General features: G+C 37.9%; 1 pseudogene; it reads right to left on the bottom strand.

Annotated features, from left to right (window-relative positions):
- Window positions 1–25,493: 25,493 nt before the first annotated feature.
- Window positions 25,494–56,862, bottom strand: LOC143683369 (farnesyl pyrophosphate synthase pseudogene; annotated as a pseudogene).
- Window positions 56,863–72,089: the final 15,227 nt, after the last annotated feature.

Here is a 72,089-nt window from a genome sequence, read left to right as displayed (position 1 = left end):
GAGGAGTTAAAGGCTTTCCTCAGTCTCTAAAAGGAACCCAGCATACGTCAGCATTCCAGTGGGAATGGAGAGACCTTCAACTCAGAGCTGGGAAAATAAACCCTGTTTCATGAAAAGGAATCATTCAGACATTATCATAGCACTCAGACTTGTTTTCAAGTAAACCTCTCAACTTTCGTGAAATGAAGACTGCACTAAATCAAACACAAGGAGCAGTATAAGCAACTAATAGAACAAGGGCATTTTGAGAGCTGATGTAATACTGGTAGAGAGAGGACCTCTGACTTCCCTACCAAAAGTGGGCAAATGGAGGACTTCTGATTTAAAATTGGCAACATGTAGATAGTGTCTCATCTCTTTTTCTCTTGGAAAGCACCCAAAAGCCAAAAGGGAGAATCAGAAATAAAAATGTAATATCTTATCTCCAATGAAACAAGAGATGCCTGAAACTTTGTACTCTAAAGTTGGGGGAAGGGTTGCTTGATATTAGAATGTCAAATGGGGTAGAAGGGAGACAAAGAAAGCAGAGAGCTGCCACAGCAGATTCCAAAGCACAATAATCCTTAAACAGCACAGAGAGAATTTAAAAACACCAGTCTTGTTTATAATAAAGACTAGACTGCTAGTAGCTCCCAACTATATAAACCTCCTGCAAAGACCTGAGCCAGGAAAAATTCATTGCTTTAAAATACGAGTAATAAATGAACAACAGCACCATATCTAAACTATGATAATAAAAACCAAAAGTATCAAAGGTATAGGAAAAACAAATAGCAAATAAAGCATCATCTTAGGAATGATACTGTAAAATACTTAGTGATAGTTGTGACCAATGTTGCTATGAAATTTAAAAAGTAATTAATGATACAATTGCAAAATAAAATAAGAATTTAAACTAAGATAGGAGCTCAGAGAAGATATGTGAAACTAGAGAAAATGGAATATGGAGCTCTCAGGGAAAACAGTAAAAGATAAAATAAACTATCAATTAAATGAAGTCAACATTAAAGTAGAATAAGGAAAAGTTAATAATGAAAACATATAGAAGGACATGGAAGATAGTACCGAAAATAGCAAGCACTAGAGAAAAAATTTTGGATGTGGAATTTAGGCAAAGGGAGCCAACATAAAATCAAAATTTAAAAAGTAGATTAACCTACAAATTAAAAGTTCCCAGGAAAAGTTGACACAGAACATCAATAAAGTATAAATAAAATATCTTTGTAAAGTTTTTGGATTTTAAATAATTTGGGGGACATCCAGGTAAAAAGAACAACATATCTGATGAGGGCAAAGTATCAGTCTGGGCTCAGACTTTACACTGCAGTGTTTCGTGTTTGACTATAATGTATCAGTGTCTAGGAGATGCTAAAATAAAAATGATGCATGTTCCAAGAATTTGAGCAAGTAATTCAAACAATTGAACAAGTAAATTCAAATATAAAGGTCATTGACCAACTTATAAACTGAAAGAAGTTGGAGAATATAGTTTCAACGAATCTCAAAATCTGGTTTCCTAAAAAGGAGTTTCCTATCTGCTATTTCAGTTACCCAGGCGCTCGGGATCTGACTCGGTCTCTTGAGTAAATCGTTTGCTCGGATCCTCCTCTAACACCGCTTCCAGCCCCTGAATCCTGTTATCTCCAAAGCTGGATCCTCAAATATCAGTTGGCAATTCTATCAAAAATCAACTCAGCATTTCTCTTTGCTTCTGTATTTTGCATTTCATTTCATTAATGACATGGGCAACCTGCCTACATCAGGGCCTTCCTCTAATCTGAGTGTTTCCATGACGACTGAATGCCATTAACTCGCAGTTAGCTTTTATACCTAACTGCAGATTCTAACCTTTACATAGCAATTCTTAGAATAAACACCCTTTAACCTTTTCCCAATTCTTTTCTTAACCTCAGCTATTATTTTCTGGCTTCCAAGGGCTAAGCTTTTGCAGTAGGGCCTGTGCCACATCCATTAATTGCCCTTGTCTGAAACTTGCTTCATTGGATCCCAACACAGTACCAGATGGCAGCATTATGAATGTGTCCGGATAGAACATGATGACGAGTACTGTGAAGCTTTATCTACAGCTCTACAAGTGTATCGTTTACATTGTTTTATAAGGACAAGAGTTATCGTTAGCATTATTATGGCCAGGTTAGCACCTAACTAATAGAGACCTTTTCCCTCAGATGAACGATGCAATTTTAAACCATTGCATACAGGGTCTTGGCATCTAAAGGAGAATTTATGTGAATTTGTGAATATACATTTTTCTTAATTTTTGAAGCTGGGTTTCAAAGGGCTTTGCATTTCAAAGGTTGTTGAATTCACAGATTTAGCTGTCAGGAAGGGGCCATTGCGCTTATACCATTGCTGTATTTCACAGGTGATTGGAATATGGTGATAATGTGACATAGGATATGAAGTTGACAATAAATGAAATAAGGTGGGGACATATCCTTAGGCAACAAGACAGATGTGGGTGAGGTAGCAATAAAATGAGAACATTTTTAGGACTGCAAGAAAAACACATGAATTAATGTAAATTAAAAAATAAACATATAAGACAAAGTTATGATTAAAGTAATTTTAAATGGATAAATAACCTTTACATACTGATGTTCAGGCAGGGTTCACAAAAAACTTTGGGTCTACTACAGAGAAATCAGAAGGTCAAAAAGCGTAATCATTGAGTAGACAGAAAATGTTTGTCTGATACATGAAAAAAGGCTAATATTGACCTTGATCAAAAAAAGGAAAGAGGGCATTTAGAAGGGAGTAAGTTATAAATACCATCATAAATGTCTGTTAAATACTTCCCCAAGAACTTGATAACTAACATTAAATAGAACGAAAAAAAAATAATTCCAGATAATGGGTCTGATTCACTAATCTAAAAATGAGAGAATGGGTGAAGGCATTTCTGAGGCTTAATTTATGGAAGAATTTTTAACTTATCTCTAAGTAGAGGGAAAAGCTTACAGGCTGGCTTCATTCTGATTTTTAAGTGGGGAGAAACTGCTAAGGCATGTCACAAAATAGTTCTGAAGTTGTGAAGTCAGTTCAAGTGCTGATAGGACCTTACAATGCCCATGTCCTCTGCCCTGTGGCCAATCATGGCCAGGCTCAACCACATTTCGGGATTTGGCATGCATGCTTCAGGGGTGACACACCCCAGGATTCAGCCTCGAAGTAACTTTATTTCAGATTTGATTTTTAAATTGAGACCCAATTCTAATAGCAGTGTTTCCATATTGTTCTGTAACCACATCTCCACCTAGTACTATTCTGATCATAAGAATCCTATAACATGCCTCTCTGCCTGAATGTTTAACTCTATAATCTGCCCCGTGCTTCATTCTGGCATGTGATCACAGATTTTTATCTTGCTTTTGCAGTAATTTGTTTTTAATGGCCGCTAGGTCATGTAGCTAAACTTCAGATGCTAGAAACAGTAACCTAGAATCAGGTGAAAGTTTTAGACTTTCCACAGTGATGGGCAGAGAAAGACTGTCCACAAGTGATACAAAAGCACTCTCTACATTGGACTTTGTTCTGACAACCTCCTTGTATTAGTCAGGGTTCTCTAGAGAAACAGAACAGGGGATAACTATATATATGAGATTTTATAAAGGTGTCTCATGCAACAGTGTGTATGCACAAGTCCAAATGCCATACGGAAGGCCGCGAGCTGACAGCTCGTATGAAGGTCTTCAGTGTATCCCCTAGGAGAGGCTGGCTGGCTTAGCTGAGAGATTCTCTCTTTTGATTTCTTCTTTAAAGCCTTTGACAGATTAGATTAAATGTCACTAATCGCAGGACAGACTCTCCTTGGCTGACTGCAGATGTAATCAGCCATGGATGCAATCAATGAGCTGATGATTTAATAAACCAGCCATCAGGTTTATTAACCAATCATAAAATGTCATTACAGCAATGGTTAGGCCAATGCTTGCTTGACCAGACAACTGGGCACTGTCACCTGGCCCAGTTGACACATGAACCCAACCATAACTTTAACTCCTTTTTATCCCACAGGTGAACGAAGGCTCCCTGACCTTAAATGGCATGAGATGGTCACACATACAGCACCGGCACTGGACAGATGAGATTGACAATGGTCTCCTAGTCACATATACTCACAACCTAGAGAAGGAGAACACGGCTGCCATGCAGGGCCGCAACACAAGGGTTGTGCTGAGAGCGTAGTGAACCAGTGGGACTGTGAGAAGCAGGCTTTGTAGTAAACAGAGTAATAAAGTGCCCCTTAGTTCCCACAGGAGGACGAGATTGGCTTATTTGAATAATTCCACAGGCTGACAAGGAGTGGAAGTCCATTAGGTTCTGGACCAGGAATGCAGCTGGTTTAGCTGTTAGAGGAACTAGCTGGGTGGGAAGACTTTCCCCTGGGGTGAGGGGCATATCTGGCAAAAGCAGGGGAACCCACAGTTAAGCCTTTGGGGACCTGTGAGGCTCAAAGAGGTTAAAGCAGCACTTGAAATTTTAGGTATTGTGGTACCGACCTGCCTTGACAGCATCCTATGTACTGTTGTAGGTGTGGCTGAGGACTCTGGAGTTGTCTGGTATATCTTAGGCACATTTCCCTTTGGTTCTGACCTTCTTCCCGCTGGTGTTATTAGGCCATGTAGGGTTTAACAATCCCAGAAGCTGCCAGAGCTGATTATTATCATTCAGTCTTAGTTTGGGTCCCAGAAAGCAAAGCAGAGCCTGCGACAAGTGCTTGGTTGTATTTAATTCCTTTGGGAGATGACTGCAGGTAGTAGGAGTGAGGGAGCTGGGAGAGCAGGACAGGGAAGACTGGAACATAATTGATGTCATTGCTGTAGGCGAGAGGGTTACTATACCAGAACCTCTAAAGCAAAGAGAATACTTTCCAGAAATGAGGCATAAAAAACAGAAGCCTAAGCATTTACCTTCTCCATTGCTGGAAGTTCCCCCCTCCCCAAGCTAACTCCTCCGCATTTCCAGACTGCCCCTGGCCATTTGGGAATGGCTTTGTTCTCCACCCATTATTTTGTTTGGTGTCTCCCTCCGGCTGCACTCTGAGTCTCAAGAGGGCTTTTTCATCAGCTCAGTGGGCATGTTTGAAGTGCCAGATGCTCTGATGATATATATTTACAAAAGATACCATATTCATTTTGACCCATCCCATTTTTACTTATTTATTTATCAGGACCCTAAAGGTGAATTGAATAGAGATGTAATGGGAACTGCCACCTTTGCATCCTTATTTGAGGATAGTGATAATCTTTCCAGTTCCGCCCAGGATGCAGTGTTACTTCTGATTAAGTCTTGGCAGGGTGGGGAAGTTTTTGTTTAAACATTGTTTATTATACAAAAAAGCAATACATTTTGAAGCACTTTGTAATAAGTAGTCATAGAACAGATTTCAGAGTTCGGTATGGGTTACCATTGAACAATTTTAGGTTTTTCCTTCTAGCTGCAGTAAGACATTGGAGACTAAAAGAAATATCAATATAATGAGGCAGCAGTCATACTCATTTGTTAAATCCTATCTTCTCTATTATAACTCCACCTTCTCCTTTGATCTTTTTCCCAATCTTTAGGGGTTTTTGTTTCATTCACAAGATCAAGGAACACACTAATTGGCTGCCCATCCATCTTGCTCTAGTAATTCAATCAGCAGGTCAAGGTATCCTCCACAGATCCCTCCACTGTACCTTATTGCTCTTAAAGATAATGACAATCCACCTTGACTCTGATGGTTAAATACTACCTCTGGCCTCTGGTTTTTGCTATGTCAGAACTTTGTCATCCCCATTGATATTAGGACCCAATTGCATGACTGCATCTCTGATTGACAATACTGGCCCACAGAGGGCAGCTGTCACTGAGCCTCTCAAAGACATAAGAGGGCCTCCCCAGTTTGTACCTTATTGACTTAATGTAGGGATTGTCCTCTGGGATCTCCTAGAGAGCACAGTCAAGTGGTGGGTTCTCTAATCCTATATGAAAAGATCCATTGTAGCATGTCTACCCCTGCAGACTCCTGATCCATTCTTCAATATTCTGCCAAAGCAGTTCTGACATTTTCATTGGGTCTAAGCCTCAAGGAGTTATTCAGCAACTTCGTGGAACCAGCTCCAGGTGTCCTTGCTGAGACAATAAATCCTGAGTCATGGGAGGGTTCTCCCAAGTCAAAAAATTCTTCCCTATATAGCTTTATATTCTGCTTCCTTCCCAGAATTAAGTCCTCAATATCCATTCCTTTGAATGTTCCCCCAGTTCCTCTGAATATATATTATTCAAGACCTACATTTCTCTTGGTGACTAAGTTATTTCCCCTCAGAGTAGGGAGTCTATTCCTCTACTAAGGCTATCTTGAAACCTGATGCCAGAGACAAGGGAAGGTGGTGCTTAAACTGGAGGAGGCAAAGCAACTCTTGCAAAAAGATATGCCTCAGGGAAGATACAAGTTTGTCCCCAGGAAAATGGACCCAATCTCAGCTAAGAAGGGGAAGGAGGAGATTCTTTCTGCCAGCTTTGAGAGTTTCATGAAAATTCAGGTTTCAAAGTTCTAACATACATACTCTCAGATGTCCTCAACTCAGGGCCTTAACTTTAACATAGCAGATCTCACGAGGCTCAGCATCCAATTTCTGCCTTATCTCTGACACCTTTACTATTAAATTCTGGGCCTTATTTTTAGCACTATCTGTCCTCTGGTTGCAGATGTAAGTCTTTATAAAAGTCACATGGAGACCTTTTGTCTTTCTCTGCTTAGCCTTGTAACTGGAACTTTGCTGACATCAGAGCAGAGCTCTGCTTCAGGTTTGGAGTCTCACCACAGGGAAGAATTCAAGGATAAGAACTCCAAGTAGCAGTAAGAAGAGTTTATTGAAAGTTTAGTACATGCTAGAAAAATTAGCACAGACATGCTCAAGGGTCGGCATGCCCTGAGTGGTGTGGATTTAGCTTACTTTACAGGGAGGTTTTGCTAACAGTGATTTTACATTCTGACCTTTGAACACCAGATGTCTTCTTTGTTTCATGAGGAGATAACTGTTGGTGCTTGTGACCTCCTGTCGCATACTAAAAGTTTGTTCTGGGCTCATAGTTTAACTATCTTTATGACCCTAGCCTTTCTATTGTTAACTAGCAGTCTGTTTCCGGCTCATGATTGTACAAGCCTTATGGCTTTGGGGGGAGGTTTAGGGGCTTTAGAGGAAATTCCTGTTCTAGGGAGTTTGCAGTTGTGGTTTAACTCCTTCAGAGCTGAATAGAAACCAGGGACTACAGCCTCCATGCCTTATTCCATCCTGCCACACCCTGAATCGACAGTTTGCTAATCTGGACTTCTGTTCTCTTTTCTCAAGACTTCCAAGGCAACGAAAGTCAGCCTACTCCATGGTTGTTAGGGTTATCATTGCCTGTAGCATGCAAGTGCCAGAGTTACTGCCCCATCTCATGGGTCTGCCACCACGGCGATCAGAGTCATAGTTACTATGATGTTACAACCCGACCACAATTATCATCACCAGCAGTGGGTCTTTGTTCCATTTGCCCAGTGAGTGACCCAGTGTCAGAACCTATCCCAAGGGTCTGCTCTTTCTGGAAACCCCATGAACCAATTGTCTTAGTTTGAGTTCTCTGGAAAATAGAACTCAGAACACGGATTTGCGTGCAGGTAGTTATTTGGGGGAGGAAATCCCAGGAAATAGAAGTGACCAAGGGGTGAAAATGATAAAGGGAAGAGAAGGTTAGCATAAGGCTGTGCTATTGAAGACCCAGCTATAGGAAACTAAAGCTTAATTTTGCTGGAACCTTGAGACCATACAGTGGTTACAAACCTATATTATTATTTTAGCACAAAGTCCTCTTCTGTTTCTCCTTGTGGAAAGTTGGAGCTTCATTTTCTATGTCTTTATTTGCTTTAAGTTTAACATTTTGACCACTTAATTCTGTCTTGGTGTCTTCTTTTTACTTAGACCAACACACAAAATGCATAAGAAAAGAGAGATAATTGAGAAGGATCAGAATCATAGTTTTTTTTTTTTTAAAAAAGCTATGTAAACTAACTCGTTTCACCCACTGTCCTCTAGTAGCCATCAAAAGGAGAAGAAAATTTAAGACAGATGGAAGAGTTGAAAGACAGCAATAAAAAACAACAGGGAGGAATTATAAAGAAACTGATTATGAACCAAAGTCAGAGAGTTATAAAAATGTTAAGCAGGTTAAAAGACACATCAGTGAAGAGAAATGGTTATGACAGTGAAAAAAAAATTTTAAGGATAAAGTAGGAGAAAAATTTAACAAAAGGTAATGATTCAGTAGAAGGAGTCAAAGGGCATGAAGATGACATGAACACGAGTGATTGGTTATTCTGCCATAGGAATAAATTATGTACACATATCAGCTTAGTTCTCTGTATGATTTCTCAATGCCATATTTGTTTATCTCAAACCTGCATGGATACAACAGCTCTAAATTCTATATGGTTATAAAACATCTGAAGCTGAGATTTAAAATTTGCATCAAAAGTGGCATACAAATTTTGTTATGATAAAATCTGATTGAATAATCAAGCAGTTTTATTTTTCTGGTAATGCGTCATCAAAAAGGTGAAAAGTTTCAAGCATCTATGGTAGAGATACATATTTATGTTGTATCTCGTTCATTAAATAAATTCACTTATATATTCCTAGAATTTATTCAAGGTAATAATAAAGCAATATAATTAATGTACTGATTGCATGCTAATAGTGGTAGGGATAGCTTAAATGTTATACATGTCCTAAACATATGATAGTTTTACTTATGGTCTTGTTTGCTTATTTAAGAAATTAACATTTATATAGTTACAATTGGAGATGAACATTAGAAGAGGTAATTCTTTAAGCCATGTGGCTAAAGTTTCTGAGGCTTTTGTATAGCTTTGAAAGGTTAAATATACGCTAATGATTTTGGTTTAGATGGCTTATTAGGCATTAACTAAAGAAACAAAGATTTAAAACATGTATGGCAGTAAGTAGCACCATATTTTTAATACTATTGTAAATTTTTTATAAGGATTAGAAAAATCCTCTTATGACATCGTAATCCCCATCGATAACACCAGCGAAGGCTATCACTTAATCCAGGTCCATTTTTTTTTTTTCTTAATTAAAAAAAAATCAACTAACACAACATTTAGAAATCATTCCATTCTACATATGCAATCAGTAATTCTTAATGTCATCACATAGATGTATGATCATCATTTCTTAGTACATTTGCATCGATTTAGAAAAAGAAATAGCAAGACAACAGAAAAAGAAATAAAATGATAATATAGAGAAAAAAATAAAAATAAAAAATAAAAAATATATATATAAAAAACAAACAAACAAACAAAAAAAACTATATCTCAGATGCAGCTTCATTCAGTGTTTTAACATAATTACATTACAATTAGGTAGCATTGTGCTGTCCATTTTTGAGTTTTTGTATCCAGTCCTGTTGCACACTCTGTATCCCTTCAGCTCCAATTACCCATTATCTTACCCTGTTTCCAACTCCTGCTGGTCTCTGTTACCAATGACATATTCCAAGTTTATTCTCTAATGTCGGTTCACATCAGTGGGACCATACAGTATTTGTCCTTTAGTTTTTGGCTAGTCTCACTCAGCATAATGTTCTCTAGGTCCATCCATGTTATTACATGCTTCATAAGTTTATTCTGTCTTAAAGCTGCATAATATTCCATTGTATGTATATACCACAGTTTGTTTAGCCACTCGTCTGTTGATGGGCATTTTGGCTGTTTCCATCTCCTTGCAATTGTAAATAATGCTGCTATAAACATTGGTGTGCAAATGTCCGTTTGTGTCTTTGCCCTTAAGTCCTTTGAGTAGATATCTAGCAATGGTATTGCTGGGTCGTATGGCAATTCTATATTCAGTTTTTTTGTTTTTTTTTATTAATTAAAAAAAAATTAACTAACAACATTTAGAAATCATTCCATTCTACATATGCAATCAGTAATTCTTAATATCATCACATAGATGTATGATCATCATTTCTTAGTACATATGCATCGATTTAGAAAAAGAAATAGCAAGACAACAGGAAAAGAAATAAAATGATAATATAGAGAAAAAATAAAAATAAAAAATACAAAAATATATAAGAAAAAAAAACTATAGCTCAGATGCAGCTTCATTCAGTGTTTTAACATAATTACATTACAATTAGGTAGTATTGTGCTGTCCATTTTTTTTTTTTTTTTTTTTTTTAGAAATCATACCATTCTACATATGCAATCAGTAATTCTTAACATCATCACATAGATGCATGATCATCGTTTCTTAGTACATTTGCATCGGTTTAGAAGAACTAGCAATATAACCAAAAAAGATATAGAATGTTAATATAGAGAAAAAAAATAAAAGTAATAATAGTAAGAACAAAACAAAACAAAACAAAACAAAAACCTATAGCTCGGATGCAGCTTCATTCAGTGTTTTAACATGATTACTTTACAATTAGGTATTATTGTGCTGTCCATTTTTGAGTTTTTGTATCTAGTCCTATTGCACAGTCTGTATCCCATCAGCTCCAATTACCCATTATCTTACCCTGTTTCTAACTCCTGCTGAACTCTGTTACCAGTGACATATTCCAAGTTTATTCTCGAGTGTCGATTCACATCATTGGGACCATACAGCATTTTAGTTTTTGGCTAGACTCACTCAGCATAATGTTCTCTGGGTCCATCCATGTTATTACATGCTTCATAAGTTTATCCTGCCTTAAAGCTGCATAATATTCCATCGTATGTATATACCACAGTTTGTTTAGCCACTCGTCTGTTGATGGACATTTTGCCTGTTTCCATCTCTTTGCAATTGTAAATAACGCTGCTATAAACATTGGTGTGCAAATGTCCGTTTGTGTCTTTGCCCTTAAGTCCTTTGAGTAGATTCCCAGCAATGGTATTGCTGGGTCATATGGCAATTCTATATTCAGCTTTTTGAGGAACCGCCAAACTGCCTTCCACAGTGGTTGCACCATTTGACATTCCCACCAACAGTGGATAAGTGTGCCTCTTTCTCCGCATCCTCTCCAGCACTTGTCATTTTCTGTTTTGTTGATAATGGCCATTCTGGTGGGTGTGAGATGATATCTCATTGTGGTTTTGATTTGCATTTCTGTAATGGCCAGGGACATTGAGCATCTCTTCATGTGCCTTTTGGCCATTTGTATTTCCTCTTCTGAGAGGTGTCTGTTCAAGTCTTTTGCCCATTCTGTAATTGGATTGGCTGTCTTTTTGTTGTTGAGTTGAACAATCTCTTTATAAATTCTGGACACTAGACCTTTACCTGATATGTCGTTTCCAAATATTGTCTCCCATTGTGTATGCTGTCTTTCTACTTTCTTGACGAAGTTCTTTGATGCACAAAGGTGTTTAATTTTGAGGAGCTCCCATTTATTTATTTCTTTCTTCAGTGCTCTTGCTTTAGGTTTAAGGTCCATAAAACCACCTCCAATTGTAAGATTCATAAGATATCTCCCTACATTTTCCTCTAACTGTTTTATGGTCTTAGACCTAATGTTTAGATCTTTGATCCATTTTGAGTTAACTTTTGTATAGGGTGTGAGATACGGGTCCTCTTTCATTCTTTTGCATATGGATATCCAGTTCTCTAGGCACCATTTATTGAAGAGACTGTTCTGTCCCAGGTGAGTTGGCTTGACTGCCTTATCAAAGATCAAATGTCCATAGATGAGAGGGTCTATATCTGAGCACTCTATTCGATTCCATTGGTCGATATATCTATCTTTATGCCAATACCATGCTGTTTTGACCACTGTGGCTTCATAATATGTCTTAAAGTCCGGCAGCGTGAGACCTCCAGCTTTGTTTTTTTTCCTCAAGATACTTTTAGCAATTCGGGGCACCCTGCCCTTCCAGATAAATTTGCATATTGGTTTTTCTATTTCTGAAAAATAAGTTCTTGGGATTTTGATTGGTATTGCATTGAATCTGTAAATCAATTTAGGTAGGATTGACATCTTAACTATATTTAGTGTTCCAATCCATGAACACGGTATGCCCTTCCATCTATTTAGGTCTTCTGTGATTTCTTTTAACAGTTTTTTGTAGTTTTCTTTGCATAGGTCTTTTGTCTCTTTAGTTAAACTTATTCCTAAGTATTTTATTCTTTTAGTTGAAATTATAAATGGAATTTGTTTCTTGATTTCCCCCTCAGCTTGTTCATTGCTAGTGTATAGAAACACTATAGATTTTTGAATGTTGATCTTGTAACCTGCTACTTTGCTGTACTCATTTATTAGCTCTAGTAGTTTTGTTGTGGATTTTTCTGGGTTTTTGACGTATAGTATCATATCATCTGCAAACAGTGATAGTTTTACTTCTTCCTTTCCAATTTTGATGCCTTGTATTTCTTTTTCTTGTCTAATTGCTCTGGCTAGAACCTCCAACATGATGTTGAGTAATAGTGGTGATAATGGACATCCTTGTCTTGTTCCTGATCTTAGGGGGAACGTTTCCAATTTTTCCCCACTGAGGATGATATTAGCTATGGGTTTTTCATATATTCCCTCTATCATTTTAAGGAAGTTCCCTTGTATTCCTATCCTTTGAAGTGTTTTCAACAGGAAAGGATGTTGAATCTTGTCAAATGCCTTCTCTGCATCAATTGAGATGATCATGTGATTTTTCTGCTTTGATTTGTTGATATGGTGTATTACATTAATTGATTTTCTTCTGTTGAACCATCCTTGCATACCTGGGATGAATCCTACTTGGTCATGATGTATAATTCTTTTAATGTGTTGCTAGATTCGATTTGCTAGAATTTGTTGAGGATTTTTGCATCTATATTCATTAGAGATATTGGTCTGTAGTTTTCTTTTTTTGTAATATCTTTGCCTGGTTTTGGTATGAGGGTGATGTTGGCTTCATAGAATGAATTAGGTAGCTTTCCCTCCACTTTGATTTTTTTGAAGAGTTTGAGCAGAGTTGGTACTAATTCTTTCTGGAATGTTTGGTAGAATTCACATGTGAAGCTGTCTGGTCCTGGACTTTTCTTTTTAGGAAGCTTTTGAATGACTGATTCAATTTCTTTACTTGTGATTGGTTTGTTGAGGTCATCTATTTCTTCTTGAGTCAGAGTTGGTTGTTCATGCCTTTCTAGGAACTTGTCCATTTCATCTACATTGTTGTATTTATTAGCGTAAAGTTGTTCATAGTATCCTGTTATTACCTCCTTTATTTCTGTGAGGTCAGTGGTTATGTCTCCTCTTCCATTTCTGATCTTCTTTATTTGCGTCCTCTCTCTTCTTCTTTTTGTCAATCTTGCTAAGGGCCCATCAATCTTGTTGATTTTCTCATAGAACCAACTTCTGGTCTTATTGATTTTCTCTATTGTTTTCATGTTTTCAATTTCATTTATTTCTGCTCTAATCTTTGTTATTTCTTTCCTTTTGCTTGCTTTAGGGTTAATTTGCTGTTATTTCTCCAGTTCTTCCAAGTGGACAGTTAATTCCCGAATTTTTGCCAGGTCCATTTTTAAAATAAAATTATGCCTAATCTTGATTTTTAAGATTAGGATTTTAAATTTGGATTTGTGAAAATGGAATGATAAAAGGTTTTACCAATCAACTTGATCTGCTTGAACTCCTCCTTTTCTCAGGAAACTATAGCGAAGAAGCAGAAAAATAAAAATAACTGAGGCAGGCTGACATACCAACAATCATTTGCAGTGCTAATTAATACCCCTACCTCCATGAGAAGGGAGGAACTATAATAAACAATGCCAGCAAGTCTGCTTATCTTCACCAGAGAAGCCCTCTACTACAAACACTTGAAAAACAGTCCTTGCAAATTTATGCCCCATGATCCAAGGACATCTGGCCCCAGACAACTCACATAGCTCACATCCTCCTTGCCTCCCCCTTCCCATCCCTCCATAGTCTTTCTTCGTTCTAAGTAGTTATATAAACTGGTTCCCTGCCACTTTTTTTTAGTTCTGCTCCTATGCATGTCACTTAGCTCAATAAACTTATTCTGCACCTTGGTTTTCAGAGTCTGTTTTTGACTTAGCAGTCTGGTGTCAGAAGTGGGGTTCAAAGGTGAAAGCCAGGGTGATGCCCGATGGCAGCTAGAGGAACAGCTCAGTTACTACCAGGAATCCTTTGTGCTCCATCTTCTGTGGTTTCATTGTTTCATCCCTCTCAGATCTTTGAACTCCTGCTGTGTGGTGGTGAAGGTCAAATCCACTTGTTGAACTGAAGTCTGGGCAGGTCCTCTGCTATGGTCTCTGACTATCAGGTAAGATAATTCTCTACTGTTTCTCTATTGTTGTTTAGCTGTTCTTATGGGAAACAGTCAGTTAGTTGACTCTAAGGGAGCCCCTCCATGATGGGCATCTGTTCATTTTATGTTCTCTAATTTTGACCTAATTCTTGTTCTTTTCTAAAAAAGTGGACAAAGTTAACCAAGCTTACTTGGCCTCAGTAGGGATATTTTGAATGTTCCAAGTTAAATTATCTTAGGGAAGACTTAAGCTCTTCCAAAATTTCCACCATACTCTCTGAATGGAATGCTTATAATAAGTGGCTTTTAGAAATTAGCAAATATGAGCATAAGGCCCAGTTGGAATCCATCAAAGAAAATATGTAAAACCTTAAAACAGAGACTCGCAATCTCATGAAAAACTTTAAAGCAGACTTATGATCTACCAAAGACTTCCAAAACAGAGTTCTTGAACCTCTGCAAGGAAAGTAAAAGCAAAATTTCTTGCTCTAATCAAGAGCCACCATCTTCTCCTCCATGCCCTTCTCTCTTCCTGTCCTCCCCTCCAGACCCCACATCCCTTACTCCTCCCAAACTCCCCAGACCTCTTTATCCCACACTGCCTATGCCTGATTGCTCCCCCTCCCTTTTCTTCTAAACTATCCTGTCTTCCCCCTTGCTCCAATCTTGTCTCTCAGTTTTCCTTCAAAGTTAAAACATCATTTGGGTTGAAACTAACGGGACCAGAGAAGTGGCCAGGATGTTTATACTTCATGGACTCAAAGAAAATTAGCCAGTTTTGCTAAAAGCCTCTCCAAGCCCCAAGAAGATCCTGCTAGATTTCACTGGCAGTTCGAAGTCCTCTGTCCCCCTTACAAGTCAGGTGTTCCTGATTTTTTCCAATGAGCTCAACTTGCCAGCAGCCATGGACATGCCCTCCACTGCTTCACTATGGTGGGTACCTCTGACATTCAATCCTACCTTAAACAAGAGTGGACCCCCAATAAACATTGAGAAATAGCTCAACAACTTATGAAAGTTTTATTAGGCTCTATTCCCACTGCTTTTCTTAGGTGAATTGACCTTTCAAAAGTCTAAGCCATAAAACAAAAAGAAGGGGAATATATTTATGAATATTACTCCTTTTCACCAAAGCTTATGATGCAAACTCCAGACTAAATCAGTCATCCAGCTATTATTAACTGTCAGTCCATGCTTTTAGAGGGAATCCTGAATTCTCTGCTTTACTCATGTGTAATGTTGCTCACTCACAAAATCTCGATACCCAAGTCCTTTGTACTATTGCCCAGTTCCAAGATTCCCTCCAGCAAGAACAAAAAGAGAAAGAATACTAAAATTTTTCAGCTACAGCTAAACCAGTTTCAGTCCCAGTAGAACTGCCTATTACCAAGCCCTCTTCTCAATCACCCTCAGGGCTGCCTCCCTCCCGCCCCTACAGCCGGGGCATGTTACTACTGCAAACTTCCTGGGCACTGGAAAAATGAATCCCATTAAAGTCCTCCACATTTAGCTTGGAAATTTCATCACATTCAAATTCTCCCTTTTATCCCTTCCATCTAGCACCAGGACTCAATTTTGCCAAATTCCCTACTACCTTGAAACAAAGGTCACCTTCCCTCCAATTTGCAACAATACATTCCTCAAAGGCTTCAGTGGAAGTATTTTTAGAGTCCATATTACCTCCAACAGTCTCTTAAAAGTAATGTAGGCTTTCTCTATAAAGCTCTTCACAATTCTTCAAGAATTCTCCCCTTATCCATTTAAAAAACTGTTCCAACATGTTTTGGTATTTGCAAACACAGAAGTACTCCACTCCTGGTACCAAAATCTGTTCTGGTTTGCTAAAGCTTCTAGAATGCAATCCACCGGAAATGAATCAGCTTTTATAAAGGGGATTTATTTAGTTACAAATTTACAGTTCCTTGGAGGAAAGGCAGCTTGCTTTCATCTGAATTTCTCTGTCACATAGGAAAGCACATGGTGATGCCTGCTGGTCCTCTCTCCCTGGCTTCTGGGTTCAAAATGCTTTTTCTTGGTTTTTCTTCTCTTCATCTCCAAATGTCTGGGTCTCTGTCAGCTCTGAGCACTAAGATGAGGTGTGCTGGCTGCTGAGCTCTGCTGAGCTGTTTCTCTCTCTCTTCTGACTTCTCTTTTTAAGCCTTACTCATTGCGGAAGTCACTTCCCTTTGCCGACCAAAGATGTAACCAGCTCTAGATGAATTTCACATGCTGATGACTTAAGTTCACAGCAACAGAACAACTGGACACCATCACCTGGGTAAGTAGACACATGAACTTAACTACTACTTTTCTCCTTTCTTCCCACCCTGATACTTGTCTCCTAGGATGAGATTTTCTCTTAAGGTTTCATGCTTCTATCAACTTTCAAACAAAAGGAAGAATTTCACTAATGATTGCACACTCCTCCCTGACTCAGTCTTGCCCCCTAATCAGTACGCTTCTAGTTGTCTCCCCACCACTTCCTCCTGGCCCCCTTGCCTTAGTTCCTTCTACCTTATGGGTTACTGACTCCACTGACATTGGTCATGTCCTAAGTGCCCCCACTCCCCAAATCATTGTCCAAGTAAAGCCCTCTATTTTCCTTCCTTCTCTTTCCCAATATCACCTAAGTCTGGCAGCAATAGAAGGGGCTAAACCCATAATTCAAAATTTACTTACTAAAGGCCTTATTATTTCTGGCATGCAACACCCCTATCTTTCTTATACAAAAGCCAGATAATCATGGCTGGTGGCTTATACATGATCACAAAAATTCCCAGCCTGACCCCTCCTCACTCTCTGGCTCTGCCCCCTCATCTTTCCCATCTCTCCTGCAAGCACCACTGAAATCCCTTTCCCTAGGGCTCCCTAATTTCTCTCTCTCATTTCAACTTTTTGTGGACAAGAAAGGAGGGAATACATAGGGGTAATAACCCAGAAGCACGCTGATCATTACCGCCGCATTGGCTCTTACAGCCAGACCTTGGATGCAGTGACTTGGAGCCTCCCCTCCTGCCAACGTGCAGTTATATCCACTGCAAATTTGGCTCAAGCAGTTTCTGAAACAGCCTTAGACTCAGTTCTCATAATCCTTGTGCCTCACTGTGTGGAGACTTTGCTAAACCATCACTACACCCAGCATTTCTCTGCTAGCTCTGTATCACACCTTGAAGTTTGTTTATAAAGTAACCCCAACATTCCCATCAAGTGTGTTGAAACTCTGAACCCAGCAACCTCCCTCCCTGAGTCTGTTGAAGATAATGAACCTCATGACTGTTTCCTCTTTTTCGACTCTGTTCTCAGTTCAAGGCAAGATTTAAATGGGACCCTGCTAGAAACTCCTGATTATGTCTGGTTTACTGATAACTCTTGTTACCATAATGAGCACAAGGACTTATTTCAGGGTATGGAATAACTTCCTCTGAAATTGTTGAGAAGTGGGCCACTGCTTTATGCCTCCTCAGCACAGCAGGTGGAGCTTGCTGCTGTTGCTTGGGTGTGAGAGCTAGCTCAAGGAAAGTCTGTCACCATTTATACTGACATCTACTATGTTTTTGGGTTGCCCATGATTTTAGGATGCTCTCAAAACATGGTGGTTTCCTTACCTCTTCAGGGCAACCAATTGAAAATAAAGTCTGGGTAAGGTGTCTCTTATCTTCTGCTCCACAAAGATATTGCCATGGTTAAAACAACTGGGCAAGGTAAAACAAACTCAGAAGAAGCACAGGGGAATGCTCTAGTGATTCAGCAGTCTGCTAAGGAGCAGTTATGCTCCTCAACAGAAAGCAACCCCCTATTCAAGTTCTCCATGTGTGAAAATTGTGCCCCAAAGACCTTCTTTAAACAATATTGTGCATGCCTATCAGACCATGCTAGCCTTAGACACAGAGAAATTGCAAAGACAAGGTGGCCACCATCTGGGCTTTAGGTTGGACCAAATGGATTCCTTGTCCTCCAAGATGTTCTCATGACCTATGATGAGGTCCCTTCATGCCCAGACCTACTAGAGCCCAATCAAACTAAAAACCTCACTCCAAATTTGGTGGGGCAACTTTGGGATAGCAGCTTGGCAAGCTGCTACCAATTGCATTCTCTGCCACTGACCTTTCCACCCTGCTCCTGCCTGATTTCCCCCATCCAGGGGCACCTTGGAAATCTGGCAAACTGACTTCAGTCAATTCCCACCCTGCCAAGGACATAATACTGCCTAGTTATGGTCTATATGACTTCCCAATGCATTGTCTTTCCAGTAAAACAAGCAACTGCAACTGCAGCTGCAAAAATTCTTTTAGAAAAGATTATTCCCTGCTGGAAAATTCATCATGAAATCCATAGTGACTGTGGCACCCACTTTACAGGTCAACCTCTCTTTAAACTCCTATCAGCCTCACCCATCTTATAGCACCTCCACTGTGCCTACCATCCTCAGTCAACAGGATTACTTTGATTAATAGCATAAGCAAAACCTAGTTAGGAAAACTCTCTGGACAAGTTTTTTTCCTGGGTGGAAGCCCTCCCCTTAGTCCTTATGAACCTGTGTAGATACTCTTTTGGACCCCGCCAATTCTCCCCCTATGGCATACTCAGAGGAGGCCCATGCCTTTGTTCTCTTGTTTCCAAACACCTGAAGTTAGTTCCTCCTTAACTTCCTATTGTCAAAGTCCTTTCTGAACTTCACAAAACTGTTTCTAAGTCTTACTCTACAGAACCTTCCATTACTATACCTCCCATAAACCCAGGAGATTGAGTCAATTGGAAATGACATCTCTGGGAGCACAGTCTTGAGCCTCAGTAGAAAGGATCCTACCAAGTCTTCCTCACCACCTTCACAGCTACCAAACTTTGAAAAGTAGACCTTGGATTCATCTATTCCACCTCAACTGAGCCGCTCCATCTGAGTGGACCGATGGAAACACTGGAGACTTGACCCTGAAATTTTGCCAGGTCCAGAAGCAGACAGCAGCAAAAGTAGACTGTCTCAAGACTCCGGATGAGGGCTGAGTATACCTTCTCCATGACTGTACCCACTATGTGATAATAACGACCCTGATGGCCCTGCCATCTGCTCCTCATGTTTATTATCATTGTAGCCTTAATGTGGACAATTAACCATTATCTTTCTCCCTTGATTCTGCCTCTATTTCCCTTGCTCTAACTCTAACTCCCACTCTGTCTTCCTTTCCAACTTACTTATTTTCTTGAAATGATAATGTCATTATTCAATTACTCAAACAGTAGTTACTGGAGGAAATTTAACTAACTGCTGGATCTGTCATGACAACCCACAGCACTCTTCCCCTCAACCAGTGAGAATACCCTTAAGTGATGTTTTGCACTGACCTGACACTTGCAACACCACAGGTGACATCTCTATTCTCCTAGTTATCTATATATTCCCACTCCAGTCCTCTCCAAACAATCTACCCTGTGTCAATTTCAACTCAAAAAACCCACTGTATAACACAAAAGAATTCAGCCAATCAGCTGAAGTGAAGGCAATCTCTGTGTTCCAAACAACACTTTCAAGCCTGGTAGCCAGATCCCTTTAACTTTGACCAATTGGACATCATACAATTACTCTATGCCTACCCCGTTTCCCTGGTCTCTCATCCTTTCTGCTTCTGATAAGTACAACTTTGGAAAAGTTCTGCCTCCCTCTGGGTTTTACTTTTCTGTGTAATAGCTCTGAAGGTTTTCTCACTCCTTCTTGCCTTCACACAGTCATACCAACAGTACAATGCACTGTCGGTTTCCCCTCATAGCCCAGCTTCACTCCATGTAATTGTACCTGCTTCCACCCATGTCATCATAGGGCACTAGGCCGCATTCCAGCAGGAGCAGGAGTCCTCCTTGGTTGAGCTGCCCCTTGGATTCGATTTGGGACACATGAAAAAACTCTCCAAAACCTAACTGCCATGCTTGAAAAAAATAGTATCTGGAGCCAGACATGCCCAATTCAGCTTTAGATTATACTTTAGCTGAAGAAGGTGGCATTTGCACTATTGCCAACACCTCCTGCTGCACCTGGATCAACACTACCAAACAAGTTGAAACCAACATCCAAGAGATCTTTAAGGAAGTCAAATGGCTTTATGGCACAAACAAGCAACCCATAGACATATGGGAATCAATCAAGGGGTTTCTGCCTGCTGCCTCCAGGTTGTATTCCCTATTCTCACTACGGATCATGTTAAATCATCATTCTACTCTTTGAACTCATTTTCATCTGGATCAGCACCAACGTCATTGCACAAAGCTTCAAAGCCACTAAACTCTTTCCCTTATCCCCTGTAGCTTTAGGGTACCAAGCCATAGAGCCCAAACTAGTGTTTGGTTTTGGGGGACTTTCCAGATTCCCTTGACCAAAAGGAGGGAATGTGGAAATGGAATGGTAAATAATTTTACCAACCACATTGACTTTCTCAAACTCTCTTTTCCCAGGAAACTTTCAGAGCAGAAGCAGAAAAATAACAGAGGGAGGCTGACATTACCAATAACCCTTTGCAGTGCTAATCAAGACCCCTGCCTCCATGAGAAGGGAGGAGCTGTAATAAACAAGCCCAGCAAGTGTGTTTATTTTCCCTAGATAAGCCCACTCCTACAAACACCTGGCAAACAGTCCTTGCAATTGATGGCCCATGACTGAAGGACATCCGACTCCAAACAACTCACATAGCTCATTTCTTCCTTGCCTCCTCCTTCCCATCCCTCCATACCCTTTCTTTATTCTAAGTAGGTATATGAACTGGTTCCCAGCCACTTGTCTTTGAGCAGTAACTTTCTTGTAGTTGTGTGCTGACTCATGTCACTTAGCTCAATAAACTTATTCTGCACCGTAGCTTTCAGAGTCTGTTTTTGCCTTAACAGACTTTCACTATTTTTTTCTTTTAAGGAATAGTATTGAAAATAAAAGGAGAATGTATTTTTAAGTGGGAATGACATGCTTTTAAATTAAAAATAGGTCTTGGTAATGAACTTCTTAGTTGATCTCAAGTTGTATGAAACTAATAAATTTGTGTTAATGATAAAATTAGCCAAATGGTGTGGCCTGCCCTTGTACATGTCAACCACAAAGGGCTTGTTAAGTGTCTTTTTCTCTTCCTTCTAAATATTCATTTGTAGTAGGAGAGTTCAATGTTTGATCTGCAGTCCAGCGAGTGTACCCATCTAGAACATCTTACACCTCCATTCCAGAATGGACTCTCTTCTAGGCATAGTAAGTGATCACTGAGGTCTTTCTGGAGGCGTATCCCCAAGATCTTTTTGTCCCATTATATCAGCTTTCCCCTCCCTCTCTCTCTTGGAAAGAACGCTGATTTCCACCATACTCTAATGAACATCTTCCCTTCAAGTAACAGATTTTCAAAATGCTAACTCTTTGTGAGGGTAGAAGGAAAAGGTGGTGTGGTCTAGGTCTGGCAGGGGTTCTTGGGGGGATTGCTTAAGCAAAATGAAAATTAAGTGACTATTTAATTTATCCTGTGTGGTAAATATGAGTACAAACGTAATTAAATCCAAATGGTTGGGACAGAGAAATAAAGATTCCTATTCCACTGCAGCAGCATGTCTGGCTTGTCATTCTTGTGTCAGCAAGAGGGGGTGAAGAGAATTACACGTTGCTTTGTGACAACATATAAAGTGGCAGTTTTTGAAAGCAACTAATTCGTCTTTTTTTCATGTGCGATTGATCAGATATGCAAGTGAGATACTAGATATGTCAAAAGAAGTTTATGAGAAAGAGTAATCTCAATTGTTTTGCATTTTGGGGGAAAAAAAATAAGGTGCCTGAAAATGATGGGACACACAGCCTTTTACACTGTGAGCCACAGAACCTTTGAAAAGGTCAGACATTTAACTGTGAGAATGACAGCTGAAGACTTTAATATAGACAAAGATGCAAATGCATTCTTTAAAATGAAACTCAGAAATTTAGGCAAGTTCTGAAAAGTTGTTCAGGCATTTTGTGCCAAAGAACAGACACAGAAAAGCCTCCTTAGGATCCGCCGCTCTCTGGTTAAGATGTGTGGACATATTATATTAAAAATTGGGAATCAGTGACAAAACATGTCACATATAGGATGATATGGGAAAAAAAAATTATCCGAATTGGAGTGGAATGAGCCCCATCCCTGACCTGAGAAAGACTATTACACCAAAAAAATCACCCTTCAATACGGTACAGACTTGTTCTTTGATATCTGTGGCTTTCCTCGTAAAAATTCAACACACGAGGTTACCTGTCCATCAGGCTTATGGCGTGGACGTTTCTGAGCGCCCGGGGGCAGGGTCCGCCTGCGCACCGCATGAGCTCGGCTCATCCCTGCGCTCTTTGCGAGAACACCTTAGAGCAACGACAGAACTCGACTTCATCAGCCTCTGTGCGTGCAACGTTGGGCTGACTCGAAATAAACTCACCGTCCAAGGACACAGGCTCGTTGCTCGGAGAATGTGCAGCTGACTCTTGCAGTAAACCTCAAAGAGCCACTTCACCCTCCTCCCCAACTGCCCACAACCCTGAAAAAAAATAGAGCAATTGCAGTACCATTTGAATAAGTTTATTCTCTCCCTGGGTGGTTACTCAGAGGGGCCAATATTCATTTAAGGGGGTAAGTTTTGATGTATCTACTAGAAGAAAATCCTCCAAAGTCTTATTCAAATGCTCTCATAAAAATGAAATGAAAATACGAATCACCCAGGCTTAAATATAATATGAGAGAGGTGAAGTTGCTTGTGTTTAGCTTAACTTCTGCATTTCTGACTTTTATGGAGTCTGCTTTGTGTTGCCTGTTACTTTTTCATCTGAATTCCCTGGTCAGGCTCCAGGCATCATTTGAACAACAAATATAGCAATCCTGTAATGGGTTTTTAAAGACTGTTATTATGCTGTGTTTGAACGACAGCCACATATGTATTTCCTGTGATTATTATTTCTTTTTGTGTATAATTTGGAAATGCTTCAGATATGAGGTTCTTACCTAAGAACATGGTATTTTCTCATCTCTTGTTCCATCTGAGCCCTGTGCAATGTCAAGGACTTATCCCAGATTCCTCTTTCTCCCTTGATCCTCAATTGGATCAGCAAGCTCTGCTGTGTCTACTTTTGAGACACATCCACGGACTTCCCATCTCCATCTGTACCACCTTTGTCCAAATCATTGTCATTTTTCTCGTGACCTGAATTCTTTCAGTAGCCTACTTAGTGCTTTTCTTACTTCCATTCTTGCCCCTTATAAAACTGCCTCCATTCAACAATTTGTTGCATGATGCCCTTAAAATGTAAATTGGACCACTTCACCCTTCTGTATGAACTTCCAGTGTCTTCTCGTTGCACTCTGAAATGCAATTTCCTTCTCAGGGTGTTGCTTTTTGCTGCTCTGCCCAATCTCATCCCTAGAGATTCTCTACACTGCTCATAATGACACCAGCCATACTTTTCTCCCATCTTAAGGACCTTGCCTGGTTAGCTTTGATTGGACTGCTCTTCTCCCTGAAGTTCTCATGGCCAGCTATTTCTGGTATTTCAGACTCCAGTTCATAAGTTATATTGGTCAGGGTTCCCCAGAGAAAGAGCATGGTTTGCAAGCTGGAATCTCTGATAGAGGTGGTGATGCTGAGTCCTTAGACTTAATTCCCCAGTGGAAGTTAGCTGGCTGGAAATTCTGGCAAGAGCTAGTGTTAAAGTCGAGGAATAAAATTATCCTCTGACCTCTGAAACCCTCAGGTTTGACTTTAAAGACCTCCAATCTTTTGGATGAGGGATGAGGAGATTACTCACATTGCTAAGGAATTCTCCTTCATCAATGATAGATGCAATCAACTAACTGCAGATTCAAATTCCACCTATGAAATACCCTCACAGTAAAACACAGGCCAGTGCTTGACCGCAAAAAACTGGATACCACAGTTGAGCCATCCTTGTTGATGGTTTCTCATGTTTTAATTTTCTTCTTTGCCTGGGACGTACATTTCTGTTTCTTTGTATGGTTTGTAATCTTTTGTTGAAACATGTTTTTTTTTAATTGTAAGGTATTATTGCTGAAATTCAGACTCTGAGGCATCTGTTCCTGCTTTTACCCAGCTAGGATTATGACAGAACTTTCCTGGAATGCCAGGATCTACAAGCACAAACAAAGAGAATAAAGGAAAAAAGTAAACACTTTTCCCAGTCTTTGCAGATTGACTTGTGCAAATGCTCTCCTTCAAGGCTTATCCATACAATGAGTTTAGAGAATAGCTCCAGAACATAGTGTAGGGTCTTCCCTGCTCCTTTCCACCATTTATCTTTTCTTGAGCATGCCCGTATTGCCCTAAGAATTCCTTTATTTACATGAATAGGAATGGCCCCTCTTCTCTGGCAACAGTTTCCTCATAGACTTGGGCACTGCACAGTATGTTCCATAGCACCAATACCTTGTTTCAGCAACATGACTTGGTGGATATCCCACAGCATTCTGTGCATGCTCCCGTGCACAGGGAGTGCAGCCAGCTCATGCCAGGCTGGTCAGGGGTTGTGGAGGGCACATCATCAGATTTTAATTAAACCCGTAAAACTTATTACTCTGACACTTTTCTTAGGCATATACGTAGGTATACATTTCCTATTTATTGTCCATCTTGCTTCTCCCACTAAAACATAAGGCCCATGGGAGAAAGATGACACTTCTACTTTGATTCCACAATGAAAAGAATAATGCTAGCACAATGTAGGCATTCAATAAACATTTGTTGAGTGATTAAGTGGATAATGATCATGCGCCACTGCTTGAAAATCTTGCAGAGATATCAATCTCTGATATCTCTGACTATTTTGCTGGTCTTTTCCCAGCCCCATTCCATAATGGTGGCCTTGCTAAACCTTACTCCTGTTTTATTTATATGATATGTCTTTTGAGGAAAGCTTGTGAGCATGGGTCTAAGATTGCTTGGGTTTAAAATATATTTACTCCTCTGTGTGATTTGTGGAAAGGAAATTAATATTTCTCAGTTTCATTTTCCAGACTGTAGAATGATCTACTAGAACTAGTACCCACTTCCAGGATTAAACGAGATGATTATTGTAAAATATGTGGTATTGTGCTTGGCAAAGATTAAGAACACAGTACATGCTATCTAGATGTATATATATTTTTTATGGTTAGACTGATTTATTAAGAGCCTCTCCTTCCTGCCCTCAGTCTCTGAGTCACTTTTCCTACTTGTGCACCAGCCCCAAGAAGGTATTTGGGAACAGGGACTCAGAGTGTTGTCTGATGAAGCCCAGAAAGTAGCTCTTATTGTCTTCCTAGCACTGCATAAAGACAGGTGGCAGCTCCAGTCCATGTAGAGTGCCTTTACCTTGGGCACCTTCTCAGCCTCCTTCTGCTGGTAATTGTCCTGCAGGATCTGGAGCTGTTCCAGAGAGGCCCATTGCAGACAATTAACCAGCAGCCGCCTGTACTTATTGTCTTGGATGTCAGTGTCAACCTTGCCAGTCACACTGGGGTCCCCAAAAAGGTCAAGTTAATCATCCTGAATCTGAAAGAACTCCTCCATCTCCAGAAGGATCCTCTTGGCATTGGCATGCTCCTTCTCCCCATCCATGCTCACCATGTATGTGGCAGCAGCAACAGGAAGGTAGAAGGAGTAGAAAGCTGCATTGTACTGGGCCATGGATTTGTACCTCTTTTCAGTGAATCCGCTAAAATCCACATTGCCCTCTGGGGCTGTGATGAGATCCAGTGTCTGCCCTATCTCAGTCTTAGAGGAAACCTGCAGGAGCAGCTTGATCAAGTTCAGATAATAGGGCTGCTCCTGGCAGTAGTGCATCAGCAGATGATAGACACATGCTTCCAGCAACATGGCATCATTAATGGCATCCAAACCCATGGCTTCTGATACGAGTAGAGCTGTCCTTGTCAGATGAGGGATAAATCCATGATGTCGTCTGACATCAGGAAACAAGGTTGGAGCAGTTCCACATACCAGCCCACAGTTAGGTTCCTCTGGAAACTATCCGGATCCTGCTTCTTTGACTCCTCCAGCTCCTGGTAAACTGCCAGCACTGTCAAACCCCAATTATACTTGTCTCCAATGGCATTGCTCTCCAGGATCTACTTGAGCAGGGTGATAGTATCTCCTGTCTCTGGGTGCCATTCTCATCCTTGGTCAGTACTATCAGATGGTAATTCCTGTTCCCAAGAGTGCAGTTTCCAGGAACCATTCCTATGCTGGAGAAATATTGTGCATATTTTACATGGCCCATATTTATTAAAATGAATGTTTGAGAATATTCAATTTACTGTATTCTATGAATATTGTAATTACTTATATTGCCCCAAAAATCTGAGAAAAAATGTTCTTATGTATACTGTATTACATAAAATATATGGGTGTGGATGATTCTGGAATGTGCTCCTGTTCAGTGATTTTCCAAATTCTCATGTTAAAATATCTTCTGCTAAGTATGATGTCCTTTTTATCTACAAAAGTCCTTGGCTTGTCAAGTTTTTATATATTTGTGATAGGCCCCAACTGAAAGTTAATTCTGTGTTTAAAGTAATCCTAAGTGTCTCTTCTACAAGAATAAATCCTTTTATTTTTTTAAAATCACTCCCTAAGTTGTCTGATTTACTAGATTGAGTTTTTATGTATTCAGTTTTCTTAAAGCAAGGTACACATGAATATTTAAATAATACCTATCGTTTTCTTTTGCTTCTGACCTTAATTGTTTTCTTATGATGTGTAGAAATGGTGACTAATGTGTGTCCATTGCTTTATCATTATTTTTAATATGGGTATGAATTCTAATTATATTTGCCTTTGAAAATTTTTACCCTCCAGTTCTATATAGCTTTAAAATTTCTTTCATGTGGATGGGCCAAAGTAGAAGGTAAACATTTCAAGTAGAAGATTTTATCAGCTCAGTTTCTCTTCACTAATCCTGCTTGCCAATTTTTGCATTCCATATAAACACCTACTTTTTTCTTATCATTAAAGCTAAAAACATTCTTATAGAATACCATATCCAGGAGTGAGACAAATGGCAGGATGGGCCCTGGAATCTCTGAGTGATCCTTTTAGACCCTTATCCCATCTGCCCACCCGTGGCACTCTGGTCTTATCACCACCATCTGTTCTTAACCACCAGGACGGTGGCTCCTTAGGCTTATTAGGCTTTTTCACCTTTGTAATTCAGTGAACCTGGGAGTTGCTTGGACTTGGTAACCCACAAGGCTGTCGGCAGTGAGTCACATCCCTAAACCCCTGCTCCCTGCCTAGGACTCTCTACACTCTTTCCTAGTATTTTTTCATAGTATGTATCACTCTCTGAGATCGTCTGTATTTTTACTTATATACTAATTCATCTGTCCCCCTTCCATCCATGAGAATGTAAGCTCCTTGCAGGCACAAATGTTGCCTGCTTTGTTCACTACTCTTTCTAGAATAATACTACACACAACAGGAATATTTTTGAAAGAAGAATTAATATATTAATGTATCACCTGTCATCTATTGCTCCCCCTTATGAATCCCCTCCATCCCCTTAAGCTCTCTAGAGAATGCTTTATAAGAGAGATCATGTGATAGTTAAGATGACATTAGCTGCTACAATGGATAAGCCACTTTCTCAGTAAATCGACACAATTGTTTATTTCTACGAAACTTCTTTAAGAAGTCTGAAATGAGTGTTTATGGTTGTTAGGCATCTCTGCAATGGTTTGGAAGCCCAGGCCCTTTCTGTGCTCTGACTTTGCCCTCTTTAGCACAGGCTTCCAAGGTGGCTGCTCATCAGGATTGAGCCAGCAGTGAGGAGGGTGTGTGTGTGTGTAGGGGGGGCATGGATCCTGGCATGTGGCATATCTCACCTCTACTGAAATTCCATTGCCCAGAACCTAGTCTCTGCAAGGACGCTGAGAAATATATCTTCTCTGAGCCACAGTATAGGCTTGGTAGCTGGCCAGTCCTTGTCACAAATGGGCACACATGCAGACTAAAACTTTGAGAATCAGATAAGACTTACCTAAAAGATCTCAGTGTTATTCCATTGGGATTCTACTCCAAAGAGACCAACGGGAGTGATGCCAAGAGATTACATGAACAAAATATACTCCTGAGAGTATCTTCAGCAATGCCTTCCTTCCTTCTCCTCCTCTCTGCTCTCCTCCCCTCATGGCCCCTCCCCTCCCTTCCCCTCCCCCCCATTCACTCCTCTCCCTGCACCTCCTCCCGTATCTCTTCTCTGCTTCTCTGTCTGCCTTTCTTTTATTCTTTTTTAAAACCTTTTTTTTTGCATGGGCAAGCACTGGGAACCACACCCGGGTCTCCCGCATGGCAGGTGAGAACTCTGCCACTGCACCAACACTGCCCACCCTACAACAGTTTTTAATTCCAACATGTCATTCAGTTCAAGCCCAAAATTCCCTGGGCTCCCCTGTGTCCAACATCCACACCCATTTTGTTTTCTGTGGTTCCGCTTAATATATAGCCAAGCAGCGTCAAGCATTATTTTGAATTTTGGAAGGCAAAGGTCTGTTGTAGTAAATTAAACTCTAATTCCCATCCAGTGAATTCTGCTCAGTAAAAAACAGCAACCAGATTTGTGAATAGAGGCTGGAATTTTAAGCTGTCACCCAATATGGTGCCCAAACAGAGTCTAGGTAAGTATTACTAATAAGTATTACTTATTTCAAAATGTTAAATGGTTAGGCCAGATGTTTGCGTGGGGAAGAATTATTGTTAACTGACAGCTTTTCCATGACTATTAAACTATGTGGGAGTAAAATGTTACAAGATTACTTATTTAAACAAATAGCAAAAAACCGTATTTTTAGGCATGTTAACTATTGAAAAAGAAAGAAACAAGAAAAATTCACAAATCAAGCATTAGGAAAACACATTCAGTGATGTAAAAGCAGTGATCACCTTAGGTGGCATAGAAGGACCACGTACACGGCCAGGCTTCCCTGCAGCAGATCTGGTAATTCAGAGAAGCACTTTGTTAAGTTTTAATTTTATATGAAGAGAATAACAAACCATATTCTCCTTTTGTCTTTTCACTGGGGATACATGGTGGTGCCAAATTCCTGGATATGTAGATGTAAAAAACTTTCTAATAAGCTGCTTCACAAATCTTTGAGGATTCAAACACAGCATAGCTCACTTATTGAACATGTGGTGAATAGAAGGAAGAGCTCTTGATGATTTCTTCTCAAGCACTTTCCTTCAACAACATTTATAGACCCTGAGGGTCCGGAGATGAATAAGATGAATCCCCTCAAGAGAATTTTGTTGTCTGATGGGAGACACTCAAGTCAATGAACATTTGTGATAAAAAAGAGAGGTTCCAGCAAAGGCTGGATTCATGGAGGAAAAGCCTGTCTGGGTGTGGCCATGGGAAAGCTGCCTGTCCCTCATGGACTCTGGGATTCTGGAAGGCAGAGACAGAGCCATTTTCAGTTTTGCACCCCTAATTCCCATGAGAGGGCTTGGCCTCAGGAAGAAAGGGGCTTTCTGATCACAGGGTCTGGAGAAATGCTTTTTATTTTTTTCCTGGTAGTTTCCAGAAAAAGGAACCATTGAAAGCAGGCAGCATATAATGAGAGGAGAAACCATCATGCCCAGGTTTGCCAGCATTGGTTGGAATCTTCTGGCTAAAAGAGAATTTCTCAACCTTAGAACTACTGACATTTTATGCATCCCCAGGGTCTAGAATGTTTTTTATTGTGAGGGGCTGTTCTGTGCATGGGAGTCTTATCACTATGCCAGTAGCAGCTCTCACCTTCCAGTTATGACAACCCAAACTGTTTCTAGACACTGCCAAATATCTCCCAGGTGAGACCACTTTGCTTCAGAGATGGTAAGTATACATTCCTTCCACTTACCCCATACTGATACTATTGCCTTGCTGTGGGATACTTTTATTTTACAGCTTTGTCTTAAATATTTAACAGTTTTCTCATGTTAAATATTGCCTCAGATAATATTCAACATAAAGGCAGACCAGGTCTTGTGTGTGTGTGTGTGTGTGTGTGCGTGTGCTTGTGTTGTTTTATTAACTTCTGTTCTCACAAGGCATCACATATTGGGGATGCACAATAAATGCTTGTGAATGAATGAATAAGGTAGCTGCAAAAAAGCTTGCTCATTCTTTCTCTCCATTACCTTTGCAATGGGACTTTGCATTTCTCCCCTAAAGAGGTAGAATCTATTATGCCTTGAATCTGGCCAGGACCTCTAACTTGCTTTGACTAATGGTATCACAGCAAATAGGATGAAAGCAAGGAATTAAGAAATCCCTGCTTATTGGGGCTTGTTCTTTCACTGCTTGGAAATCCTGAAGTAACCTGCTATAGAATGAGAGAACCCATGGAGAGAGAACCGTCATCTCAGACACCCCACCTTAGGCCACCATGGAGCAGTCAGCCCCAGCTGACCCATCAGCTGATGTTTGACTGATGAGTGAGCCCAGTTGAAATCAGCCAAGCCCAGCCCAGACTAGAAAGTGCCTAGATGAGCCCATTTCAATTTGCTGCATCATAGGATCATGAGCTAAACAAATGGTTGTTGTATTTTATGTTTAATTTTAATTAAGTTTCAATTAAGCATTTAATTTGGGGGGTTATTTCTTAGGTGGCAAAAAGTAATTACTGAATGTTTCTTCAGTGAATAAAGACAAAGCACAGGAGCTCAGCACTTGTTTCGCGTACATAGAAGTTGAATAAGGGTGGGGACGAGGTTGGCAAAAATTGAGCTAGAATGATGCCAAATTGATACCTTCATGTCTTCCTAAGGAATGGAATTTTGTTGAAATGCATATCGAAAATAAAAGACCTCCAAATGTCTTTAAATTATGGAAGTGCTATTGTCCTGTTACCAGAGTTTTATTGTGAAAAAAGTAGAATAGGGTAATACTATTGGCCAGTGGTTCAGTAAGGAGGGAGCTAGCCTAGCTTTTCTGCAGTACAGAGCTGGGCTCAGGATGGAGAAGAGACGTTGTCGCTGAAACTCTGCTGTGCCTGTCAGTAGGCATCTGGAAGCTATATTTAGTTCTGGACATCACCCTTTAACAGTGATAGACAAGGTGGGCCCCATGCAGGCGAGCATGATCAGGAGAGAAAGAGCCTTGATAACATGCCATATGGCTTAAGCTAGAGAGAGGGAAATTCAGTGAGACTGGTAACTGCTTTCAGCTATTTGAAGGGCTGTCATGTGGAAGAGGGATTACACTTGGTCTTGTGTGGTCCGACAAAACTAGGGCCAATGGGTTCAACTTCCAGCAGCCAGCTTTCAGCTATGATACTAGGGTCGAGATTCTTTAGTCAGAGCAAGCCTAAGAGAGAACTTCTGCTGGCATTCTCCTAGGCTACTCATTTCAAATGGCTTTCCCTGGGGTGATTATTTTCTGTATCTCCAAATATCTGGGTCTCAGCTGCTCTGAGCACTGAGCTAAGGAGTGCTGTGCTGTGCTAAACTTCTCAGAGCTGTGCTGATCTGCTTCTCTCCTTTCTGACTTCTTTCAAGTCTCACTCATTGGGGAAGGCACTCTCCCCTTCACTGACCACGAATGTAATCAGCTATAGATGACATTCATATGCTGATGATTTAAGTCCATAGCAACAGAACAACCGGGCACCATCACCTAGCCAAGTTGACACATGAACCTAACTATTAAACATCTCTTCCTTTCTAACTCTTTTGCACTTGTAATTTGCCCCATACAATTAGCTCCTTATCATATGTTGCTTTATTTTCTAGTCATTTCAGTATCATTTATGAACTGATTCTGTGATTATAAAATGCCATAACATATAAAGTCTTCTTGTTCCCTAATTGTTTCCTCTATATTTTTATCTCTCCAACTAAATCTTTATATATATAACGGGGTCACATTTCATTATTTTTCCATGAGTATCCTGTTATTGCCATACCATTTGTTGAATTTTTTGTTTGTTTGTTTTGCATGTTTGTTTGTTTTTTGGGGAAGTGCACAGACTGGGAATTGAACCTGGGTCTCCCGCATGGCAGGCAAGAATTCTACCACTGAACTACCCCTGCACCCCCACCCCCAACTCGATTTTTAAGGTACTTTGGAATAAGAACAAAACCTTCATGCATTTTATTAAAATGGCTTATGAAAGTGCTGTCAGGCTAAATTCCTTGGTCTAACAAGTATCATAAATAAGACACAACTTAAATATGTTGTTTTATTCCCCCTAAATTATTTCATAAAGAGAGGCAAAAAATGCATATGGGTACATTCATTAAACTACCAACATAATAAACCCATCAATGATATTCATAAGGGGTCCGCTCTCTGCCCAGTGAAAGATTGGGCACCATGAGGAAGGGAAAGCATGCTAAGATCCACTTGCTGTATGATTTCTCAAAGTCTAACTTGACAGACAGAATTAACGTACCAGAAATATTAAATTCTTAACTGCATGGCAATTTGAAGAGAATGCATGCAGGCAGCAGCAGTTAGGAGTGCTTTGTAAATGGGCTGTGAAAGACGGGGAGAACAGAAAAAACAGTGCAGGCAAGGAAGAGAATTCCAGGTGTGCGGAGCATTAGAGCTGAAAAAAAACTTAGAAAAGCAAAGTGCATATGGGGACAGAGAGGAATCCAACGTGAATGAGACAGAAGATGGACGAAAGGGAAGAGGCAACAAGACACAAGCTGAATTCATAAGAACGTTCCTAAAACATTAATAAGAACAGAAGGAAACATAACTAACACTTATTTATAGCATTCATTATATGCAGGCACCATATAAAATGTTTTATGAATATTATTTCATTTAATTTTCACAAGAACCCTTTGAAGTAGATACTGTCACTCTTATTTTACAGGTGAGGAAACTGGAGAATAGATGGTTAAGTTATTTCCCCAGAGTTAAAGCTAGTAAATCATGGAACCAGGATTAGAAGCCAGAATACTTGGTCTCCTAACCATAGCTGCATTCGAAGTAGACTGAAATACAGGAATTATGCCTTCCTTTGGCTATAGACAAAAACCGTTAAGCTCCTTATTTTTCATTCCTCAAAAACCTTCTGTTGTTTAAGATTTTTTTTCCTGATAGAATTTTTAAAATATCTTCTTTTGATGGTAAAATAATCTGTTTTATAGCTGTATATAAATCAGAACTATTTCCTCTCACCTTATTACATTTTGTGTCCAAAAAATTGTCTAATGATAAATTAGTTCCTCTTTGAGTTAGGTCAGCCAGTCTCTGTAATTTTGCTAATTTCTTTACTCTTCTTGTCCAAAGTGTTATGTTAAAAGCTTCAAGAGTCATACTTTCCCCAGTGTGGTTATAATTAATTGAGAAGATAAGTCCTGTATAACCAAAGTAAAATCACCTCTTGTCATCCGTAGACTTTTCCTAAGGATTTTCCCGGAGTGTTTTTAATTAAAGGCAAATGAACTAGTACATGAAAAATCCAAATCTGACAGCCAGAAGTTCCTTTAAAATGGTGTAATTTACTTCAGGTTTTGACTTATATAACTATTAATCAAAACTGTATATATATTGTGTGTGTATATATTTATGTATGTATATATATATTGTTATATTTGGCAATGTTTTGTTTATCTTATGAACTAGAGAAAAACAATGAATTGAAAAATTGAAAAAACCATGAATTTCATGGTTAATTTAGGTTAAACATAATAGGACATAAACAGATTTTCTTTAATCTTTAAAGAAAATATACAAAATATATTATCAAGATAGAGTTAAAAGGATAGTGTACCTTTTGAGGGAAGACTGGGAAAAAATCCATAACAGTTTCGCATACTAGGAGAGGAAATAAACAATGAAAAAGGAAATAGTGTCTTTTTTTGTCAAGGAGAAAAGTAGAATCTCATTTATTAAAACCAATTAAGTGATCTCTAATTTTAAAAGTATGTCCTAGATATTAATTGGAAAATAACTCAAAAATGGGACCCCTCTGATATGTTTACCTAACGGTTCAACATGGTGAACCACTGGTTCAAAGCAAGTGTAATTTCTAATAATTTAATTCTGATGGTCCATAGATTTTCAGAGCTGGAATTACAGTATCAACAACTCACTAACAAAATTCACTTGTTTGTTCCTCAATTAGCTATCCTTTGAGATGAGAGGAAAACCCACAGAGGGTGAGCCAGGGATTAATTTTTTTATACTAATTGGCACAGAAGAATTCTAGTTGTCAAATCAGCTGTGGGTCCCCGGGGTAGCTTTTCTGCTGAGCCTTAAGCGGGAGTGATTTGCAGTTACACTGTGGATGGATTAAATACGCATTACCATAGGCTCAAATTTTCTTGCAATTTCTTACAGTTTTATCTGAAAATGATAAAGATAAAACCTTATCGACTTCATAAAATTCAAATAAGGGGTTCTGAGCTACTTATATGGCAACTTTTGAATTTATAGGAGAGACTATGCCTCTTATTAGTTAACCATTTCTAAGGAATGCAAAAAAATGCATTACCTAGTCATGGTTTAGTACTGGCTGCCAGTTAATTGTGGTAACAGCTATTATGGCACTGAAATGGGAGGATACATCCTTGATTTTTAAAAGATGTAAAACACACACCCCTGAGGTAGAGGGAAATCATTATTTTTTTCCTAAAAAAGGTTTCATACTTAATGAAAACCTTGAAAATAGAATTACAGCTTGACACTTTGGATAGTCGGGATGGGGGCTGGCGGTGGAGAATAGGAGTAATGTGTGATGAGAAAATCAGGATTTTATTTCTTACGCTATAGTCTAACTATAAGCTTTGGATAAGCCATTATCATCGATTTATGAATTTTTATTGAACAGAATACCTAATTGGGGGGGGGGCTTAGTTACCAAAATATGCGCATTTAGAAGAAAATAAGAGTAGTATGCTCCCTTACATCTGAAGTATCCCTCGGAACCAGTATTTCTTGGTTCTATAAACTTCGAGTTCATACTTTGGCCTATATAACATTCTCCACATGAATGTGCTTTATTCCAACCTTTTATTTGCTTTGTAAAATAAAATGTTAGCGCCTCTAATGGCCAATAAGTGTATGAAAAGATACTCAACATTCTTGGTCATCAGGGAAATGCAAATCAAAACCACAATTAGATACTACTTCCCACCAATTAAGATGACTGTAATTAAAAAACCAGAAAATAATAAGTGTTGGCAAGGATGTGGAGAAATAGGCATCTTTACACATTGCTGATGGCATTGTAAAATGGGGCAGCCACCATAGAAATCAGTTTGGCATTCATCAGAGAGTTGAAATAGAATTACCATAAGGCCTGACAGCCCCACTTCCTAGTATTTACCCAAAAGGACTGGAGGCAGGACTTGAACAGATATTTGTACATCAGTGCAAACATTATTAATGATATTATTATTAATTTTTATACTAACATTTTTAATAATACTATACTAACATTATTAATAATAGCCAAAAGGTGGAAGCAACCCAAGTGACCATGAACAGATAAATGGCTAGACAAAAAGTGGTATATATACACAATGAAATATTATTTAGCTGTGAAAAAGAACTGATGTTATGATGCATGCTGCAACATGGATGAAATGTGAAGACATTGTGTTGAGTTAAATAAGCCAGGCACAAAAAGACAAATATTGTTTGATCTTACTTATATGAAATACCTAGAAGAAGCAATTTTCATAGAGACAGATATAAGCTTATAGTTTACCAGGGTATAGTGGGGAGAAGGAAAGAGTTACTACTTAAAGGGCACAGAATTTCTGTTTGTGGTGATGAAAGAGTTTAGGTAATGGATTTTGGTGACAGTAGCACACTATTGTGAAGTAATTAATACAATGAACTGTGCACTTAATTGGTTAAAATGGGAAATTTTCTGTTGTATATATTGTACTACAATAAAAATTAAAAAAAATATTATATCCTTCAGGAAGTTGCCCATGAATCTATAAAACTCCTTATATAGAACTATCCAATAAGTGGGGTTTTCCTCTTCTTACTCCAAATTACAAAAGAAAGTGATTTTGCTACGCAGTATGTTTTGTACCCTTAAAGTCAGAAGCCACTGAGAACTGCCCAAAGAATCATAGTCAAGCAATGTGAGGTGATTAGCACTCTTGACATCTAAATTGGAACTCACCAACTCCCCCCTCTCCTGCCAAATGAATTTATTTCCCATTTTATACTACTGACAGTTGGAAAACATATCTCTGTTTAAAATCTTTGCTCTAAAAGTTAGCACTTAAAGGTGACATCTATTTCATATATTTTTAAAATTACTCATTTTTCCTCTTGAAAATAAACCTATATATAGGTTTATATAACTTAGTTATATTGAATTTTTAGTTAAAAAAATCTTGATTCCACAAATCAAGAACATGCATTTAATGATGAGAAGAGGCAAAGAGATGTTTATTTTTTTAATGACACTATTGTCCGTTTTTTGCCCCTCTTATTGTTGAAGGAAGTCATTGGCCATTAGATTATGTCGTTTTTTGCTCCCGGCTAGATTCCCAATTGGTATTTTTTCCCTGCCCATCCTTATTCAAACTCTTTGGGTGATGGGCTCCTTTCTTTGACCTCAAGCTGCTCTAAATCTAGTCCATTAGGGAAGTAGAAAGAAACATCATCACAAAAGCTGCTCTAACCTACCACTTTCCCAAGAAATGCCATTTTAAAACCTTTTCTGATTCTTGAGACTACTCTCTTTGATTTATCCTCCTTTTCACCTTCAAAGTTTCTGCGTCTTTCTCTTCATCTGCTTCTGTCAGCACAGTGCTGTCACCAGACTCTGTATCATCATAATTTTTCCCAACCCATGTGTCTGGGTCTGACCTCTGCCTCCCTCATGTCTTGGTCTGTGTTAAGCATTTCAGGATCAAATTACATTTCCTGACAGCACCCTATGGCATTTCGAGAAAAAAAAACCTACCTGGTTAGGAGGTGTATAGTTTTGAGCAGTGTTTCAACTTTACAGCAATCTATATATGATTTATGCAGCATGTTGTTGCTCCCTGAAGAAAATAACATCTTTCCATAATCATTAAATAATTTACCCCCACAAAAGAACCCCAGAGAGAAATAATAATTTTTTCATGTGGAGAGGGCTTCTCAACATCCCCCTCCAGTCCTTTAGGTGGGAATCCTGTTGCGGGAAGGATTCCAGTCTTAAATAAATCTGGGCAAGGGAGAGTCCCCAGTCCTATCTGTCAACATTTCAGTATGTTCTGCGATATTGGCTCTCCTCAGGGGAGGGCATGTCCCGCGTGCCATTTTGTACTAGACGTTAGTTAAGGCAGTGAGGAGTGAGAAGGCTCACAATGGAACTCTGCACCACAGCACACAAAATGCTTTGTCCCATTGCTTGCCGTAGTAGTTGTGACTGTGAAACAGACCTTCCCCATAATTAACCATGATCCTTTTATCATAGCAGATGGGGGAGGAATTATGTGCTAGGGTTGCTAGCCCTTAGGTAAAATGGAAAGGAAATGAATATACCTTGGGGGATGGACAGTGGCTCAAATGGACAGAAAAACGAAGTAATGCTTTCTATAATTACCATAATTATTACTGTGCTATAATGGACAAACCCCTTTCTCAGTAACAGCTGCCTCACACACCTTGTATCTTTGATGTCATCGCTTGCTACTGCCCCTCGCTTATATTCTTGAATCAAACTTCAGCTTGCTGCACTTGGAATTCACCAGGAATATTTCTGCCTCAAGTTCTTATTTCTGTTCCTGGAATGCTCTTCACTAACAAATGCTTTTATTTGGCTCCTTCCTCTCTCTCAGGTTTTTACTAAAATATCACTCTCTTGGTGAAGTCTTTTATGAGAACCGTATCCAAAACTGTAATCGTCCCTGCCACACATCCCACTCCTGGCTTAATTGTCCTTTTCATCACAATCTAACACATGATGTAACTGACTCATTTATCATGGTTATTGTCTCTCTGTTCCCTCCAAAATGTAAGCTCCACCAGAGCAGGGATTTCTGTCTATCAGACAACTCCCTCTTAATGCTAGTGACCCATTCGAGAAAATTCCATGTTTTGTGTGAAAATACTTACTGGGAACCTAGTTCCCGTTATTACAAATTGAAAAGAAAATATGATACATTACATGTCAACCCAAAATCCACAGCCAATTTCCCAACATGTAGCTAAAACATTTCTATGTAAGTAAAAAAGCTGATGTTAGAATATAAAATGCTTGAAAAAAATTCTTTTCTGTGCTCCAAACAGTTAATCTTGTTGTTAACAGAGAGTTGCCTGATATGCAGGAACATGATTCCTAGAGCCAGAGGCACTGCTGCTACATATCCCCTGTGTCAACACTCACTACCATGTCAAAAACGTCCACATGCAATTCGGATATTTTTCAGTTGCATACATAATATAACTTGAAAGTCTTCGTGCATTGTTTTGTTAAAAACATGTATTGGGGTTTCAAGGGAATAAATACATTGCTTCTAAACACTTTCTTTCCTTAAATATTGATTCTGAAGAATATTTTATTGAATGATAGGTATTTTTTATGAAAGTCTGGGTGTTAACAGCCTAGTGATATTCTACCCAGAAAATATTACCCAGAGAACAATTCTGCAGGGTGTACCAAGATTTTCTTAGAACCATTCTTAGCACAGAATTAGACGTGCACAATAAATATCTGATAGGTGAACTAACCACATTTAATGTTTACTAGACACTGGCATCTGGACCAAATGGCCACAATACAGACCCCTCTACAATGTTCACGTCACAAAATGCTGGGAGACAAGACTGTACCCAGATGGTGGGCTCTGTGAACCACAGCTTATTGATGAGATGTGACCTGTAGCAAGTGACAGCTTTCAGGTTCTAGTTTCTTCCTCTTTATAAACAACAGAGCAAAACTTCAAAATCCTTAAGATCCATTTTAACTTAAACATGTAAAATATTACTTCCTTGCTAGGGTTGTTGCCTGGATTCAATGAAGATTGGGTTTAAATCACCACAGCAGAGTACATGACTGCAGAGTACATTAACCACATGGTTAATGCCCAGTAAGTGGTAGCTATTATTGTTATTTTTATTATTTTCATTTTTGTTTAATTTATGCATAATAATGCACTAGTCCACCTAAATTTTCAGCTTAGTTTTAGCCACCATTGACTCTAGAATGCAGTTGAACGGCGGCTTTATAAATATTTTTGGAGATTTTTGCCAATTGTTTCCAAATTGAATGATTGTGTATACATGCATTTTGTTATGTTGGTATTGTTAACTTATTTTAAAGATGACAGAAACCCCTAGACTTTGGAAATTCCTATTGCACCTCCAACAGAGTGATAAATCGTTTTGGTTTGTTCATTTTGAAATCTCTCTTGCCCTTCATTAATTTTAATAATTAAGTGTGAACCATACAAAATTTTCAAACAAGAAAATTCTTTGATCTTGAGGCACTTCTTGATTCAATCCCTATTTCCTTTTATTTTGCTTACAGAAAGCTTAACTTTTTTTTCTCTTCTGCCACATATTTACTTTCTAAACTTATATTTTAATGCTCTTCTTATGTTGGTAAAAGGGTATTTCTAAGTAGGGCTGATGATTTGTGAGCTATAACCTTTTTATATTTTATTACAGTGAGGGGTGTGACAGTAAAGAATAACAACTTGAACAATTAATCCCAAAGCATCATTTTGGAAATGTTCAAAAAGAGAAGGATCAAGAGGAGAGGCTTGAAATCATCAATAGCCAATGGCAGTATTATTTCAATACTCAGAAGAAACATTCTTTAAATGCAATAAACACCATTAAAAAAACTTCATTTTAAGGAAGCTTTTTCTTGGGGGGGAGCAAAGGAACATTTCAAAGGTTTAGTTTTTAAGACCCTCCTCTTCTCATTAGAACTCATCAGTTTATCAATTGATTTCAATCTATGATGACTTCCTTTGAATACTGGGCTCTATGCATGATTGTACCCTGAAATAGATGAGCACATGTAAAGAAGAAGGTTCTCCTTTTCTTTTCCTGGAAAATATGATATTGATGTTTATAACACAGATTCACAATGTGATGGTACTACTGGAGAACATACCAGGGGGAAAGGGATATTATGGGACAAAGGCAGTGAGTTCTCTGCCCAACGCGCTAAAACGACCAATTCCTGAAACTCTGGAGTTTCAAAAGGAAAGAGTTTATTGCTAGGTGCAAAGCAGGAATCCAATGGTCTATCAGCCCAAAAATCTGTCTCCCTGAACTACAGTAAAAACTCTGAGGGTTTTATAGTATCAAAAGATAGGCAGGGTTTAGAATTATGAGCACAATGGCTCCAGGTGATGTAATTAGAGGTGATCTAATTATTCAGCATATACAGATCAATTACATGTTCAGTCACAGAATGTATATAAGAAAACAGCAGCCTTAATATGATGATGGGCATGATTTTTAGTATTATAATGAGATATAGGTGACTTATAAGTTAAAATCTAAGCTACTGCACTTGGGCACATACATGTGAGGTGGCCCATTTTGGTTGGATCCAGTTTTTGGTTGACAAGGTAATTTTGGAATTGAGGTGGGTTAGTTCTGGGCTGACCCAAGACCCTTCATTAACGAGCACTAGGGGTTGTCTTTAGTGATCATAAGACTCCAAATTTCTAAAACAGGATAAAATGGGTACAAGTGAGGGTCAATTACAAGGGTTCGACAACCACAAGGGCATGAGACAAGGTCTATACAATCATTATCTGAGATCAAAGCAGCTGGATTACAGTTCAGAGATTTCAGGTATTTCCTTCTGTCTACTGTAATGTACTAGAAACAAAAAACAATACCTATACAATGATTCAGCAGACATAATCATTCCTTAAATCCTAACTTCTCAGTTATGGGAGATAGAGGACGACTTAAGAACTAATTAAAAAAAAAGCGTTGGTAAGATATTAAACATGAGATAAAGACAATTATTGATTGTACACATTTGTATTTGCATAAATGCTGATACAGATATCAACCTTTTGAACAGAATGTCAAAGAATCATGTAAAAGTGGTATGGACATTACTTTTCATTAAGAATAAATATAAATTATTGATTTGTTAAGAGTATATGTGAAGAAGAAATGAGAATGTTCTCATGTTGACTTTGGTGGTAAATGTATAACTTGTACCAAGAGCCACTGTTTGTACACTTAGGATGGATTATATGGTATGGAAATAAAACTGTTTAAATAAAATACATACATATATATATGTTGAAAGAAGGGTCAGAAGATTATAAGTGAAGGAATGATCATTGAACTTTGTGCTGGTTAGGGTAAATGATAGGAGCTGCTATAACAAATAAACCAAAAAGTCTCAGTGGCTTAACACAATAAAAATTCATTTTTTGTTCAGGGGAGGAAAAAAAGGAAATGTGAAGGAAGACTTTGTCTGGGGGGAGGGGCTTATGTGGGTGGGTGTGGCCTTTCATTATGCTGCCACCTTGTTTTGCAAATGAACTGGAGGGCAACGGAGGCCTTTCAGCCAGGAAACCATAAAGCAGTATGCACTCTAAAGCAGAGGTTGGCAAACTAGGGACCATGGGACAAATTCAGACTGCTGCCTGTTTTTATGGGCCTATGAGTCGAGGATGCTTTTTGCATTTCTAAATGATTGAAAAGAAAAAAAAAGCTCACAAGAGGAATAATATTTTGTGACATATAGAAATGATATAAAATTCAAATTTCAACATCCATAAATAAATTCTTATTGGAGCACAGCCATGCTCGTTTCTTTACATATTGTCCTTGGCAGCCTTTGCAGTATAACAGCGGAGTAGTTGCACAGAGACCATATGGCCCATGAAGCATACAATATTTACTATCTGGTCCTTTATGGAAAAAAGTTTGCTGACCCTTGGTCTAAAGGAATACACAGCCTTTGAAACAGACTCTAAGAATTCATTCTGCCTGAATTTTCCTGATTTAGCATTCTCTAGGCAATGAGACTGGTTCCATATTTTGTTAGAAAGCCTTTAAGGGCCTATAGCTAAGTAAGAAGCCAACCTTGGTTTTGGTGTTACAAATCATTTACCAGAGCAAAAGTAAAAGGGTTCTCACTTGCCTTGGTTTTTGTGACTAAGTCACAACCTTTACCTCAATTTAAGTATCTATAATTCTTGTTTCAGTGCTGTGGATTTGAGACTTTGTTATGGAACCCTCGCATCATTCCTGTGCCCTCTGAAGCTGGAGTTGTGCCTCAGTCTTATTAGTCCTTCTTAAAACTTTACTACTTCTCCTTTATCTTCATTATGATGATTGGATCCATGCCACCAGCTGTCAGACTGACCTAACAGAGATTGCTTTCCTGTTCGAATTTTGGACATACTGTTGTTAACTTCCTGACTTTCCCCTCTTCCCACTAAGTTGCTTTCTTAGACAGCTTTTACTAATTCTGTGAATCTTGTTCTTTAATATAGCCATCCAGTCTCTGGCTTTGATGATTTTTGGCTGTTATGAAGAAGTGATAACTTGCTGTGAGCCATTTAGGAAGGATGGCCTTTGTTGACATCAAGGCCACGTGGACTGCTTGCAAGTCCAAGAACCCATGCCAACCCTCAGAATAGCAGTGAAGATACAGAGGAGAAGACGTGGGGGTATGCACTCAGTGAATGAACTGAGAGATGGAGAACCCTTCCAGCCTTGCAGGGGGGCAATTAACATTTTCCTGAGGCTAGAAGTTTGAGTAGTTTTGATAAATCTTTATTTGACATATCTGCTCAGAGTTCACCATGGAAAAGGAATGACAAAAAAATGCATCATAGGCTGCTTCATCCAAGTCAGTTTGTGTTCAAACTTTCTTTAACCTGTTATAATAAATATGAGCCCTGGAAACATAGCACGTGACCATTTCTCGGATTTGATATGCATAGCCTCACTCTACGGTCTACAGGGTGAAGCATTAGTTTACTCAAGTTTGTATTCTGACTCTGCCAATGCAAACTTGGCTAATTCACTTTAACTCCAATTCTCAGTTTTCTCAACTGTAAAATAGAGTAATACCTGCTTTATTATGAACAGTAATGAAATATCATATGTGAAGTGACTATATATCATAGGCACTGAATAAATGTAAATTGTTAGTGGTAAAATTGTAACACTGTTTCCTTCATGCAACCAAGAGGAAAAACTATTTTCTCCACCCTGGAGAGAATAATAGAGCAAGCAGTCTTTCTTTAGAAGTTTTGTATAGTTATGGGATTGAGAAAGTCACGTCACAGCCCTGAGAAGAGCTAAGGAAGCTGGGATAAATGGTGAAAGTAGGAGATAGGAGAATCAGGGACTGCCATACCATTTTCCTGACCCAGCTGTGGTTGCTATAACTTGAATTTGTCTATAACTTGAAAGGTGTTGCAATTAAGTAACATGAAACTGAAAATGAAAGTGAGGGAGGTATCTGCAAGGGGAATGAATTCTGACTTTAGAATGACCTTAAAGCTCTGGCCAATGGTCAGACTCAGTGGATGAATAGATGGGTTGAATACATTTAGGTTGTCAAGAAACCTGGGTGGGGTCACCAAATTGCAATTAGTCAAATCAGGCAATGAAGCTGGAAAAAATAATGATTCTACAGACTTTAAAATGAGCTGGGGGACATAAATGGCAATGTCAACCCCATTTTGAATGGCCTGGTCTCTGAGTCACCATTGCCATATGTCACTGAAGAGCTCATTCTTTCCATTTGAGACTGAAGATGATTGCACTGGACACATGCAACTGCTTCCTAGTCATAGATCTCTGACAAATAATGCTGAGTATTGTGGTTGTAAATTTTCCATTCAGTATCCTTGACTGTCAACTTGCATGGTGATTTGGAACTGTATGTGCCCCAGAAAAACATAAACTTAATTCATTCATGTGGGTGTGAGCCATTTGTAAGTAGGATGTTTTGATGAGGTTACTTCAGTTAAGATGTGATTCACCTCAATAAGGATGGCTCTTTCTTTCTTTTTGTTTTAAATATTTTTGACAAATATTCACACACATACAGTGCAGACATGGTGTGCAATCAGTGGCTCACAATATCATCACATCATTGTGTATTCATCACCAAGAACATTCTTTAGAACATTTGCATCACTCCAGAAAAAGAAATTAAAAAAAAAGAAAAAAAATTCGCACATCCTATACCCCTCACCCCCCTCATTGACAACTAGTATTTCCATACACCCAATTTATTCTATCCCTTATCCCTCTTATCATTCATTTACCCTTTATCTATATTCTTTTACTCATCTGTTCATACCTTGGACAAAAGCAGCACTAGACACAAGGTTTTCACAACCACACAGTAATATCATAAAAGATATATCTTTACACAATTGTTTTCAAGAATCAAGTCTACCAGAACACAACTCAATGGCTCAAAGGCACTTCCCTCCAGCCACTCCAACATACCACAAACCAAAAAGGGATATCTATACAATGCACAAGAACAATTTACAGGATAATCTCTCAACTTTGGTTGAAATCTCTCAACCACTGAAACTTCATCCTACCCTATTTCTCTCCTTTCTCTTCTGGTCAAGAAGGCCCTCCCAATTCCTTGATGCCAGATTCTGGCTCATCCTGGGAATTCTGTCCCATGCTGCCAGAGAGATTTACACTCTGGGGAGTCATGTCCCATGTTGAGGGGGAGCGCAGTGAGTTCACCTGCCGAGTTGGCTTAGAGAGAGAGGCCACATCTGAGCAACAACAGAAGAGGTCCTCCAGGGGTGACTCTTGCATAATTATAAGTAGATTTAGCCTATCTTTTGCAGGAATAAGTTTCAAAGGAGCAAACCCCAAGATCCAAGTCTCAGCCCATTGATTTGGTTGTCCTCAATGCTTGTGAGGATGGCTCTCTTAATCTTATTACTGGACTCCTTTATGAGTAAAATGACATTCAGATGTAGAGAGAGAAAGCCGTAGGAAGAAATCAGCTGAACCTCAATAGAACCTGGAAGAGAAGGGAGAGACCAAGAGACACAACTATGTGACTTGCCATGTGACAAAGTAAAGACCCAAATTTCCACCACTTAGACACAGAACACTGCAATCTTCAGGAAGAAAAGACCACACCTTGATGATGCCTTGATTTGAACATTTTCCAAACCTCAAACTGTGAGCAAATAAATTCCTATTTTTTAACCTGACCCATTTCATGATATCTGCTTGAGCATCCTAAGAAGCTAAAGTACCTTGGATCACCTGGATTATGTGCTTTCCTTAGTCAGTACTTGTCTTTTCAAATTCAGAAGGGGTTTCATAGGACATAAAAATGATGATGTAGGTCAAGTCTTTGTTATTCATACTTTTTTATTAAGTTCAAGAATAAACTTCACTCTCATTGGGGCAATCTTGGTATGCTTTATATTTTGTTGACTATGTTCAAACCCCTTGTAAATTATTTAATGAATATTTGCTGTGAGTTTGGCAATGTCTAGAATTTGGATATATAGAAGGGAACAAAACAAGCCATTGTTTTAACAGAACTTACCTTCTAATGCATTAAGATAGATGAGAAACAAAATTAGTTAATGCATAATATGTTAGGGAGATATAAGTGCTTTGAAGGCAAAAGTTCAGATACGAATGGAGAGTGAAAGAGTAGGGTGTGTGAACAAGGGTGCAAGCTGTTATTTTATATGGGGTGGTCAGAGACGGTCTCACTGGTAAAATGCTATTTAATCAGAGACCTAAAGGAAATGAAAGGATGAGTTTTGAGCATCTCTGGGGTAGAATATTCTGGAAGAGGGATATTAGACACAAAGGCCTGAGGTAAGAGTGTGTTTGGTGTGTCTGAGATACAACAACAATTCTAGTGCTCTGGAGAAGAATGAGGAAAAGGGAGAATATTAGGATGCAAAGGGATCATTGAAGCCTAGATCACTTAATCCATTGTAACTGATTGAAAGAAATTTGGGGTTTAAGAATCTCCATAAATTATTATTCATAATTTTGAAGACATAGTCCAAAACTACCCAACATACAAAGTACCAAGAAAACAGAACATATTCTCAAGGAAAATAAAATCTATCATGTCCAATCCCAACATCAACCAGAAGCTAGAATTTTAAAGTGGCTAAAATAACTACCCTTCAATGAAGTAAAAATAAGATATGTCTTCAGTGAATAAAATTTCAGAAGAGAAATGGGATCTCAGCAGAGAAATATAAATGATAAAGAGTCAAGTGGAAATTCTACAACTGAATGATGTAATTTTCAAAATAAAATTATTCACTGCATATACCTAATTACTGAATGTATATGATAGAAGAAAGAGTAAGTGGACTCGAAGATAGAAAAATAGAAATTAACCAAAGTGAAGAACAGAGAGAAAAATCGTAGAAACAAAAACAACCAAAAATGTGTGAGTTAATATGAAACATCTCAGCACCTAAAAATTGGAAAACCAGAAAGAGAAAATAAATAGATGGGATCAAAAAATACTTTAAAAAATAATGGGGCAACAATCCTCCCAAAGTTTACGAAAGACTGAAATTTTGAAATTTTGTAGATGCAAGATGTTAGTATTTAGAAAGCGCATGCTTTTTTTTTTTTTTTTTTTTTTTTTGACATGGGCAGGCTCTGGGAATCGAACCCAGGTCTCTGACATGGCAGGTGAGACTTCTGCCACTGAGCCACCATTGCACCACCTGGAGAAAGCATTCTTTATGTAAGTTACATTTTGTGAGGAAAAAAATTAACTTGGCAAATTTTATTGACCTCTTCCATAGTTTAAATCTAGGTGAGAAACAAGATGCTAATCTGTGATTACTCTGCTCTTTCCTGAAAATCCCAGCAGATCTTTAAATCTAAATTATAATTCATTTGTACATCATCCTCTTTTTGGGAAAATCTGAGAAGAGAATCTAACTTCCAAAATGGAAAAGACTAGTATCTTTTCTGAAATGAGAATACTGCTTCTTTTGGTAATACTACTCTTTCTCTAAGACTTACTTTTTAGAATCACTGGTCAAGATTAAATTTCTTTTAAACCTATGAATTTTGTGCTCTATAAAACACACCTCGATGAAAAAGGATTGTTGAGGGCCATTAGCCTAGCTCTGCCCAGGGTTTTCTCTGTCACCCTCTGGACACGATCTCTAGAGCATGAACTCTGAAAAACTTAGATAACCTAATATTTTTATATTTTTCTTTCAAAAGGCAGTGATTGAAATGACTCTAAATTAAGATTATCTATCACTATGTATCTATGGGATAAACAGCCTCCTTATTGAAGTTTTTTGTTTAACTGATGTGAATTTCATGTAAGAGCCCCATTTTCATTTATGGTTGGCTCCCATAATTATTTCATAGAATCTTCTGTGGTGTTAGAGTCCTTTTAGCTTAGATATTTGGGGGTAGAAATACTATTTTTTTCCTCTTTTATATCCTTTCAGAGTAATTTATACAGAATAAATTCTTTATAAATATTGTTGAATGAACCAATGCACAATGTTTCATGGTTTTCTGAGGCGCATTCAATGGCAATCAAATCATAGACCATTCTAGAAAAATGCTATTTCTAGACTGATAGCATTTTTGATTCTTTGATGTCTGGGGAAAAATGTTACACAAGTGACATGGAGGTAAAGTGGATAATTTGTCAAAGTTAGTCAATAGTGCTCTAGTGGACTGTAATAGGTCTGCTAACCTGTTAATAAAATGAAATCCAAAGGGATTTTGAAATGACTCAGAAGAGAAAAGGATAAGTTATAGTCTGGCAATGACAGCTGGCAAACTTGCCTAAAATGCTTTTAGGACAAAATTGATAACACCCATGATTGTCTAGAGTTCAGGATACCCAATTCCAATGTTCTGTCAACCATAGAGCTTTACTTTTGATTAAAATTCTAGCCACGTTCTTTTCAGACATTCTGATGTGGAAAATTATTTTATTTTCACAGCAGCACGCATGTGGTTGTTTTCCAGACCTGTAATAAAATGCACGCAAAGGGAATCAATTAATATGTTGCCTTCAGTAAAGTTAATGCTTCCATTATTCTTATTTTATAAATCTGAGGAAACTACTTTAGAGTTAAAGATGAATCAATCAATTTTAGTATAAATGGAGGGAGCTACTTGGAAAGAATGTATATACTACTGGACTAAGCACTGAATGAATATGCACAAACAAAGACAAATGGTTCTTCAAGAAATATCCACAAACTCGGGTCTCATGTACAGAACCAGATGAATTAAGCTTAAGTGTTGAAGTCCTTTCCAGAGAACTGCGTATTGAACCTAATTTCAAGTATAATCTACTCCTCAAATTTCACACATACAAAAGAAACCTAAACAAATAAAACCACCCTGTTCTCCAGTGTAGAGACATTTGTATCATTTATAAGAAAGGTCCCTAAATTATTGTTTTTCACTGACAAATACTTATTGAATGCCTCATATATGCCTTACATTGTTCTAGGGATACAGGATGGAACAGACAATAATACTGTTTTTATGAGCTGTAAAAACATAAAACCCTGTTTTTATGGTGGGTAAGAGAAAAGATAATAAAGAAGCAAGAAAATATACAGTAAGATTGTAATAAGTGCTTTGGAGGAAAATAAAGCAAAGAAGTGGGATAGAAAAGGCAAGAAACAGAGTTGTAAAGGAAAACCTTGCTGAGTAAGTTTTTCAGTAATGTCCTAAGGAATTGAGGTGGAGAGTCCCAGGGGTACCTAAGGGAAGAACATTTTAGCAGAGGGTTTATTTAAGTGAGCTCACAGTTAGGTGAGGAATTTTGAGGACCAATGAAGAGGTCAGTTTGGTTGGGCAATTGTGCTAGGAAAGAAGGTCAGAGGTAATGAGTTGAAGGGCAACTTGTTTACTGTCTTATAGGCTATTGTCAAGATAGTTTGCTTTTACTATGTGACACTAGGAACCCCCTGTAGGATTTTCAGCAGAGGAGTGTAAGAACAAGAAGGACCGCTCAGTCTGTTGTATTAAGAATATGCTGTAGGGTCAAGAAGAGAAGCAAAGGGACAATTGGTTGGCTGTAGTGTAAACTGGAGTATGCAACCCTTGAGGCTACCTGAAAACTTTACAGGGACCCAAGTCTTTAAATGAATCAATGTCAGATCCCTAACAGCCTAAAATTTAGCCAACTGGAGCCAGATTCAATTATGCTTGCTTCTCATTTCCATCTTTCATTTGACAACTCCTTTCACTTTCAAAAAAAGGCTTATTCCTCTTCCATCCCAGATTTGACGTGGGTCCATTTCCCTAGGGTGTCAAAATTTCTGGAGTGGAAAGTGCAGAGATAATTTCCAATAATTATTTTTATTTGAGATTCTTACCTTTTCTACCTCTCCCCAACTATTGCCAAAACCCCCCATGATTCCCCTGGGACACCCATTTGAAAGGGAAATAAAATAAGATTAAAGAAAGCACCTTACTTCATCAAGTGACAGATTCCTTGTAAGACTCGCTGCTACATCCATCTATTTATCCATAATCTGTCTTAGAATTTGTAATCAGAAAAGATTATTTCTACAGGGAACTTTATTCCAACAATTATTTAAATTGCATAATCAGGTCAGAATTTTCTGATAGAAAATAAGTCTGATTGGGTCAACACGTTTGATAATGAGGACTAATTTTGTAAACTCCATTCTATGAAAGACTATTTTCTTACATTGATTTAACTAAATCTGTCTCTCTCTAATTTTAACAAAAATATACTTAAAGCCTGTGATACGAAATAGTTTACCCCAAAAAATTGTTTTTGACAAATTTATTTTGAAAATTAATTATACTTGGACTTTCTCCTGTCCTTTCTACTTATAACTGGTGGAATGAGGTACCTCTAAATGAAAGTAATGGGTATACTGAATAGTTATTTAGTGACTATTGGTGATGCTATTTGGAGTGCATACTTTCTATAAATCAAAATCGCAAATGACTCCAATGATCAAGCCAAAAAAAAAAAAAAAAACAAAAAACAGTGGTTGGAGGTTAGTAATTGTGTTCAACATAATGGAGAACTTAAATTACCAGTAGAAAGATTATTAAAATAGTTTTTATGTTAGAAAAATTACATATGTAATTTTTGTCATAAAGCTTGGGCAAAGTTTAAATAACTTAATAACATGGTTATGAAAATACTTCTATTCCAATCTATTTATGCAATTAAGGTGTCAGAACTTACATCTATATCTATAAAAATTAAAAATGGAAAATGAATAGCTATTAAACCTTATTGTTAGACAGTAAATAATTTTTCAGATTATGCATATATCAACTAATTTGGAAAAATCCCCATCTACCTCATTAGGACATGCACTTCCAATAAAATTTTATATTTTCATCTTTTTTTACATAATTATTATGAAGTATTTTAAAGTGTCATTTTGTATTCCTCTGGAGAGATAACTCAATTTAATAACTGGTAAGATAACTCAGTTTAAAATATATTTACAAATTTACAATATTGTGGTCTCAAGAAATGAAAGAAGTTTATGTTATAGACATATTTTTATTGTAGAGACATTTATAAGGTGATCAATGGATGCCTCAAAGCAAGCACTGTCCAATAGAAATGCAATTCCAGTAGAATTGCATATGAGAATTACATACATAATTTTAAATTTACAGTGGAAATAAAAACAAATAGATAAATTAATTTTAGTAATATTTTATTTGACCCAATATATAAGAATATTAATATTTCAACATGTCATGGTATCAATATAAAATTTTTTGAGAACACTTACACTCTATTTGGTATTGAGTTTTTGAAATCTGGTTGAATTTTACTTTATAGCACATCTCAATTTTGACTAGCCATATTTCAAATGTTCAATATCCACAGTGTCTAAGAGCTATGATATTGGACTGCATAGCTCTAAACTTTAAATATAAATATATATATATACACACTGTATGTAAATTTTCATGAGAAATGGGATGGAAATGCAAGGTTAATTAGAAAAAGAAACAATATAAAATTTGCAAATGTTACATAAGTGCTTGCTTACATACATTTTTAATGTATGGTGAGATTAAATTAAAAAGATTCTTAGATTCCAAGGAATATAGGTAAAATAAGAAATTCATTCTTCGTAACAATTTTAATGCATAATGAATTTTTCAGTTGTCCACTTAAAAATGTTCCCAGTATGTGAAAGAACATTCTTGAAGACTACAGGGCTATTTCAATAATTCTGGCAAGGGATGAAGGTAGCTACTGCCAGATTTTGAAATGCAGTAGAATTCTAGATACATATTTAAGCTTCAGATCATATCCAAATTTTTAAAGGCAAAACATATAGAAATGGTTGTGTCTCAACCCTGACAATACTGCTAGTAAAGGTATCTTTTAGATTCTCATTTGTAATATAAAATGTTAGAGCCCACTTTATGTTCTAGAGATTTTTTAAAAATAGAACATTTTGCTGTGTGCACGCCACTCTTGGTAGACTTCTCCAAGTTGTTATATTTCAATGCCAGTGAGACCTGAGTGCTTTAAGCACTTTAGCAAATTGTCTGTTGTGGTTTGGCAGGAATTCAATCTGTAATTGTGAACATCTTTAGTATGTTTTCTCAACATCTTTAGGATTATCTCTATTATATTTGAGACTCTTAATTACAGTTCGGTGCTCAGCCTGTGTGATATATATTTTTTAAACACTCAGTTCCTACTACTGAAAAATTGGAGATGACACTTATATCAGATGTTCTACCTGATTCAACTCTGGCTTTCTATGGATAGATGGCAGTTTAAATGATTTGAAATTGGGTTGTCATCCAATTTTTTTCAGGTTGAGTGCTTGTAAGTCTGAGCTCCTTCTTACTGCAGCTTCTGAGGAAATATTAGAGCGATTCTTTTCTCATGATTTCTGTTGATCTTATACCTCCCTGTGGAATTTGTAGTTTTGGAAGAAAGATATCGTTAGGTGGTGAAATTCTTATTTGTCTTGGTATAACTGAACTTTTAGATTTTTCCACTGCCTTTATATAACACTTCCTTTGCAGAAGTATAAAGTGTCAATGTATCCGAGGTTCTCTTCTGTTTTAAGATTCTGGAGTCTTATATTAAAGAAAATCTTTGGGCTTTTTGAAATCATGAATTATAGCCATTAGTAAATTTTTTCCTAATATTCAACTTTATTATTTCCATGAAGGAAGGTCTTTTGCTTTGGGTGAACAGAAACTTTTGGAGCAAATTTCCTTATAGTCTTGCTAGTAGCATCTTTCTTTTAAAATACAGAATCAAGTAGTGTTTATATTTGTTGAATCTTTTCTTATTTATAAATCCATTAGATTACTTATAAAATAGAAGCAATCATGCATCCTAACTCAAAGCCATTTGTCAGGGCAGAAAGATTCAAAATTTGATATTTTTTTCCTTGGGGTAAGACTTTTATTGATGCTGACTATATACATAGTGTTAAAATGACTCAGGTATGACAAGGACGGTCCATTCCTTGCCATGTGGAAATGTGGCTTGGAATTAAATATGGAGATTTGCTTAGAGACATTCTAGCCCTAAGTTTTTGGATACTTTTAAACTTTTTCTTAGACTTCTGATGTGTTTTTCTTGATGTGCCACATTTCCAGTAGGAAAATTTAAAGGGTATACACTTTAGGAGTTTAAATTTCAGTTTGTAAAGAAGAAATTTCTTTTTACCTCTTAGCTATCATCACATGATTTGCTTACATATATGCATATTTGTGCATACATCATCTACAGACATATAAATTATATGTGCAATATACACATATTATACAATGCATATTTATGCCTAAAATTATATATCATTTTTCTCTATAAACATATAAAATTACATACAAATCTAAATTAATGGATAGCTTTTGAAAGCATATTAACTACAATTCTTGAGGATTCAAGTATACCCTGTGAAAACTGATAGCATTGTGCAAAAAACCAGAATGTGGTATCTATGTTTGATGGGTTTTGGGGTGGGGTGAAGTGTATCTATACTCACTGCTATGTAAAGATTGCATACTCTGCGTGGGGAGGGAATCTATTTTAGTTTGATGCTATCGTATATCTGCAGGAGGGCTGTGATAAACTTTTGAAAATGTTACTTTTAATTTTCCATCTTTTTTAGAATATTTGGCTGGAGTGACTTCTAGATAAGAGCTTTTTGTTATTCATTCATTTCAGTTATTATATTTATGTTTTTAATATTTAACAGATAGAATATTTGTTAGGTCAGACTGATATAGAAATTTTTTACTTTCATGCATAATGTAGTCCACAGCATTATATGGATCCTGCCAAATTGCTCATTTTACTCACATATTTAGCTTTTCATTCCACATTTATTTAGCATCAACTGTGTGCTTACAACTCTGTTAGTAACTAGAAATATGAATTTAAGTTACAGTTCCCACAATTAAAGAATTTGGTCAGATTACTTACCAGGCAGAAGGCAGAAACCATGTCTTTGGACACATAGTCATTCATTTCAGGTCTTTAGACTTAGTGGTATCCTTTGGAGATTATTTCAATAGTGATGTCGTTTTTTAATTTTGAGAATGGCTTGTGTTCTTGTTTGCTAGCTGCGGGAATGCAATATACCAGAAACAGAACGGCTTTTAAAAAGGGAATTTAATAAATTGCTAGTTTACAATAAATTGCTAGTTTACATTTTCTTGGCTAAGGCTAATAAAATGTCCCAATTAAAGCAAGTCTATAGAAATGTCCAATCAAAGGCATCCGGGGAAAGATACCTTGGTTCAAGAAGGCTGATGAAGTTCATGGTTTCTCTCTCAAGTGGAAGGGCATACGGCAAACACAATCAGAGTTTCTCTCTCATCTGGAAAGGCATATGGTGAATGAGGTTAGGGTTCCTCTCTCATCTGGAAGGGCACATGGTGAACACAGCATCATCTGCTAGCTTCTTCTCCTGGCTTCCTGTTTCATGAAACTCCCCAGGAGGCATTTTCCTTCTTCATCTCCAGAGGTGGCTATGTGGTTCTGCTTTGCTCTCTCTGATTCTCTTTCTTTCTCCAAAATGTTTCTTTCTTTATAGGACTCCAATAAACCAATCAAGACCCACCCAAATGGGTGGAGACATGTTATCATCTAATCCAATTTAACAACCACTCTTGACCAAATCACGTCATCCAGGGAGATGATCTGATTACAGTTTCAAACATACAGTATTGAATAGGGATTATTCTACCTTTATGAAATGGGATTTTGATTAAAACGTGGCTTTTCTAGGGGGCATACATCCTTTCAAACCAGCACAGCTTGACATGGGTTTGTAAGCACTAAAAGAAAATCAGTGTCTTTGTAATCAAAGTTTTTTTTTCCCATGCCTGATTTAAAAAAAAAAATCACTCTCATGACTATATGTATAATTCACCAGATTTGGATCTGAATGGTTCTTGCTATTTTAAAAATTTAAAAATCAATTTACTCAGAGAAGTGATGTGATTTAAGATGATTAAAAGGTAACTTAGAAAAGACTCTTCCAAAATGTTTTAAGCAATGTGGCAAATAAAAATACCATTTTAAAAATATTAACCCTTAAACATGATATCTTTTAACTTAAATACTATGACATGATGCTGATATAACTTATATCATATGAGAGGGGTTAAGAGAGAGAAGAAAACAAAGATATTTGCTTTATGTACATATACAAACAGACATAAAAAGACAAGGAAGAAATATTTATAACCATTATAATCCTTGTTTCTAAACTGGTCAAGTTTTGTAGCTCATATTTATCACTAACTTCTTCTACTACCCATTCCGTATTCCCTTTACCCTCAGCAAGCAACTCAGCTGGCCATTGTTCTTTGCCTGGCGGGGTGACCCAAGCCTTCATTCCAAAAATGTCTGAGGCATTAGTTATCCTGCTTGGATTGGGTTTTTGAAGTTTTCCATTGATGTTGATCACAGGGCATGGTAGTACTAAAAGATGTCCTGTGGGATATCCTGTATTACAGGAAAATTTGTTTTTTTTACCTCCATTGTGTAGTTGCTGTCCTATTTCCCCTTGATAGTCAGACTCAATCACCTCAGCCAGTATAGTAATTCCCTTCTTTGCTGTTGATTCAGAGGTATGTCAAGTCCAAAGTGGTGAGGTGATGTTTTAGCCTCCATTTCGATAGAATCATTGTTGTGTATCCTGGTGGAAGCTCTCTTCCTTTTGGAACTAAAGACTGTAGACCAGAAAAGCTTAAGGGTGCAGGGACAGGGAGCAAACATTGTTCACGTGAATAACTAGGGGTAATAGTAAATGGTTACACTCCACTTTCCAACACTTGATTCCTGGACCCACGAGTCTTAGCTATGGGAGAAACAGTATCATAGATTTGATGTGATTTAGGGCATACATGGCCTCCTGGAGAATAATGCCCCAGCCCTGCAAGGTATTGCCATCTAGTTGGCATCATAACTGAGCCTTCAAAAGGCCATTCCACCATTCTATCAGTCCAGCTGCTTCAAGATGATGGGGAATATGGTAAAACCAGTGAATTCCATGAGTATGTGCCTATTCCTGCATTTAATTTGCTGTGACGTGCTTTCCTTGATCAGAAATAATGATGTGTAGAATACCATGACAGTGGATAAGATATTCTGTAAGCACACAGATGGTAGATTTTCCAGAAGCATTGCATCAGGGAAGGCAAAATCATATTTGGAGTATGTGTCTTTTCCAGTTAGAATAGTAGCCCTTCCATGATGGAAGTGGTCCATTATCATCAACCTACCACCAAGCTGATCACATTGGGGACTGAAGTTGCTCTCTGCTGCTGGCAGATTTGGCTCTCAGCAGTGGATATAGCCAGGTCAGCCTTGGTGAAGGGAAGTCTATGTTGCTGAGCCCATGCATAACTTCCGTTCCAACCATTCTGGCCACTTTGTTCATGAGAGCATTGAACAATGACAGGAGTAGCTGGGGAAAGAGGCCAACTGATATCCACAGAATGGGTTGTCTTATCTATAATAATAATAGAGTGATTATTAAATTTTTTTCTGCTGAAGTCCCCCTCTGGTGAACATTCATGTGAAATACATATATGTTCATGGCTTTTGCTCACTCAGAAAAGCCTATCCACTTACCCCATCCCTATCTGCAGACCTCTTTGCCAATTCCTTCCAAGACCCTGACCATCCAGCCAAACCATCGGTGACAGCCCATGAATCAGTATACAAGTGTACCTCTGTCGATTTTTCCTTCCAAGTAAAATGAATTGCCAGGTACCATGCCTTAAGTTCCACCCACTGGGAGGATTTTCCCTTATTACTGTCATTCAGGGACATCCCAAAATGGGGTTGTAATGTTGCACCTGTCTACTTTCAAGTGGTACCTGCATATTGTGCAGAATCATCTTTTAAACAGGCCTGCCTTACCACTTCTTCAGTCAATAGATTTTAAGGACCCTCCCCTTCCCCACAAGAGGCCATAGATGTGAGCTAGGAAAGAGAAGTTATGACAGGAGTAGGGGAAATGAGCATTTGGGCAAATTCCTCATGTAACTTACTTGGACCTTCTTCAGAACCTCCCTGAGCCCTATCTTGTATGGACCACTTCTGTTTTATGATGGAGCGCTGCTGTGCATGCCCAACGTTGTGGTTTGGTGTGTCAGACAACACCCAGTTCATGATAGGCAATTCAGATCTCATGGTAACTTGGTGGCCCTTGGTTAAGTGTTTGGTTTCTATTAAGGCCCAGTAGCAGGCCAAAAGCTGTTTCTCAAAAGGAGAGAAGTTATGTGTAGCTTTGCACCAAACTCCTAAGGGTCTGCACTGTGATTCTCCTACATGGACCTGCCAAAGACTCCAGAAAGTATTTTTTTTTTGGCACTGACACTTCTAGCACTATTGGATCTGTTGGAACATATGGCTCAAGTGGCAGAGCAGATTGCAGGGCAGCTTGGATCTGTTTCAGAGCCTCCTCTTGTTCTAGTCCCCACTCAAAAGTAGGAGCTTTTCAGATCACTTGGTAAATGGGCTTGAATAGCACCCCCAAATGAGGAATTTGTTGTTTCCAAAATCCGAAGAGGCAAGAAAAAAAAAAAAAAAGAAAAAGGTGTTGTGGCTCTTTTTTGGTTGCAGGAAGGTCCAGAGGCAGCAATTTGGCTTTCATTTTAGAAGGAATATCTTGATACACTCCACACCACTGTACAGCAAGAAATTTCACTGAGGTGATAGGCCTCTATAGTTTTGTTGGATCTGTCTCCCAACCTCTGACATGTAAATGCCTTAATAAGAAGTCTAGAGCAGTTGCTGCTATTTGCTCACTAAGTCTAATCAACATGGTATCATCAATACATGGACCAGTGTGATATTTGTGGGAGGGAGAGATGATCAAAATCCCTGGAGATGACATTAGGACAGAGTTGGCAAGCTGATAAACTCATGAAGTAAGACAGTGAGGGTGTATTGCTGGCCTTGTCAGCTGAAGGAAAACTATTTCTGGTGGTCTTTACTAAAAGCAATCGAGATAAAAGCACTCTCCAGAGGATGTGTTGATTTGTTCAAGCAATGATACCATAACTGAGACAGCAGATGTGATTAGGGTCACCACCTGGTCAAGTTTACAATAATCAGAGATTAATGTTTTCTGTTCAGGTTAAATAGGAGAATTGAATGGGGATGTGGTAGGAATCACCACATCCTTCAAGTTCATGTTGGAGATGCCACTAATCTCTGCAATACCACCAGGAATCCAGTATTTCTTTTGATTTACTAGTTTGCTAGATAGGGGCAGTTCTAATGGCTTCCCCTTGGCCTTTCCTACCATAATAGCCCTCACTCCACAAGTTGGGGAATCACTGTGGGGATTGTGCCACTTGTTCAATACGTCTATTTCAAGTACGCATTCTGGAACTGAATAAATAAACAGAATGGGTTGGGAGATGCACTGGAACTCACTATAGGTGAGATGGACCTATAGTAATATCTGACTTACAGTGTGGAGTAAACACACAGCTCTTCAGGGAAAAATGAAGTTAGTGTCACAAATTTATTCCTCATAGTCCTGCTGAAAAGTGTGTCTTCTGGACATTCCTGGGGTGGGCAAAGAGTTCTTATATGATAAATCTGTTCTAACTTTCCAATCTCTCTAAGCCTTTTTATCCCCTTATCTATATTATATCAGGATAGTTCTGGCACTTGACTTCAGGTAATGCCAGCCACCCTTTTGTCCAAGTTTCATCTAACCATCTGAACAATCTGTTAAAGCCATTCCCAACCCCTCAAGCTACAACATTGAACCCAGAATATTTAAGGTATGGGCCCATTTCAATAAATTCAATCTGATCCAACTTTGCATTTCTTTCATCATTATCCTAGCCATAATATCCATGCCCACAAATATTCTCCTGGTTTCTGTCTATATAACTTTGAAAAAATCATGCAGTTATTTTGGGGTATAGTGCACTTCCTCATGGTTCATACTTTGTACCTCACCTATTAGGACTTATTGGGACTTCAGTCTAGTTATAGGTCTAGAATAAAAGAGGGGTAGTGGGGATGTGTCAGGAGAAGAATTAGAAGTGTCTTAAAAGCCAATTACTTTAGAGCACTTGATTGCAGTTTCATCTGGGGAAAGAAGATTAAGTTCTTCATCAGAGGAATGAGGATATTTGCTCTGGGGAGGTGGCCACAGTCTGTCAAGCACAGCAAGGTTAACTTCTTCAGGTGGCAGTTGGATCACAGACTCCTCAGGGCAGATTGGAGGTTGGGAGATGGGGTCCTCGGGGAAAAATGGAGGTTCCTTGGCTATTTCCTCAAGGCAGATCATTACAGGTTTATCTGACAAAGATTCAGCAGAATCTTCAGTGTTATTGCCTCCATCATTATCAACCCTTATGTTCCCATTCCAGTTTTCAGGATCCCATTCCTTTTCAATCACTGCCCTACTTTAACAGCAGACCTTTGGCAAGCTTGGTGTTACATTGTAATTCATCCTCTCGTACAATGAGACTCTGGGTCTGGTTTTCAGAATACTCAAGTTTGTGATTACATGACATAAGATCTTTAAGGAAACACATATAAAGTTTTACATCCTTCATGCAGCACTGAAGTTGAAAATTTGAAGCCTTCTACTCATCCCTTTCTTTTATCACTCTATCTAATGTATTTAGAAACAACCAGCCAACATTATTATAACTTTAACTCCACAACACTCTGTTAAGGTGTCAAAAACACTCTTATCCAGAGCCTTGCCTCTTATAAGCACTCGAGTAGCCATATACAGTGGTGATATTTCATATATACCTATTGCTAACACAGACTATGGACTATCAGTTTCATCATGATCATTGGAAATAGAGTCATTAGTGCCTTTGAATCTTATCAGATTAGAAAACCAATTTCCAAAACCCCAGAACTAACTCTGAAATCTCATCCATAAGATTCTGTTTTTCAAGAACCACTCCCAGTACCAGAGCTGTATCAGTCAGAGTTCTCTAGGGAAACAGAACCTGTAGGAGATATATGTAAATATTATGAGATTTTTAAAAGAATTGTCTGATGCAGTTGTGGTGATGGGCAAGTGTACATTCCATAGGCAGACTTGAAAGCTGGGATCTTAAATGAAGATTTATCTCCTTCACTGCTCTTCGGCTTTGTATTTAGAATTCTTCATATAGAATTTGACTGGAATTATAACTAAGTTTCTTGCTCTTGAGGATATTTGCATATAATTCAGTGTCAAAAATGAAAAACAAATTCCTAGAAGTTGCAAAAGTGTTTGCTGGTATTTACAGGAAGATGATTATTCTGTAGTGTCTACATCAGTTCATTTCCTCATTCATTGTGTGAACATTAGATGTTTTGTCAATCTTACAGAAAATATGTGCTTCAAGATAAATTCTCTAATCCTTTCTTCTTCTCTTTTTTTGGGTTGCTGTGTGGCAGGACTCACATTTCATTCTTTTTTCCATGTGAATATCCTCATTACAGCACCGTTTGTTGAATTTGTGTTGAACTTTGTTTTTTCTTTCTTTTGTCTGCTTGTTTGTTTATTTTGGGGAAGTGCATGGGCCGGGAATCGAAGCCAGTTCTCCCGCATGGCAGGTGAGAATTCTACCACTGAACTACCTTTGCACCCCTCTAATCTTTTCTTCTATGCAGAAATTCTGATGCTACCACTGGGAGGACATAAGGGCAATGATTCCTTTACCTCCATACATTGAGGAAAAACCTTTGTACCTACCTGGGATTTCTCTATTCCTCATATTTCTTGAAAAGGTGGTTTTGATTTGTCTAAGGTAACATTGTGATACATCACTGCTATGAATTAAGAAAAAAATTTCTCAGAGTTTTAGATGGTACTTAAACAGTGCTTCTCAAACTTCATTCCACGTTCAAATTAGCTACAGTTCTTGAGGTAGTTAGGTTGCATTATTGACTTCACCAAGTGATGGTGCCCTGTTCTGTTGCTGTGGACTTAATGGTCAGCATGTGAATTTCGTTATGGCTGATTACACCTGTGGTTGGCTAAAGGGAGTGCCTCCCACAATGAATGAATTCAGTTTAATTAGCTGTCGGCTTATAAGAAAGTCATAAGACAAAGGAGGAGCTTATACCTAGATATTTGGAAATGCAGAGAGGAAACGCCTTGGAGAAAACCATTTGATCCCAGAAGCCAGAAGAGAGACCAGCAGATGTCACTGTATGCCTTCCTATATGACAGAGAAACCTGGAGGAAAGCTAGTTGCCTTTCCTTGGAGGAACTGTAAATTTGTAACTAAATAAATCCCCTTTATAAAAGCTGATACATTTCTAGTGTATTGCATTCCTGCAGCTTTAGCAAACTAAAATAGTTCTTGTTAAAGTGAAGTTTCTGTTCAGTTGGTTTGTGTTGGGACCAGAGATTCTGCATTTCCAAAAAGCTCCTAGGTAATGCCAAGCTGTTGATTCAAGGGACCACATTTTGAGTAGCAAGATTCTAGCTAAAATGTTTGTGGAGCAGCAGATATGGCAGAAATGGAAAGAGTGATCTGTTAAGAAATCTGGTTTACTAAGGTCTCAGGGTAATTCCCAGACAAGATGGTAGCTGCTTCAATTCTCATGCCTTATCATTATTTCTTCATTACCATCTTTTCTTAGGATCATTTTTAGTAGCAGAATTGTACTCCATAATTCAATCTATTCCATCAAATGTAGGGTTGCAAAAGCAACAGGATGTCAAGTCACAACTTCAGAACTCTTGGATACTTTTAGTCTAATAGCCAATAAGCATCTCTTACAAATAACCGCTAATAACTTAGCTCTTTTGATTTCAAAGTGTATGTTTTCCTTCTTGACATGGGATTATTTACTTTTGTTTTTTTGTCATGGGCAGGCACCGGGAATCAAACCTGGGTCTCTGGCATGGCAGGCAAGAACTCTGCCCCTGAGCCACCATCACACTGCCCTGGGATTATTTACTTTTATGTTCAAGCTAAAAATATAAGAAATTGTTGAATTCAATTTTTTATAAGTGAACTGGGTGTCTTAGTTTTCTTGCTATTATGAAAATAAAACTTTAATAACTAACTGTATAGCACTGTGGACATAAATATATTATTATATTAGTTTACTCCTCTATATTCTCCCTAAGTTAATCTGGGGCTAGAATTGTTTTATTTAGTTTTAAAAGGATATCATTCATGGGTACAAGATGTTGGACAAGGTGGAGGAGGGTGGTGTTAGTTCCTGTGCAGTAGGATGCAGTCACACATATGTGTAAAGTGGGTTAGGAAAGACTGAGAAAGGCATTTTCTTCCCAGCCAGGGTTTATATTCTCAGGTCTAATTGCTTATCCAGCAGGTATACAAACCAAATTTTTGACCATTTACTTCTTGCTCATCAAGCACAATTAATTTCTGACCCAAACTACGAGAGAATAAAAGGTGTGACCTGTTTGTAAGTTTAAAACATTTTTTTGAATTTTTTTAGAGTAATGAATATTCTGCTGCTGCAAATATTAACCGTTTTCAAATATGAGGTTCTGTTTGACTCCTTTTGTCTGGTCTTTAGGGGTAAGGTGCTTTAGTAGTAATGATAGCAGTCAAAAGTTTTCTGGAGCATTTTCTGGGAGATACTGATAAGTATTCATGAATCAAAAAGACAAGATGAATGTTCTCTAATTCATGTTTATCAAGAACAATAATTACTACATTCTACATATCCATTTTGGGATAATGTATGCATGTATAAAAATAAACACAGTTCCAGTTCAATGAATTCTTGTTCAAAGAATGATTTTGACACTGTAAGCCAAGCTTTTGTCTATTATTAACCAAACTTCTTTGTTAAGTAACAGGGAAGAAGGCACCAAAAGTTCATTTGGCAAAGAAAAATGGTTTCATTACAATGAATAGTTTTTCAAAGTAGTTCAATGAGTTCAGGAAAATAGCTTTGCATTATACCTGCAAGTATCTGTTTAGAAAAGTATAGAAGAAATGAGGTGATTGAAATTTGATTCTTTTTCTGTGTGGCACTGTGTACATCATTTCATTTTTGTTCAAGTGATAAACTATGTGAGAATAAGGTTTTTATTTTCCTCATACTAATTTTCAAGCTGAAATCACATCTTTATCTTGAATTTCAGATGCAGATCAAAATTTCTTTTTGAAACATTTACTGAGGCTTTTTGCCCTATTCTAGGAAATGATTAATTCAGTTAGACTCTCATCCCCCACATTTGCTGCAGTGTTTTATATGGTGAAATAAAAGTTTTTGGTATGAGGTAATAATAAAATGAACATACACTTTTTCTGAGAATGCATTAGTGAAAAAATATTTCTTTCTTTCATATACATTAGAGAAAGCATTATACTAAAGAACTAAGCTTTATTCTTCCTTACCTAAAAATATGTATTGCTCTTTGTAATGATATGATTGCTGTTAACCAACAGCCTTCATACTTATGCACACACCAACACACACACACGTGCATGTCCAACTCCCCGAATCATAGAATATACCCTCAGATTGTAGTGCTATTTTAGTTGTTTGGAGCTTGCCTTTTATTTTCATCTTTCAAGGATGTGCACTATAAATACATGACTCTCTTTCCTCAGAAATTCTTTGGGGTTATAAATCTACAGATAATTTAGATCAGAACTCTACCAGGACACCTTTATTTTTGCAATCCAAATAACAACGTCAGAAATGCTTATGGTTAGCAAGTTGCTGATTTGTCATCAGAGTCGCTGACTCTGCAGCTAACTTCCTGCATCATCTGCTTCACTGGCGTTGGATCCATTCCTCACCCCTGCTCCTGCATCGCTTGCTCCATATGGATGTGGGGATGTTGGCAGGAGATGGAATTGCAGGTTTGGCAGGTGGCCAGTAGAGCTGTAAATGGACATGACCAAAGTGAAGAAGGTGTGGAGGTGGGCCAGTGGCCATCAAACAGTATTGCACTGAACCTGAGGCAGGGAGAGGAGGAGGGGAGGGTTGGACTTGGAGAGCACAGGCCAATTTAATTGACTTCATAAGCCCTAAAAACGCATTGGACAGAAAATGACTACTTGTTCCGTAAGGAAACAGTGCTCCCCAAGCACAAGCTTTGCAGAATCTTTCATCAGGCCTGGTAGAGTTCAGTGAATGAAAGAAGGGGGGCAGTACAGTGACAGAAAATGACAGACCATGAAAGCAGGCTTAAAAAATCCTTTGAAAACTTACTACTCACAGCAATCTGAGATGTTGCAGAAGCAGGCAACAGCAAAGAATTAAAAGTTAAAGGCAGAAGGAATTTTTAAGTGAAAAGTTGATTGGGTACGAGGGGAAAACTTGCAAGAGGGTTAGATATGCATTCTGCATGATACCAACTGAGTTGCAGGCTGCGAGGGAAGGTGCTGGGTTGACAGGCAGAGGGTTTTACACTTGAAAAGGTTAGGTTGGGAACTGGAGCATCAATCAGGTCAAGGAGTGCTGTAAAAATTATACATCATGATAATGGAAAAATCATGCCAGTCCTAAACTGAAGTCAAGATTCAGTACTGTTGGTCATATTGAGGGAAGGAGGCAAAGTACATGGGTATAAAGAAGAAATAATGGAAGTATCAAGCACATTTGAGGCATCCTAGACAAAATGAGGCAGAAAATAATGGAAACATGTCCAACCTCTGTGAAAGAAGTTTGATGAAATCCCGGTGAAGTGGAGAAACGAGACCTAGTAAGTAGATTAGGATATAGGGAAACCATCAGTAGCTTGAGTAATCTCCTTTTGCCCCAGTAATTAAGGAGTAAGTGATCGCTCGGGTGGCCTGGTCTTTCCATGTAGTTGGTGAGGGGCGGCCCTGCCTCACTGTGCCTCTGGAGCACTTGGCAATTCATCTCCAGCATCTAGTGCTGCCATGACCCTTTCCAAGACATTGCCCAGTAGTAGTGTTGCACATCGGGGTGAAGGGTGTGCTGATGTCCAGTGTTCAAAGTTACTGTCTGGAACGGGTATGGCTTGGATAGAAAGACTACATTCTGTATAGGCAAGCTTAGCGTTTAGAAATAAATAGGTAAGAATAGCTCTGTAAATCATTCTCAAGTTAACAAATTTAGAGTAGACCCTGCTAGTTTCCTTCTCTAACCCTAGTTTATGTTAATATTATTAAATCATGAAAGTACCAAACTAAAGCATCAAATGATGAGAAGATCTACTATACTCTGATAGTTTCTGGTTAACAAATTATGAGTGGACAGCTTGGCTTGCATCTTTATTTGATTCAATCCTTACTGTCCAAGACCTCACAATGGCCAGAGAAGTGTTCAGAGCAGCGGCTTCAATCCTTTCTCCACCTGGGGCCTGAGTCTGAGATGTGCTGAGATCATTACCAGAGGGAAAAATCAAGCTCAACACAAAACTCCTATGAGTAAGCCAATTAAAAATCTGCTACATACCATGGATAAATAAAACTCTACGAATTACAAGTTGTTCCCATGGTATATGTACACATGTAGATGGGTATGGATGGGGGATAGCAATAAGGGAATTCATCTTTCTTAAATTCCCAATCATCCATGAATGGACTAATCATTAGTGTCGGAGAAAAATACAATTCTGTATTGAGGTATTCTGAAGAGGAGAAAGGAAGGATGATGGCACCTGGAAGGTTAGCACAAGGAACATGCCTCTTTTTACAAAATGATTGCACAAGAGCTTTCCCTTCTCTCCATGGGTGGTAGTTCATTCTTTCTGGGCACCCTCAAGTTAACAATGAAGTTCAAAAAGCATTTTTGGAAGTTGCCCTAAGCGTTTCAAAATCACTTCGTTGGGCTCTATACCTATGAGAAGACACTGGCATTCATTAATTCTTTCCTTTCCCATTAGAGTAAATAAATTCCTAATTATGTAATTTATATCCAGAGAACAGTTTGGCCTCTGTCATAGCTGTACACTATGCATATTGCAGTTTGCAGGGAACTGGGAAGGACTGTTCAACCTGGCCAAGTACATCTTGAAGGGATTGCCTTTTGCTTACTTGGGTATTCCAGGTGCAACCTATATCCTCTCAGCCTTGTTCTTAATCTGCGCAAATAAATTATTTGCTGATTGCTTTTGTTAAGCCCTAAATTCTGACAGTTTAACTTGTCAAGAGTTTTACTTTCATGTCTCCCTTCCACTCTTGGCAAAATTATTTCCCACAGGCCTAATGCTTTTAATCAGCAAAACATTAAATCCATGAGTTTTGGACATTTAATGTTTACCTGACAATGGCATTTTATGTGTGCTATATAAGTATATCTATCAATATTATCATGTTTGTATATTATGTATAGGTATCAAGAGTACAGAAATGAAAAGAACAATTTTTCTATTTGGGGAAAATTTTTGCAAAATGAGAATCACTTATGAATCAAGGAAGGGCAGTATATTATTTGAAGGTAGGACATGTGCATGCAGTCACCCCCAGGTCAATCGTAATTGTGAAGGCTGATTTCAATGGGCCATACATGTTCAATGACATAGAAAAGAAAACCGGAGCCTGTATATTCAATTTCACAAGTTCAGACATTTGAAAGGACTCACCAGACCTAACAGAGCATACTCACATAAGGTTTTATTTAAAGGCAAAGAATATATTCAGTGCATCTATAGAAGGAGAATCCAGGGAAGCATTTGGGGTTTGAGAAATATCCAAGTACAAGTTCAGCAGTGCCCTTATTCACACAAGGATACATTTGTCTTTGGTTTGAATCCCTGAGCTCTAGGTGGGGTATCTTGGCTTTGGGAGAGTCCAAGGCAGAAGTTCCAACAGGGGTGTTTATGCATCTCTGGCCACAGAATCAAGCCAGATTATCTACCAAGTTACACCAGGTGAAAACCACCAGTAAACCAACTGGCCTAGTGGGCTGTCTGAGAGTTTTCGGCTTTAAACTGTGCACTCACTGTCTTTCTCTTGGCCAAGGTTGGAGCTGATATCCAGAGTCCCCAGAGGTAAGGGTAGAGCATTCTCAAGTCACCAGTAAAGTAAGTCCATCCTATGCAGATACTTATTTCTTCATGTACTTCAGGAAGACACATTTTAATAGTTTTTTAATACAATTAGGGCTAAATTCTCTAAGGGAAGAAAAGGTCAATGTCCACAAAATTCTAGAACTGGAAGTTTCCCCCATGAAATTCGGAAGTAGAATTCAGTTTTCTTGTATTTAACTCACAGGTCAAAATAAATATGCTTTCTTTTAAGCACAAATTTACGTCTGTGTCAGACATGCTGTGTTGTAAACCCAGGAAATATCTTCACCATTACTATACTCAAAAGGTGACCCATCATTCATAGCAGAACAGAACACATATTGCTTTTTAAAAAATAAATAAAACTATATTCATACTGGGAAAAATTTGTTATGTTTAAAGAAACTCAATGAAAAATCAAAAGATATTAATTTATAATTAGGAGATACGTTTCACCTTTGTAGAGATGGCAAATATGTAAAACAGGGAGTTTGATTTACATCATCTCCATACCCTCCACCTTTAATTCACTTTCACATTCCCTAATCTTTTCAGCAGCCATGGGGGCCATGACAAGTGATGCTTTTAGGGTTTTTTCCTGAGGAAAGAAGCAATTTAATAGCACTGTTTATATAAGGGTTTGAGGCATTTGATTTGCTACTCATCCAGGGGTATTTGTTGGATTTTAAAACAGGAAAACAGAATGAGGGAACTGCCCAATAAAGCAATAGACTGTAGAATCTCTGGCAGAAACTTCGGGAAACATTTTGTGACATTGTGCCTCTAATACTTAGGATATTACCAATTCAATTACTTCTGTGATAAATGATAGTGCCTTGTACATCCTGAAATAAAACTGTGTCCTCCTAAGCCCAGCTACCTTGACTAAACTTGAGGTACCATTTTTATCTTCGAGTGAAATTATCTCCTACTCAAAAAAAAAAAGCATGCTGATGCTTAATGATTTTTCTCAACAAATAATGATCAAAGTATATCTTTGACTTTGCATCTCTAAAACTTTATTTTTGTCCTTTCAAAATTATGAAATAGGTATGTTTTAAATGGAACTTGAAAGAATGAGGGAAGGGTGGAATATTAAAAATACATTTTGAGCCACAACTTGGAATAAGGCAAACATCTTCTATTCTGAAAATAGGCTAAGTGTGTACATGGGCACCTTATCTGAGCCAGAGTTATCTGAGCATTTAATTTTCTCTAGAATTTCAGAAAGGAATCAACTTTCAGAGACTCCACACTATGAGAAATAAGGCTTCGCAAATCTGTGACATATTCAATTAATTTCTGAAAAACAAATGGCTTATTCTTAGTAAGAAGAGTTTTGTCATTGAGTTGCAACCTTGAAAACAAGGAGGGAAAGCAAAATAAACTGCCCAGAATAGTTATCGTCAACATGCATATTTGAGATAACGACATGAGCATTTTTACTTCTGATTATATTGCCTTTCCACCTCCTTCTCAGCTTTTCCTGGACAAGCAAATAAATGATCTATTTAGAATCACATTGTATTCAAAATGTATGGCCTTGTGGGATCATGTTTTGACCAGTAGCCTAGTTTAGAGGATTATAACTTCCGCTGAGAGCCTGAGGAAAATATAAGCTTTTCTGCAAAAGCATATTTTTCTTGAGTTGATCCAGAGGGCAAAAAACTTAGTGAAAAGGCAAATGGCAAGAGAATAGAGGAGGACAAAATGATTTTCTTAGATCTACAGTGAAAACACCTGACAGCCCTAAAGTGCTTGAATGAGATTTCACAACCTGGTGAGACCAGCTCTTCAGCCAAATAATAACTTGGGAAGTGTTCAGTCCTGGCATGAGCGCAGTTTGAGTCAGAGAAGATAGGTTAATTTTCTTTCTAATGAGGTCCTCGCTACTTGTGTACTTGGCTAGTGGGCTAAAAAAATATAGATATTAGGGGACACAAGAGTAGCTCAGTGGTAGAATTCTCACCTGCCATGCGGGAGACCCAGGTTCCATTCCCAGTCCCTGCACTTCCCCAAAAATAAACAACCAAGCAAAACAAACAAACAAAAATTCAACAAATGGTGCTGCAATAACATGATACTCACATGGAAAAATAATGAAATGTGATCCCACCATACAGCATAAAAAAAAAAAGAAAGAAAGATTGACATTATTACTTGGCACCTAGAATTAAATGTTTGCTTGTGGAGGGAAGTTAGAGTCAAGATTCATACATTTCCTAATACATATCTAATTGACTCAGCATTGCTTATTTTCTTTATTACTATTATTCTTTCCCTACACTATTGTACTGTTAATTTTTCATGAATCAGATAATAACATGTGCATATCATTTTCTGAGCTCTATTCTGTTTCGTGCTAATGCTCCATTTGTCTATAAGCTAATACTAATATTTCATTGTATTGCTTTATTATATGATACTTTTCTGGTAGTGTGTTGTCCTGCTTTTTACTTCTATTTTTTAAGACTGCATTGACAACTCTTTGTCCATTGCATTTCTACACGAATTTTAGAAATGCAAGTGGCAAAGCCTGTGAATTTCTACAAAAATTGGGTTTTTATAAAAATTCCATAGAATCTAAAGACCAATTTAGAAGCAACTGATATCTTTGTAATACTGAATGTTTAAATCCATGAACTGCATTTATTTAGGTTGTGTTTAATTTCTGCCAAAGTTTTATAATTTTTATTGTATAGGACCCCCATATTTTTCCATAGGTTTATTTTTAAATGTCTAATGATGTTGAATGTAAATGGAATCCTTTAGATTGTAAATGGAATTCGTTAGAAAAAGAGTATGTTATATTTTGGTTGGTTGGTATATAAAACATTTTTATATCACTTTTTATCATTTATCTTTGCAAAAGTATTAATTATTTCTATAATAATTCATTATTATAGATAGAATCATGTTATCTTTGAATAACAGCATGTTTTTCTCTTCTTGTCCTATCTTTATAAACTTAATTTCTTTTTATTTGACTAATAGCAATGGATAGAAGCTCCATACAATATTAAATGAATGCAGTGATATCACTGGATTTAATTTACTAAAAGTTTGCTTTGGATTTTTGAAATTATGCTTATTTCCCTTTTTGTAATGTCTTTGCAAAGTTTGGGTTTCAAAGTAATACTGACCTTAAAAAGGATTGGGAAATGTTATCTCATTTTGTAAGAGTATATTTAAAATTATTATAATTATTTTTAACTCAACTGTTTGGAGAATTTACTGATGAATTCAGCTGGGACTAAAGATTTCTTTGTGGGAAGGTTCTTGATAGGTTTTTCCATTTCTTCTTGTTAGTTTTGGTAAGATATGCTCTTCAAGAATTTGTTCATTTTATTTAATTGCCCAATATTTGATGTAGAGTCATGCATAATATCTTATCCTTTCAATATCTGCAAAATTTGTACCAATTCATTCTGCATATTGGTAATTTGGGTTTTCTCCCTTTTTCTTGCCCAGTCGTGTTAGGGCTTTAACAGCTTTATCACTCTTTTCTAAATCAATTTTAGTCTTTGTCATTTTTTTTTCTATTGCTCATTTGTTTTCTGGCTAGATTTCGAAGTTACAACAACAAAAACAAAGATTCGTCCCTGACAGATTGGCTGTTGGGTATGAGAATATGAGAAAAGTAAAGGATGACTACAGAATCTGAAGATTGGTATTGCCAGAAAATGAGATAAGGAAGCCTTGGGGAGTGGATTATTGAGGGACAAGCAGAAATGTGGCTTTGGAGATACGTTTGAGGTATCAGATTTTCAGGAGGATATGTTGAATTGATGGTTGGATACATGGTTCTGGAATTTGGAGACATATCTGGTAGAAAGACATAAATGTTAGAGTCATAAGCACAGACGTGGTATGTAAGGCCAGGGGAATGGATAACATCTCCAATGGAGTGAGTATACATAGAGAAGCGAAGACCAAAAAATCTGGTCCTGTAGCTCCTTAAACCTAAGAAACTGAGAGGGTTTGGAGGAAGAACTCATACTAGATAAGTAACTGGCAAGGAGCATTGATGGAGTTTTCGTTGAAGTGAAGAAAATGTTGAATAAAGAGAGAGAGAGAGAGAGAGAGAGAGATCACAAGTGTCAAATACTGACACTATGCCATATAAAATGCAGAGGGAGAATTGACTAATGGATTTAGAAACATGGAGATAATTGAATACCTTTACAAGGTGCAGTTTTAGTAGAGAGGTAGGGGCAAAAGTCAGATTGCAGAATGAGAGAATGGAAGAAAGGGAATTGTAGACATTGAGTTAGACCATTTTTGAAGCTTTTTCCTCCAAAGAGACAAAGAAATAGGGGAATTGATGACTGGAGCAGCAGGGTTAAGAAAAACATTGTTAAGATGGGAGAAATAATAGTATGTTTATATGAGCAAGAAAATGATGAAAAAGAAAAAAAAGAGTTGATTCCATGGGAGAGGGTGTATCCTTGGGTTGGTAGGATAGTATGGGATCTGGTAGCTCTCTCTTTCTCTTCTATATCCATTTATATTATGTAGTGAAATCTTTTACAACACTGTCTATACCATAGTTTTGTGGTCTGGAAAACATAAAATGGTTAATAATAGTGAACACTGAAGGTACTATAACAGGCATTTTTCAGTGAAAATTAAACAAAACTCTAAAATTCTTTTGATAGGCTGGAATTTCAAAATTTGTGATACGCTATAAAGCAAGGCATAAGTGAAACAAATATAATTAAGCTCAGGCAGTTTAAATCATAAAATCTTAATGTTATCAATTAGATTATTTTATATAAATGAAGGAAGCAGATGTAACAGCAAAATATAGTGACAGCAGGGAAGTGACAGAAATCAAGAAAGAAAATAGACAAAGAAATTAAAATTTTTGAAAAGTCAGATAAGTTCTTCTAAATAAATTTAGCACAGATCTAATTTAGCTAATAGATCCTGTCATTACATTGTGTACATATAATATTGAGATAAATAGGTGTACATACCTGCAGAACTTCTGAAGGTAGCATACTTTGTTCCACAGTTCAATGATTGCTATTAACAATCAGATCAAATACTTTTAATCAATAAACAGTGATACATAATGGACATTTTTCAACAGAAAATTTGAAACAAACCTCAAAAATGTACCTAAAGGGGTTAACAGCAGTGAACTGGAAATGTTGCTTAATGATTTAGTTGACAAACTGGTCCCTGTCATTCTTGATAAATGAAGCATTAATGCCTGCCTACAGATAAATATATCAAGATCTGACCATCTCTAACATAACTAGACAAGCATATCCCAGGGTATGTGTTTTATAAACATTGAAAGACAAGCATATTGATCATAGAATAGTAGAATATTGGGGTAAAAAAGGACCTTAGAGTTTATCTAATCTATGCTGTATCTATTCAGATGTTCAAAGATCACAGTACTGGTGATAGGCATCTATTTATCCATATA

This window comes from Tamandua tetradactyla, chromosome 5 (genome assembly GCF_023851605.1).
Source record: "Tamandua tetradactyla isolate mTamTet1 chromosome 5, mTamTet1.pri, whole genome shotgun sequence".
Classification (NCBI taxonomy): Eukaryota; Metazoa; Chordata; class Mammalia; order Pilosa; family Myrmecophagidae; genus Tamandua; species Tamandua tetradactyla.
The sequence above is the reverse complement of the archived record's forward strand: the minus strand, read 5'-3'. Positions and strand labels throughout refer to the sequence as shown.